This window comes from Nannospalax galili, unplaced genomic scaffold (assembly GCF_000622305.1).
Source record: "Nannospalax galili isolate Female #2095 unplaced genomic scaffold, S.galili_v1.0 scaffold113, whole genome shotgun sequence".
In the NCBI taxonomy this organism is placed as follows: domain Eukaryota; kingdom Metazoa; phylum Chordata; class Mammalia; order Rodentia; family Spalacidae; genus Nannospalax; species Nannospalax galili.
Window position 1 is genome coordinate 4323062 of NW_008335444.1, and position 56144 is coordinate 4379205.

Here is a 56144-nt window from a genome sequence, read left to right on the forward strand (position 1 = left end):
ATCTAGCTCAGAAAAATGTTATTGAATAGGTTAATGCTGTTGTAATGAAATGCTTCTTCTAAGTATGTGGTTATTAAATAAATAATTAAAAAAAAAAAAGAGTGGACCCAAACCCAGAGGACGCTAGATCCCCTAGATGTCTCTCAGAGCTGTGCCGATGAATCTCTCTTGTCTCCTCAACCTGTGCAGATGGAGCTGTCTGTGTCCTCACTGGGTGCTAACAGAACTGTCTCTGGATCCTATTTCTCCCACACTGTCCCCCAGTCAGGCCACATCTATAATTTATTCAAAATGGTTTCTCCAGCTTTATTAGGGAAGTACAAGGTCACATTCAGCTCCAACCTTAATCCTCACAGACCATCAGGTCTTTTCATCCCTAGCTCACATTTTTCCAAGGTCACTTGTCCTTTGCACCCTCCACTGTGCTCAGTGGAGGTGGGGCATTGACTTTCAGTGCTTTGATATGTTAATTATCAAGCATACTCACATTCATTCATTATCTTTTTGGGTGGAGTACTAAACTGAAGTTGCCAAGGAGACACCCATTATCAAGAGGGCGTGGGGTCTCTCCCTTCCCTCGTGGGTCATTGGCCACCGGTCAAAGGGAGCAGAAATGATGAACAGGGGTCAGGGACGGCCAGTGAGCACTGACGGAAGAAAGCCCTCCCGGGGAGGCAGGTTCAGTGATACAAACAGCTCCAGACTCAGTGAAAAAGCTCCAGATTCAGTGAAACAGCTCCGTTTATTCAGTGGGGGTTAGGGAAAATATAGTGTGGAGGCAGTAGCCAATGCTTCAGCTGATAGGTGCTCATAGTATGCTTTATTTACTTGTGGCAGTAGGCTCCTATCATCCGACTATTGGGCAACGCCTAATTATCATATAGAAAAAACCTGAGGGTAGTTTTTACTCCAGGTCACTATGCCAAAGGTCATGTTCCAAATAAGGTCAGGCATCGTGCTTGGCAGCACTTTCCAGGTAAGTCAGACAGAGAGCAGGAGGCCCCCTGCTGAGAAGGGGAGTCCTTCCATATAGCACCGAGCCCCTTAGAGCTATCCGGACATGGAGGACTACAACCCTAGCAGCAGGGTTCCCCAACAAGAGGGTATGGTTTTGCTGGAGTTAATTAAAAGTCATTAGTCTAAGATTATGTCCATTAATAAAATTCATTCCCACTTCCAGGGTCAGTCTAGAAGACACATAGAGGCCAGTGCCACCAGGACCCAAGGGGCCAGGCTACATATTGAGCTGGAAGCAAAATTTGGCATGGTCCATGGTACTAGTTCTATAGTGCATGATAGATGCAAGAGTGAGTGGGTCATGGAGACTGGTGCCAATGTTCCAAATGGCCACTGAGGCCAGGCAGTATGTGGCAGGGTTGGATTCTCTGCAAGAAGATGCTGAGGAGCCATTGTATAAAGCTGAGAAGGTGAGCCCTATGCTAGCTAATCTTGGTCGTCAGCTTGACTGGATCTGAAACTGACTAAAACATGAGGGACTTAAAAAAAAAATCAGATTATTTGAAGCTCGAAGACCTACCCTAAATGTAGGCAGCACTTTCTGGTGGAAGTCCATACAAAAGGTCATGGCAGAAAGGAGATTTTGCTTTTTGCCTGCTTGCCTTCACTCTTCCTGGTAAGTTTATCTACCCTGTTGCTATGGTATTCCACTGCTGATATTGGAATAAACTTTTACAGGTTCCAAGGTAGACTAAAGACCAGTAGCTCTGTAGGAGTCCTCCAGGCTTTCTGTACCAGACTGGGAGTGCTGAGACATCCAGCCTCATGACTGAGCAACTGGGCCTCTCTAGTGTAAAACAGCCATTGTTGGACTACTTGGACGATAGTGTGTAAGCCAGTCTAATAAATTCCATATATATTTATTCTGTCAATTCTGTTCTTTAGAAGCCACTGACTAATGCAAAGCCTAAGTTGGAATAGAGATCCCAGGATGTTGGAGATGACAGGACCATGGGAAGTCTGCCAAGGAAAACTGTAGGCAGGGAATGGAGCTGGCCCAAGAAAAGCTATGTGTGCTGCAGGGGGAGGGGAGGAACTGACGAAGCCTTTTGGAGCTCAGATGATTCTATCATGAGCCTCAGATGACAGAATGGATTTGATGTTTGCTCTGCTGGGTTTTGGTCTTTCTTTGGTCTGATATTTCCTTGCTATCCCTCCATTCCTCCCTTTGGAACGAGAATTTTTTCTCTGTCTCATCCTATATTGGGAGTATATAACTTGTTTTTTGATGTTATAGGGGCTCACAGTTAAGAGACTGCTGGAGTCACACATACAAAAGCATCTTCACTTACAGTTTTGAACAGTATTAAAACTGTTAAAGGCTATGGGGACTTATGGGGCTGGAGAGATGGCTCAGTACCTATAACTACCTACTGCTCTTCGAGAGGACCAAAGTTCTGTTCCCAGCACCCATGTCAGGTGCTCACGGTCACCTGTAACTCCAGCTTTATGGAAACTGACATCCTCTTCTAGCCTCCATGAAAATGTGCACACATATGGCATACACTTAGAGACACACACAGAGACACACATACACACACAAATATACATACACACACACACATATAAAAGAAGTAAATCTTTTTTAAAAAAAGACTATGGGGACTTCTTTAATTCCAGCACTCGGGAGGCAGAGGCAGGCGGATCTTTGTGAGTTCAAGACCAGCCTGGTGTACATAGTGAGTTCCAGGACAGCTGGGGCTACAGGGAGACCCTGTCTCAAAAAGTCCAAAAAAAAAAAGTTATACTGACTGCACTTTGCATTATGAGATGGCCATAAGACTATGGGAACAAAGGGTAAAAATTATGACTTAAAAGTGGTATTTGGATGTCAAGTTAACAAGGAGTGGACTTGTGGTTAATACTGATGATCGGCTTGACAGGATTTAGAACTACCCAGAAGACAAACCTCTGGATGTGTCTATGAGAGATTTTCTAGATCAAGTTAATTGAGGTTCAAAGACACTCCACTCCCCCTCTCCCTTAATGTGGGTTGCATGGATCCTGGACTGCATAGCAGAGGAAAAACAAGCTGAGCACCAGCAGTCATAGCTCTCTGCTTCCTGCCTGCAGATGTAATGTGACCAGCTGTGTCACACTCCTGTCACCATGACTCTCCTACTATGATTGACTATTCTCTTACTGTGAATCAAAATAAACCCTTCCTTAAGCTGTTTTTGTCAAGTATTTTGTCACAGCAACAAAAAAAGTAATTAATACATTAGCCTCATGCTAAGGAGCCTCAACTCTCAGGATAGTCCACCTCCTACAGTTAGTGTACTCTTGAACCACCAGAGCCGCCCTATTGTGAGACATCACAGGAAATGCCTGCTGTTTTGCTAACTAGTTACCTTTCTTTTTGTTTGTTTTTGCAGTGTCAGGGATTGAACTCAGGTCCTTTCACAGACTAGACAAGCAATTCAACCACTGATCATTTATTTAATCTTGAACATAAAGCAAGAACAAGTGAATTTAAGATAGGAGAGAAGACTTAGTAACTTGGATGGGTTTAGCAGCCATCATGCATCTGGAACTTACCATCTTGCCAGCCGCTCCTTTATGTATTATTCAAATATTCATTCATTTATAGCTCCACAAACTCTATGAAGTAAAATTATTTTATCTCATATTAGCTGTTTTTCCTATTGCTGTAATAAAGTAACAAAATCAACTTAAGCTATGAAGGGTTTACTTTGGCTCAAAGTTCAACAATATAGTCTATCACAGTGGGGAAGTCATAGCAGCAGGGCTGTGATGAAGCTGGTCACATTACATCTGCAGTTAGTGACAGCAACGAATTTGCATCAGCTCACTTTCTTCTTTTTATACAGTCCAGAACCCGAGCCCATGACACAGTGCCACTCACTCACTTTTAGGGTGGGTCGTCCCACCTCAGCCCAATCATAACAATCTCTCATAGGCATGCCCAGAGACTTGTCTCCCAAGTAATTCTAAATCTTATCAAGTCCATAATAAATATTGTCAGTTATCACAAGTATGGGAACAGAAATGGAAAGAAATTAAATTATTTGGCCAGAGTCATAGAGCAAGGACATGGCAGACCTGGACTTCCAACCTAGGCCCTCTGGCTCCAGAGTCCATTCTCTGAGCTGCCCAGAAAGGATGGGAAGAACTTTCCAGCAATACGGTCCTCAGCCTCAGGAGCCACCTGCCTGAAGATCCTCCTTCTTCCAGAGAGGTGTGTGAGGCCTCCTGTAGAGGGGGTGGTGAAGATGACCACTTGTAACTGGGCATCGTCCAACTCCCCTGGAGGATTTCACTCTCTGGGACTCTACTTGTTTCTCCTTCTGTCCCATCTAAGAGGCTGGCCTGTGCGTCCTGATTGAATTCAACAGTTGTTGTACTGGGGGAGGAATGCACCAACCCTGTAGGATTAGGAGTGCTTATGAGATAGCCATCAGAAAACTTTTCTTCACAGATCACAAAGCCAAGTGTGAGGTCTTCTTGCTAGCCTCCCAGTAGTCCAGTCCTTCTTGTTTCACATGACCCTTCTCTCCCAGCTGGACATGTTCTTAATCTTGTCAGGCTTTCATCCAGTATCAGCTCACACAGCAAGCTGGGGGTTTAAAAGTCCACTTCTTACTGCTCTTCAGGATACACTTTTGCATGCCCAGCTTACAGCTTTTCTTTAAAATTTCCACAAAAGATGGCTCAGTTAGTAAGAGTGTTTGCTGTACAAGTGTGAGCACCCGAATTTGATTCCTAGAAATCACGTTTAAAAAAACCAAACCCAAGTACCATGGCTCAGCACTGGAGAGGTGGAGACAAGAGGATCCCAGGGGCTTGATGGCTAACTTATTGAATGCCAGTTTCAGTGAGAAATTCTGTCTCAAAAAAAGATAATGTGGAAAGCAATTAAAGAAGACACTTGACATCAACCTCCGGCACACTCACGGGCACACACAAAATCTCCACAGAAAGTGCTTCATGTTCCTTGTCCTTGTGTCCCAGGGTTGACAGTTTACAAGGCCAGGGCATTTGGTGAGATGGAGTTTCTGAGGGAGGTTTTCAGGGATTTAGTGGAATATACAGGGATTTAAAGTACACAGTTCATTCAGCCCAGAGTTCTGCAGAGAGTGAATATTTTATACAGCCCATACTCATTTCTACAGTTGTGTAACAGAATGTTCTGTATAGTTGGAGAATGATCTATAATAGCTAGACTTTCAGCTTTGAATGAGTGAGTTTAACTATACAGTGAGTGAAAGTAAAAGATCAATAGCAAGAGCTAGATGGATGATTAGGTGGGGCCTTGTGGCACAACAGTAGCACATCTGATTCCAGATAGATGATAGATAGGTAGATAGATAGATAGATAGATAGATAGATGATAGATAGATGACAGATAGATGACAGATAGATAGATGATAGATAGATAGATAGATAGATAGATAGATAGATAGATAGATAGATAGATGATGGATGGATGGATGGATAGATAGATAGATAGATAGATAGATATCAAAAATCATCAAATCAGACACTGAAAACATGCAGCAGGAATCTACCTGGGAAGGCCACCTGCGATAGTTCTCAGGCTGAGCAGTGTCCCCTCGAGTGAGACTTCCAAGTAAAAGAACAAATAGTAACAGATGGCGATCACATCAGCATGGACAAGTGCCTTATGTTCTATGCTGGACAAATACCTTTTCTGGTGTGTTCAGGAAGAAAGTCCAAAGCAAGTTCTCACTAGGCTGTGTGTGGCTGATGTGGGACTCTTTGTCTGGGTCCTGACACCCAACAGCATTTAGGAACTCCTTTTGAGAGAGGGGCCTTGAGGAATCGTTTTAAATGTTCTAGACTTGCTTTGATTCTACCAGGACACTCCTCTCTTCTACCCTAATCCTCTACATTTAGATCTCTTTCTCCATCTTCATCACTTAGGTAAATTCTCCTTCTCCTGGCAGCTGTCCATGAAGCCTACTCAGATTGCTCTCCTTCCTGAGGTCTTGACCAGGGTCACTGTATCTGCTCCCATCGTAGCCTCCTAGTCTTCCACCACTGCCTTTGTCATGCTTCTTCATAATCCCTGTTTCATCTGTATCCACTCCAGAAATGTAAGTTAGACCAAAAGTTATGTGAAGACCAGGACACCAGCACTTACCACAATATTTGGCACATGGAAGTTGTTCAATAACTACTTATTAAATGAATGTCACTTCCCTAGTTCTAGAGCCAAACTTTTCCTTTCAGTGTTAGAAGGAAGCTTCTGGCTTTTTCTAGAAGTCCTAATGACATTCCTAGGACATAGCAATTACCTCCCACAGAGTAGGGAAGAACCTTCTAGATACCATCATACGGGTTTTCCTAATGCTTTCTGAAGGAGGGGAGGGGCAGAGATGGCTATTATAGAACAAGAAACGTGGGTTGAAGGTGACAATGAGGACTTGTGCCCCTATGCTTCAGCCCCTGAATGCTGGTACTGGAGGTGGTGCCTCTGTAGCCTCAGGCTGCTTGGTGCCCACCTATGAGTGGAGTGGGAAGAAGAGGAAGATGATTCAACATGAGTCATGTCTCCAGTCTGCTGTGATTACCTCTTTTCGCCATGCCCATCTCTTCTCATCTCTTTGGGAAGCTAGTCCTGATCGCTTTTTAATTAGATTCTCTTTGAGGCCCACCATAAATGACCATGTGTGCACCCCATGGACAGTGTTAGGCCTGTTGCTGGCAGTTATGGCCTTTGATGGGATAACCTTTGAGGTATTTTAGGAGGGGGATAACTAGAATGAGCCAGCCTGGTAGCCACGCCAGGCTGTAGTTATGAGCAAAGCAAGCCTTGGTTACAAGCAAAGCATGTTTATGGGATGTTAAAAATAGACTGCAAACAAACACATCATTGTCTTTCTATTCCTGGCCCTTGGGTCAGGGGCTTGATTTTTCCAGGTTCCCTTTTATTCCAAAGTCTCTACAATTCCCAACCAATGGAAGACTTGCCTCCCCCACCCCCAGTCCATTCCTGATATTTCTAGCCTCTCTTCTCTCCTCTCCTTACCATAGTGTCCCTAGCAGAAAATCTGAGCAATTAACTCAGTGCCTGAACAGCTCATCTGTGGCTAGAGTAAGGTGATAAATCTATAGTCAGTCAAGGACAACTGCTGTAGGCCAGTCAGCAGGGAAGGTCTGTCTCAAGTTTTGAGATTAGCTTTGCTGGACAATGAGCTTAGCCCCAGCACCTGTAGCCCTGAGCTAGCCATGCTTACAACCCTGTCTACCTCTCCCCATTCCTCAGTGCTGCCATTTGGTAAAATGTGATATGCTTAGTCTGTTCCTGTCTCTGCCCTTAAGGATCCCATCTCCTGGCACAGCTCTCAGGGATGAGTAATTTCTGGGCAGCATCCAAGCTGAGGCACTGTGGGAATAGTGGAGGGAGAAGGAGACCTTATCTTCTCCTTGGAAGCTCACAGAGATTATGGACAAGTGTGCATGGGTGGGAAGATATGCAGCCCAGTCCTTGGCCAGTTTCTGTGTACATGTGATGTTGGGGTGGCTAGAGATGGAATGAAGAAGGCAGCAAAGGGAGAGAACTTAGTCAAAAGGTTTCTAACAGAGATGGACCCCTGCCAAGAATGGTGCCTGACAGGAAGGGAAGTCCAGATTCAGGGAGATTAAGTGACCTTCACACATGGTGCAGCAGTAGCAAGGGGTCCTTTGGTCTGAAGGACTAGAATACAGTACTTGCAGGTGTATTGGGCAGGAGTGAAAAACCAGTATCTCCAGATTTTTTCTCTCTCTCTAGCTCAGATACAAGAAGAGTAATGAGGAAGGAGTAATGAGGGGAGGTCTTACAATCTTTCTTAAAATCCTTGCCAAACAATTACTCGGTTATAAGCTATGGCAGGGCAGCAAATCCTGTAGCTCGCATACACACACACATCTAGAACTGGGTCTGCTCACCACTTCCATCTCATGCTGTGCTCCCAGCTGCATCCTCTCTCTCTCCTAGATTGTTGTAGGGGCTGTGGATCTGTTCTTCCTTCTTCCACCCTTACTTAATTTCATCCCAGAAGCCCAAGAGCTCCATTAGTCAAGTCTTATCATCACTCTACTCAAACACTGCGGTGGCTTTCTGTATCATTCAGAGACAAAGCAAAAGTCATTTCTACATTGGGCCCAATGTGACTGCTGTCCCCTTGCCCAACCCCCATAAAGGCTGATCCACTCCCTCTCTACTTAGTCAATTGCTAGAGAGATGGCACAGCAGTTAAGAGCACTTGTAGCTCTTACAGAGGACTAGAGTTAGGTTCTAGTACTGTATTGGGTGGCTCACTCTAGATTCGATGCCCTCTTCTAAAGACACATGCACACACATGCTCATACACACGAACGCACACACACACAGACACACACACACACACACACACACACACACACACACACACACACACACACACACACACACACACACACACACATATCAAATCTTTTTTAAAGTAGAATTTAAACCTGACTCTTCCTGGTTCAAAAGTCCATGCCCCTCCACTGATGATATTGTCTTTTTCACAAGTGGGGAGATATTAATGTGTTTAAGTCGCATGACCATGAAATATCAAAGTCAAGTCTTGAACCCAGGTCCGCGTAATTGTAAATCCCAAAGTAGACTCCTCTCCACTTCTAGAGGATTGTAAATGTTCACAGTGCAGGTCAGGAAATGATATGCTGATGGTTCAAGGCACTTCCATCATACCAAGTTTTCAATTTTTGTCTTGGTCCTGTTCAGCCAAAGTTGGTTTAAACTGATCTCAGAAAGTCTGCCAAGAAATGAAAATTTCTTTAAATTCTTATGCTCCCCACGATGTAAAGGCAGTCCTTTATTATTTTGGACAGAGTCTGCTGTGTAGTTCAGGATAGCCTGGAAATCACTCTGGCTTCACATTCACAGTCTTCCTGAGTGCTGGGATAAATAACATGTTGGCAGACCTCATTAAAAATATGCATTTGAATTGCATGGGGTTTTGCTCTTTGTTTTGGCTTTCTGTGCTGAAGATCAAGCTATTCCTGCTTTCTGCAGTGAAGGCACACAGGACCAAGGTGGTCAGGCTTGGCAGCAAGTACCTTTACCTGCTGAGCCATCTCACCAACCCTCAGTCAAGGTATTATGTACTGACCTGTAATGGTCTTTAGCTTGACTTCCCTGACCTGTAATGGTCTTCAGGTTTACCTGCCCTTGCCTGGACTCTTGACAACCGGACAAACCTTCTAGAATATTGAATTTAACTTTTGAAAAAGCCTCGAAATTCATTTGGAGCCATGATTGAGAAATTAAATGAGTGGGGATCAGATGTTTGGGAGAGTAAAAGAAAAGGTGTGAGTTTAAACAGCACGACCTCCTGGGGCCAGCTCTTCCACCCGGCAGCGAAATGCCTATGTATCACCAAACATAACCCACATTCTCATCTCACCTTACAGTGACTGATAGACTATTTGTTCTGGGCATGTTTAAATATGTGAAGGAGTTTAAACATTTTGGGTCTCAAATTCTGGTTGAGTAATTGACCTCAATTGCTCTTTCTAAACTAACATCAATAAAAGATTGCCTTCCACTGTCTCCTTTTGAGCCTTCCAACCAGCACTCATCTCTCTCTACTCAGGAACTAGGAGGGAGATGGCTTTGGCAAGTCACTTTGTGACCCTATAACTATGTGATAGTGCTATCATTTGGGCTGAGTCAGGAAAGGGTTGCTCTATTAATCCTATATCCTCCCTCAAGTCTTCACTTTGAGGCTATATGACCCACCATGTTTCTAAGCTTGGCTTCAATCTGACTAATTCCAGTGAGTCCTATTCTCTCCTATTATCTTTTTAAAAATATTTTATTATTATTTTTGGTTTATGTGCTTGAGTGTATCACCTGCATGTATGTAAGTGCACTGGTGTCATGCAGTGCCTGAGGAGATCAGAAGAGGGTGTTAGATCTGGAACTGGAGTTAACAGTTGTTAGCCACCATGTGGATGCTGGGAATCAAACCCAGGTCCTCTGAAAGACCAGCCAGTGCTCTTAACCACTGAGCCACCTCTCCAGCTCTATCTCTCCTATTATCTATGGTTTCCTTTTGTGGAGAACCCTCTCTTCCTCATCTGAAATCTCATTATATAGAGTCATAATAGGTACCTTTTCCCATGTCTCTTGGACATCACAGTAACAGGCAGGTCTTTGTCTGCAGATGTATAATCAAATAATAGCCATGTAAAAATTGTTCTTTCGTCCTAAGGTAAAGTCAGCTATGCCACACATAAATTCTCTCAGGCCCTAGTCATTCAAGAGATGAATACCAAGAACTATTCTCTACTCAGTGAACAAGACCAAATCCCTCTCTCATGGGCTTTCACTTTAAAGTGAGAAGGAAACTAATCAACCAGAGCTCTCATGTAATTGTCTTACATGGACAAGATAATTTGAATGGCAAGAGCACTGTTACTTTGCATTGACTATCAAAGGTCACATTGAAGCATCTGAAAATGAGGAATAATGGTGCACAAGCATCTTTCCTCCAACCCACGGTGGACACAGTACAATTAAAGGAGGTAATAACAAGAGATGAAGCCTTACAGTTACATACTGTGCGTGTTTAATATATGCTAGTTTTCATCTCTGCTTCAGAGAATAGCTATCAAAGCCAACTACAGCAATAACAGACACCATTCACTGGATACTTGGCAGTGGGGTTGTGTCTCCTCAGCCAGCAGCTATCTGTTTCTCTTGTCACATACGAGAGTTAGGAGCTGAGTCCCTCAGCCCCATCAGGGGAGGGTTCACCTGATAATGGGCATAGTCTTCCATTTCTCAGAGGAGAGTCCTAGCCCTCCCTGAATTTCTTAGGCAGGGGATTTTTCACTCAATTGTTAAGTTTTCCAAGGACTTAAGAGGCCCACTCCTCCCTAATCAGCTCTCTGCCCAGACCTCAGTCTGGTTGTGTCTATGTTACTCAACACTGGCTAGTGCTCCAAGGCCAAGCCATGGATCAGGGATGGGGTTTCAACCTGATCTTTACTACCAGCTCCATGTGACTAGGCTGCTGGAAATCTTGGAAGTTGATGCCAGAGGGAGGACAGTTGATCCTAAGGAAAGAGCCATGCTAGAGGCCGGGGGATTGTGTCACGGGGTCTCACCCTCATGATTCTAGTCACAGTTGGTTAGCAGGAGTGAGGATTACAAGACAAGTCATGTCCCACCTAGGCTTCAATTTCTACCTCAGGTCAATTAGGCCATGGTCTTCAAGCCTTCCCTGCTGTGTGACCAGGCATAAGCACAGAGGTTGAGAGTCCCTGTCCCTCCCCTTGGAACCCCCATTCTGTGAAAAACACATGCTCCAAACTTTGGGAGTGTCAAACTAGTAGATGGAGGTAGGGCCACACCTGGGAGTTCTTTCTAAAACACTTATTTTTAAAATTTTATTTATTATTTTTATATTACGTGTATGAATGTATTGCCTGCATGTATGTAAGTTCACTTGTGTCACGCAATGCCCGCAGAGGTCAGAGGAAGGCATTGAATCCCCTGGAACTGGAGTTAAGGACGGTTGTTAGCCACCATGTAGGTGCTGGGCTTTGAACCTGGGTCCTTTGCAAGAGCAGTCAGTGCCTTAACCACTGAGCCATCTCTTCAGCCCCCTAAAACACTTATGTATCATTTCTCTACTTAAGCACCTCTCATGGCTCCTCTTCCACTCCAGAAGGAGTACTAAACTCTACAGCAAGTACAGGGAGCCCTTTATAGCCTTCCTGGTAAAGTCTACAGGATGAGTGCATTTGTTGGGTTCTTTCCTACCTTGTCAAGGAACTTGAGCTATTTAGACTTCGTGGGTGTCTGCTAAGCCTGTGATTAGCCAGGACTCTTCTGTTTACAGGGAGCTTCTCTGTGCAGGCTGGAAAGGAGAAAGAGTAGATAACTTCTTCCCATCTTCTCCTCTCTGAGGTTCTGAGCTCAGGAAAGTCTCCCTGAGTGAAGATGCCCTGGGGGCAGAATCTTGTCCTGAGGAATTGTAGGCCACCTTGTCAAGGGAGGAGAGGTACTCTGGGCCCCTGGGAAATTCTCAGGCCTGGAGGGAGATAGAAAGTGCCTCCAGGACAGTCCTGAGACATGAAACCAGGGGAATGAATGCAGTCTCCTGGAAATGCCACTCAACATGGAGATCACAGGAAAGGAAGGAGAATAAAGTGGAAGACTCAGCTCCCTGAGTTGGAGACAAATCAGGTGAAGAGGTGTCAAGGATAGAAAGGCTTTGGATCGCATAAAGAGCTTAGACTTGTATACACATACTCCTCATGTGGGGAGAGCCAGGAAGAGTCACTTCTGTAACCCCAGGCCTAATGGCGTCTGCTGATTCTAGGGCCAGTTCCAGGACTCCAGGTTTCAGGTTTCCCCACTCTCATCTGCCTCAGAGGCCCCTTTGGGTTCCCCAGTTCCTCCAAATGGCCTCACTTGCTTCTTACCCAGCATCCCAAGCTCATCTGAACTCAGTTTCTCTACCTGAGAAAGTAGTTTTCAGCTTTGGGTTCTTGAAGGGTATGATTTAGCTGAGACCTGGGTGAGGATTCCAGACGACTCTCTAGGTGTCTTCAGGCAGCCTCCTCCTCATCTTGCCAGCTTAAATCCTGTTGCTGGGAGGCCAGTGCTGTGAGGAGAAGTGACAGCAATGTGGTTGTCAGGGACACTCGGCATGGTTGCCATGGAGTCAGAGTGGGTTCCACCCTCATTATAGTCTAGAGAGAGAGATGGTAGGAGGGCATCTTCTTCCCATTCGCTTGCTCCTCTTCCTGCATGTTGGTCATTGTGAGCTGCGTCTGTGTTGAGACTGTGGGCCTGAAGAAATGAAAGGTACTTCCCTGGAAACCCTGGAAACCTGCCCCTCCTAGCTCCGGCCCCAGGTGGAACCTCTTCTGGGTTGGGGATGGTATGCTCTTCCACAGCACCCCACACCACTGTCAATGGGTTATCCACAGCCTCTGAGAAGTCACTGATGGGATGAAAGAAGGTCATCCTCTACTTTTCACCAGCATTCCTGTACCATACCATTGGCAGGAACCAAGAACTAACCACTTAACAGACCCTTTCATAATCTACAAGTGGTACAATTACATGGTAAGGCATTTAGGAGGCCAGTGCTGTGAGGAGAAGTGACAGCAATATGGTTGTCAGGGACACTCGGCATGGTTGCCATGGGGTCAGAGTGGGTTCCACCCTCATTATAGTCTAGAGAGAGAGATAGTAGGAGGGCATCTTCTTCCCATTCGCTTGCTCCTCTTCCTGCATGTTGGTCATTGTGAGCTGCGTCTGTGTTGAGACTGTGGGCCTGAAGAAATGAAAGGTACTTCCCTGGAAACCCTGGAAACCTGCCCCTCCTAGCTCCGGCCCCAGGTGGAACCTCTTCTGGGTTGGGGATGGTATGCTCTTCCACAGCACCCCACACCACTGTCAATGGGTTATCCACAGCCTCTGAGAAGTCACTGATGGGATGAAAGAAGGTCATCCTCTACTTTTCACCAGCATTCCTGTACCATACCATTGGCAGGAACCAAGAACTAACCACTTAACAGACCCTTTCATAATCTACAAGTGGTACAATTACATGGTAAGGCATTTTGTATCTGAGTTAAAAGTGTTAAGTGGTAATGTTGTAAATATTTATGATGTACTGCCCATTTTTAGAGCTCTGTTTCTCTTTAAAATTTTTAAGTAGCCAGATCCTTCTCAACAATTGATAGTTATTGCTATGTCCCAGCCACTACCAAAGAAACATACAGCCATGAAGACTGCAAAATGGAGAGCTTTATCCATTTTTTTAAGGTTCTGAACATCTGGACCAGGAGCAAAAATAGAGGAATCCCGCTGCCTGGTTCATATTCCTAGCTATGTGACAGTAGGGGCACAGTTTAATCACTCACCCTCTGTGCTCCCTTCTCTGTAGACTGAAGATAGTTTCTACTTTATAGGGTGACATGTAGGTTAAATTAATGTCAAGTAATGAGTGCCACACAGTCCCTGGGGACATAGAAAGCCCTGCAATGTGCTATGATTTTACAGGAATGGGCATATGTCTCATAAAATGACTGACTATACAAAAAAATAAATAAAAAGTAAAACAACTGCAGCCAGCATAGTTGGCTTGTGTCTTGTGCAGCAGGAGTGGACTAGTTTGCTCCTTGGCCTGGTGGAGATGGAGGGAGCAGCTTTCCAGAGTGACTTGAGTGCTTCTACCTGACCAATGAAACAAATCTGGCTGCTTACCACTTCTCTGTGTACCTTCTGGCATGTCCCTGCTCCCTACCAAGCCCTCCCTGTAGGGCTAATCTCAGAAAAGGAGGGAGCTTCACCAGATCCATAGAATACTATGAGAGTATAGACTTGGCTGTAGTCCAGCTCCATTCCCTACTGTGTGATCTTGGACAAGTTATATAATTTTTGTGTCTTAGTTTCTCCTTCTATAAGATGGATTAGTAATAAATTCTACCTTATGGATTTTTTTGTGAATGATTAGTTAATATATTTAGAATTTTTGTTTTTTATATTTTATCTTTATTTTTGTGCATGAGTGTATCTGTGTGCTTATGCATATGTATGTGGGTACCTAGGAGGCCCAGAAGAGGACAATTGGATCTCTTAGAGCTGGAGTGACTAGCAGTTGTCAGCCACACAACATGGGTGCTGAAATTCAAATTCTAGTTCTTTGCAAGAATGGTAAAAGCTTTTAACCATTGAGCTATCTCTCCAGCTTCTAGTTAATATATTTAAAGACTCAGAAGACTGTCTGGCACACAGCAAAAGCTCCATGAAGGTCAAATGCTCCCTTTTTATTGTTGTTAGATATCCTAAGAAGTCCTGTCCAACTCTAGTTTTCTGAGAGGATGGATATTGCTTCAACAAGCTATGTCTAAAGTGACTTCACCCCTCCTCGAAGACCACACACACACACACACACACACACACACACACACACCAGCTTCTTCTCCCTAAGGGTGCATAGGGCCTCTTTTTGCAGTCCTGAAATCAGCTGACCCATTGGACAAGACCTTTTCAGATAAACAGATTGGCTTCTGACTCAAGTTTCTCTGTGGCTGAAAGCAGCTTTTCATGTATGCAGTTGTCTTTGGGGTCTCCAAGGTCTTCATTCCTGTGAGGCCACATGGGGTTCATTACACCAAGGTGGGGTGAGAAAGATGTGATGATGCTGAGTCATGGGGCTGGACTGAGACAGATCCTGCAGTGAGTCCTATTTCCTGAAGTCATTTCTATATACAGTACATGGTTTTCTACCTCTCATGAGAATCCAGGTATGTTTGTGTGTGTGTGTGTGTGTGTGTGTGTGTGTGTGTGTGGTGTGTGTGTGTGTGTGTGTGTGTGTGTGGTGTTGTGTGGTACATGTTTGCATGCCTTTGATTAGAACCATGTTTTCCTAACCCATCTCCCCGGACCCAAGGAGATGAGAGAGGATGGTGACCCATGCAGAGCATTCTTGGTTGCCTCATCCAGCTGAGCACAGCCATTTTACACCATGGCACAGAGCAATGATAACTCATGAATCAGTTCAAACTTTTGAGTCACATGGAGTTACCTGCTTTTCAAGTCTATGGGACACTCAGCTAATCATAGAACTGTAGGGTGTTAACACTAGCATCTCAGAGACCCTTTCATCCATTTTATGCCATGAGAAGTAAAGGGTTCTAGACAGACCTGAGCCTTATCCTTCTTGCCGTATAATGCATTTCCTCTTGCAAGGCCAGGAGAGATTCAGCATGGAGGAAGAGTGGACAGCACACACAAATCTCTTGCCTTATTCCAAAACTAAGGCTAAGACTTGCATTTTATATCCCAAGGAAAAGTCTAACAGCAGAGGTAGTAGGGAAATGTTACCACTGACATCTGAGTTTAGGAAAGGCCACTGGGAAAGAATCATAACACTAGATCTGTTGGCTCGAGTGATAATTGGGAGATACCCAGGAGGAGTGTACTACATCCTTTCCTTCCTGGTGGGCAAGGACAGGGAACACCATCAATATCTGAGACAGAACCTCTTATACAGTTGAAGATCCTCACTTTCACATGGTCTGATAAAAGTTGTTGGATATCACATTTGATAGAGGATAGAGGGTAGGGGAAATGATTTAACTCATGTTGCTTCTTAGAGGCCTAAACTTAATTTCATTGCAATGAAAAAGATGTAAGTATGACACAGTGAAGAGAGGAACAGCACTCCTAACGTGACTACTCTTAAGACACTGGAAATAGAGGCCAGGCTGTTTAACTCATGTTGCTTCTTAGAGGCCTAAACTTAATTTCATTGCAATGAAAAAGATGTAAGTATGACACAGTGAAGAGAGGAAAGGCACTCCTAACGTGACTACTCTTAAGACACTGGAAATAGAGGCCAGGCTGTGGAACCTCCCTCTCTACCTTACCAGGACAATGTAGCATGGTGGCTCAGAAAGTCTTTTGGAGTACAGGGCACATCATAAGTAAACGTGCTTTGTGTTTGACTGCCCTCCTGGAGACTAGACTCCTGCATCTCTCTTTCTATCTTCCCTCAATCCCTTTTTTCCCTCCCTGCAGCCAGGGTGTGCTTTAAAAAAAATCCAAATTGGATTCTGTCATCCCTCAATAGCTTTTTCCAGAGAAGTCAGAATTCTACAATGGTTTCCAGAGCCTACCTGTCCAAACTCACTTGGGGCTGGCTGCCCTTCCCTAGCTCTCTATCTTTTGGCTCTCTTGGCTCTGTCTTGTTTCCTTCAGAGCATGTTTGCAGTTTGTAACTGGATGGTCAACATCTATCTGCCCCATTCGACTTCATGAAAGCGGGGCTTTATGTTTGCATACCTTGTATTCTCAGGCCTAACAATGCCCTAACATAAGGTATTGTTCAATACATACTAGCTGAATAAATGAAAGACCAGCCCCAGGCGTTCCAGAAACACACAAGAGGGACACACAACTGCACAGCACATTCTGGTAGAGGTCTAAAGCTCCCCCTCAGAGATCATGCTGAGGGAGATGCTGTAGAGTTGAATAGAATATGGGCACATTAGCTCCATTTCCCTTCTACTTTTCCTATTTTACCTGCCCCCCACCCCCCGTACTAGAGATCAAATCCCAGGGCTTCATGCATGCTAGGCAAGAGCTCTTTCAGTGAACCCTACGTCTAGACCCTCCCATACTTTATTTTGAGAATGGATCTTACTATGTTGTCCAGATTGACCTGGAACTCCTGGGCTTGAACAATCCTCCCCGCTCAGCCTCCTGAGTAGCTATTGTCTCTGGCTTTCAAGCTGAAGCTTTAATCAAGTCTTGCTTTTGGGGAAACAAAGAAGCTCTCTGTCCTTAAGGCAAAAGTAGGTGGCTCTTCCAAAGCAGAGCAGTGAGCCAGGCCTAGTAGCTCATGCCTGTAATTCCTGTACTTGGGAGGTTGAAGGAGGAGAGTCAGTTATTCAAGGCCAGCCTTAACTACACAGAGAGTTCAAGGCAAGCCTGGGCCACATGAAACCTGATCTCAGTGAACAAAACAAAGCAGACCAGTGGCCTTATCACTGGTCTCCTGGGCCTTGTCTGCCCTCTACTATGCTTAAGTTCAGTTGCCAGGCTTCCTATTTCTAGTTTCTACCTTTGTCCAAGCATTTACCAAGTCATCTTCCCTGTCAACTCCTGTCCCCAACCCAGCTGGCCAGGCAATCCCTTATATCCCTGAAAACCCTCCCAAGTAAGCTCACCTGCTCTGGTTCCCAGGGTCTCTCCCGTCCCAGACGCCATCCATCAGTCAGAGCCTTTGGGTTCCACACTTCTGTCTCTTGGGGTATGTGATGTGCTCTCAAAGTTTGTTGACTGTTTGATAACACTCTGGGAATGCAGTTCTCAAAAGGACAATGGCTTTATGTATCTGTGTGACTTATGGTGTCCTGGGTCCCAAAAGTTGAGCTTAGCTGAAAATTTAAGGCTGAAGATGACAACAATGTCCCTGCTCCAAAGAATCAGACAAATGAGGCTTTGTGGAACAAATGTATACTCAGTTAATCTGGTAAAGAGTTTAAGACTGCAGAACAAGAACTGGATAGGTAGATGCCACAAGACCCTTACATCACTGAGCTCCTCCCAGACTGGTCCCTTAGCTCTGGGGGGCCTTGCCCTGCCAGAAGAGGAGGAGGTGGGGTGAGTGGGAGGGGCAGAGTGAGGCGCCTGCAGTGACCTATATCTGCTCCAGCCCTGTCTGTCCACTGCCAGACGGCTCAGAGTCCCTGGCAGCCAGCAGCAGCTGGAAACAGGGAGGAAGGAGTGAGCAAGAGGCTGAAGGCTGGTAGGACATGCAGGTAGGTGGGCACTGCAGGCCTGGCTGCCCACTCAGACTGGGGATGACAGGGAGGGAGATACCGGTCTGTGCTCTAACTTTTCTGCTCAGGAAGGGGCAGACAGTGAGCATGAGATCAGCCCCAGGAACATCTTTGGTTGGCTGACCACATGTTGGGGTTCATTTGTTTCCCCCGTAGAGGACCCCGCTTTCCTTGGAGAAGAGAATTTCAGTAAGTCCTGTCTCAGTGGTTCTTCTCTGGCTCCGATTTTCTAGGAACTGCTTGGCTGAGAATGTAATATGACAACTAGATTAAAAATCTTACTAGCAGTTCAGAATAGGAACCTTATGGCCAAAGCAGTTTAGAGAAACACATAATTTGGTTCTTCCGTCCCATGGAGAAAGTGCAGGTAGCGGGGGGCCTAGGTCATCAGGATGGAGTGGCAGCTGGGGGTAGGGGGTAGGAGCTATATGCCATGGAAAGAAGTCAGGGGACACAGTCTGGGGCCCTTACTCAGAGTTTGGTTGGGTTAGGTGGATATGAGTGCTCAAGTTGCTGCTTTTGTTGAGAAGAGTTAAGATTCTTCCCAAATGTGGGAATAAATCACAAAGGAAAGAATCAACCCCCTTCCCACCGCTTCTAATTAAGCCTCATCCCTCTGTTCTCTATCCACACATACCCCTCACTCATTAGTCACTGACCTTGTACCTACTCCGGATTATTCCTGAAGTGGCGTAACACCGGACTCTTAAGCACAGACTCCTGCTTCTCTCACTTCTCAACTGAACCTGTAGGCAGGAGGCAAAGGTAAGGGGCTGATATATGGATTATATATCATGTATGACAGATAGCCTTGTAATATAATGGACTTCGTGGTAATAATAAGGATGGTGATTAAGACAGCTGTGTTGAACTCAAATTCCAGTGCCAGGGAGCTTCCCCTCTACCAGACACTGACTTGGGGGAGGGTGGGGCAGAGCCTTAGTGTCCCTTCCCTCCAGTGTGGCTAGCTGAGTTCTGTTCATTGGTGCTGACCTTCCTCTGCCCACCCTTGTGACTCCCTCCAGTGCATTGGCTCCTGTGGTGCCTATGACCGCCCCAGAACGCAGTTGGCACACCATGACATCCCAGCACACGGGAGCAGCAGCTCAGCTATAGACGGGGTCAGAAGTGCCAGTGGGTGGGCAGTTGTGAAATGGAAGAGGAACAGTTGGAGGGTGGAATTTGCTCTGTCATGTGTGATTCTATATTGATGGCTGGGCTCTTTGGACAGGAAGAACAGTCCCCAAAGTGGAATTGCTTGCCCATGTGCCAGCCTCTTAGAGGGTGAGATTGCTGAAGAATTCTTTCAAGTCTCCTACCAACTCATTCACAGTGCTCATCCTATCCCAGAGCCAAACTTTTCCCCTCTCCTATCAGTTATAACAGATAGATGCAGTTAAGAGGAACTTGAGGGAGATAGATGATGGTGGTAGTGCTTGTAGGAGGCTGGAAACATACTACAGTTCACTGGCTCAGAGGGGAGCAGATGAAATTAGGATGATCTCATTGGCTTGGGGAGAGAAGAGCTTCAGAGTTGCCAAAACAAGGATTCACCTCCACAGACCTTGAGATCTAAAGGATTCCAAATTGGTTGGGGACAGGAAGTAGAGGGCTCCTGGGCTTCAGTAGAAAACCTCAGAATTCAGGAAGGAGCTAGGAGGCTGGGGAATTCACATCTCAAAGTTGAGGAGCTGAGGCTGTTAAACAGCTGGATGACTCCTGAATGAGTTTGGTCTTACTCTCTGAATGGTCATGGGCTTGGATCCCACCAGGAGGCCAGGCCACCAACAGCATGCAGACCTAGCACCGTGACTTCCTTTACTCCGGAACTGGGCAGCAGCCTACTTGTTCCCTGAAGGTTTCTCAGGGAAATTGATCCACTGGAACCAGGGAATGGCAGGAACCTAATCATTGTCATTCTTGGGGTTAAACAAGTGCTTAGGGGCAGTAGCTGCTCCCCAGCATCCACCCAGATACTGGCAGGTGCCCTGGTGGTATGGGAGGTGTGGACTGAGACCAGCCTGGGCCTCTTAGAAGCAATTCATCTGTCATCCTTAGATCAATTTCTGCCCTCAGAGGAGCCAAGAAGAAGCCAGAACTATGGCAGGTAAGAGAACTGATTCTCCATCTCTCATTGGTGCTCCTCACCTGAGGGTAGGGCAGGGAGGTAGAGCCCAGAACCCTTTGAGAACTCACCCATAACCACTTTTCCCGTTTTGGCTTTGGATTTTGGCCTGTTTTAGTGTGCCCCCACATGGACTTTTGCTTTCTGAGGACTAGCCCTTTCCTATCCTCCTTTACCTGGCTTTTCCCTAGTGACACACCCAAGATCTTCCCATGGCACTCTTCCACACTTCCTAGGGACTCCATTCACACAACTAGAGGGTAACCACCAGATTCTCTTTAGAAAGATAAAAAGCACTGTTCAGAGGCAGGAGGTGAGTGGGACAAGCCTGGGGGGAACAGTGGGAGAAAGAAGGGGCTGGGCTCCCTAGCTGAGCGGGTGGAGGCTCCAGGCTGCTGAAGGAAATCCAAGAGGAGACAGAGGAAGACCCAGATGCCCCCTTTCCAATTTCTCAGGAAATCCCCCAAAGAAGTCTTCCAGCCCTGGAGTAAGCATTCGGCAGCTGGTAGAGGAGATTCCTGAAGGCTGCAGCACACCAGACTTCAAGCAGAAGCCTGTCACCTTGGCTCTGCAAGAGGGTAAGATCCTGGTGGATACTGTTGAGGGAGGCACAGCTCCTGCTCTTCTATGCCCTAGCAAGCACAGGGGAGAGGGCTCAGACACCTACCCTTCCTAGGTACTCAGTCCCTCCTATGTCCATCACCTATGTATGTATCGTTCCTACACTTAAGGGGTGTCTGCCTGCCTGGATCCCCAGAAGGGACAGGAGCTGGGGAGAACATGTGGAAGAGGGATGAAGAGAGTCCATGCTATGCTGATCCAGGGGAACAAGGACTGGATAATGCTAAACTGGGAAGCAGGGAGCCCAGGATCTTTCCTCCCCTCTCCCTGCCTCAAAGCCTTCTATAGGAAACGATTATCAAAATCTCTTCTCCCAGAGTTGAGAAGATGGCTGTCAGTAAAGTGCTTACTGTGCAAGCATGATAACCTGAGTTGGAATCCCCAGTACCTACATAAAAAGCTGGATACAGATATTGTGTGGCATGTGCCTGGAAACACAAGTGCAGGGGAGGCAGAGACAAGAGGATCTCAAGGACTTGCTGGCCAGCCAGTCTAGCCAATTGATGAGCTCCAGGTTTAGTGAGAGACCTTGTCCCAAACATCAACCTCTGGCCTCCATATATTCACACCCATACATGTGCACACATGAGTGAGAATACATACATGCAAACACACACACACACACACACACACACACACACACAAAATGGGAGGTAGAGCCCAGGGAGGTGGCTCAGTGATTAAGCTCTGATGCCCAAGCACGGGGACCAGAGTTTGAATCCTCAAAACCTACATGTACACACGCCTACACATACACACATGAGAGTGAGAACATACATACACACACACACACACACACACACACACACACACACACACACACACATCTCTTCTCTGATCTTTGCTCTAAACAGCTATATGCCTAGTGGCTCACAGGCTGGGCTCAGGAAGACCGTTTTAAAAAACCACAGGAGTGCCCAGGAAACTGTGTTCCTTTCCCAACATAGATCCCTGCTGTAATTATAGTTAACAACGTCCTGGTAAAAGAAAAGTTATGATACTGTACTTTATTTTTCTAAATCTGAAACAAGATTATGGAACGCAAGAGAGGGCTCTGGGGCCTTCAGTCCTTATTGTTTTCTGCTGAGGTGCTCCTGCAGGAGGTAACAGGCTCTGTGAGAGTGAGGCAGCTTCCAAGTCTTTTTGTCTTGCCTGGAGCTTGGGGTCTTTTCTGAGGCTGGAGTCCTGGGTCTCAGGACTAGCTCCTTTGGGTACCAGCCATTCCTTTTCAAGGCTGCCTTTCTCCTTCCAACTGGTGGGAAGGAGGGTAATTCACAAAATCTCATATGCTTCCCAGACGTGGGGGAGTCCTTCAGCTTCTTTACACACCACCCACTCTCAGAGAAGTCCCCCTCCCACTTCAGCCCCGCTTGCCTTTCTGACACCTTAGATAGTCCAGCCACATTTTTCCGTTGTGGAGACCAGTCCTTATGAGCAAAGTCAGGCCAGTACTGCTTTAGATACCTAGAAACTAACTTTCCACCTGTCATTAGGAGTAAAGGATATCAAGGTTGAGTACTCTTGGAATAGTGAGTTGAAATGCCTAGAACAGGGAGGGTGATGTAAATGAAAATTTCAGTAAAGTCTATTGCCACTCTACTCCCAACTCGCTTCTTTCTGCTGCAGGAAAAAATGCCATCTTTCGAGCTGTGGTCTGTGGAGAGCCCATACCTGAGGTGCACTGGCAGAGCACCAAAGAAACCCTCAGCAACTGCAGCAAGTACCAGATCTCCTCTGCCCCCGGCAGCAGGGAGCATGCGCTGCAGGTGAGATCGCAGCTCTTCTTGCCCAGGGCTTTCAGGTTCCCCCTAGACCCTTGAAGGTCTTCTTAGTGACCTCCAGTCCCCAGGCCACTAAGTCTGTTCACCTCTGTCCCATGGTTCCAGGTTGCCTGAGCTAGAGAGTTGATCTGGTAGGGTTACTGACACCTGAGAGGCAACCTTGACTACAGAGGTGTACACACTGTGCCTCAGTCCCAGGCCCACTACCTTAGCTTTGGAAAGCAATTTACCTTCTTCTTTCTGCCTCTTTCCTCATCTATGAAATGGCATAATAATATTATAGGAGTAATTATAAAGATTGAAAGTTTATATGAAGTGTCTACCTGACCTTAAAGTGAATCTACACAGTCCCTGACTTACCATAGTTCAACCCACAGTTTTGACTTGTGTGGTGAAAAGCAACGTGCATTGAATTATGCAGTTTGGTCTTTTCATGAACCAGCAATGTGTAACTGTGATCCTCTTAGCCTGAGCATTGGCAGCAGCCTGCAGCCTCCATCAGTCATGCTGTAACTGTCCTCTATAGCATATTGCACGCAATGAATTACATGTGGTATCTAACTCTCCCCCCCTTTTTAAAACAAAATGGGCTTTGTAGATAACTTTGCCCAATTGCAGGCTCATGGAAGTGCTATTGAACATTTAGGTAGGCAAGGCTAAGGCAAAGTTTGGGTAGGTTAGATGTATTAAATGCCTCTCTGATCTATGCTATTTTCAGCTTATGGGAGGTTAACTGGATGTATCCTATTGTCAGTCAAGAAGCACCGGTACTCTCAGTCTGTCATGGTTAAAATTAGTAATACTATAGACACTAACAACGGTACACTCACTATTTGCCAGGCCCTGAACCAAACATTTAATCTGGAGTATATGATTTAATCCTGACCATTTACTACTCTTTGAGATACTATTATCCCCATCTTCCAAGTGAAGAAACTGAAGTTAAAGAGGTTAGGGAACTTGCCCAAGGTCCCATACTTGGCAATACATGGCAGAAAGTGCCAGGTTCCACATGATCCCCAAAGCAAGCTCTTTTGCTACCCATGTTGCCTGGAATAGCAAGGACATCTGCACTCTGTTCTGATCCAGGATTTTATTTTGTTGTCTGTATTTCCTGGTAAAGACTGTGAGCTCCAGGAGGACAGGACCATGTCTGTTTATCTTCCTATTCCCAACACACAGCCCTAGTGCATGAAGGAAAGTGCTAACCCTGTGCCCCTGCCCTTGGCCTCTCCACAGATCAACAAGCTGACTGGTGAGGACTCAGATCTGTACCGCTGCACTGCGGTGAATGTATATGGAGAAGCCACATGCTCAGTGAGGCTCACTGTCATCGAAGGTGAGCTTGTCCCCCTGAGCCTGTCTCATCAGTGCACAAGGCATCTGCTTTCTCCTGAGTGCACTCTCAGAGGAATCACATGGTGGCAGGAGGGGAGGGAGACCACCAAGGCTGCTGCTGCTATTGTCCCACTTTGTGCAGGAGCCCTGACTTCATCCACTGACACTCAACCTGCATGTGATTTAAAAGGCACAGCTTTAGCCACACCATATTACAGATGCTCTGAACGGGGACCAGGACCCAGAAGAAGTTGGTTTCTAGTCCTGTGCCTTCTGCTAAGGGAAGTCAGTTTCTAGAACCAGATCTTCTGCTAAGTTACTTCCTTTCCCTTGCTGTGCCTCAGTTTCCCCACTTTACAACAGATATTTTGTACAGGCCTACATCAGAGGGCAGAAACAGGCAACACAGTCCAAATCCTATCTCAGACATGTTTTGTTTGGTTTGCATGGTGTTTGACATTTCTTAAATTGTCTCAAATTATGTTGACAGTTGACTTGCCTATAAACATCAAAAAAAAAAAATTCCAAAAGCAGCCCGATAAATAAAGATGCTGAAATACTTTGCATAGTGAAAACTTCTGAGATTGGAGTCCAGGGCTCTTTCCACAGTTCCAGGCTGTCAGAGGAGAGCAGATCCTTCCTGTCTTGATGCTCTGCCATAGCAGGCTGGCTGATTACCGCAGATCCAAGCTTAACCCATACTCAAGCAGGAAAAGAGGGAAGGAGGTAGTCCAAGTACCCCTGCCTCTCTCAACAAGAAAGCAAAATCTTTCTCAGAAACCTAGAACTCAAAAACTGGGAGCTTTTGTTTACATGCTGTTGGCTAGAACTATGTCACATGACTGTTGCTAGTTGCAAGGAAAGCTGGGAAGGTATGTATTTAGTATTGCTGGACTCTCCACTGGAAGCAGATGACAAAGAAGAGGATTATGAATTACTGTGGGAATAGTCAAACAGCAATATCTGAGAGATTGGGACTTTAGCTCAGTGGTAGAGTGCTTGCCTAGCAAGTGCAAGGCCCTGGGTTCAGTCCTCAGTTCGGGGTGGGGGTGACAGAAAAGGAAATATCTGACATATTTGTCAGCTAGAGGCCCATACTCTGAATTGGCAACTCTGAGTTGTGTTGAAAGCTCAGCTGTCTCTTTAGATGCTCTCAGTTTGCTGTGGTAACCAATGGCCACTTCACTTATTCATGACACTTCCCTGTGGACATTCAAGTGAGCCTGCCCCTCATGAGATGATGCTCAGACTGGCTTTCCCTTGGTCATGTGAAGACTCTGGGGTATCAAAGCTCATGAAAGGCCCTCACCCACCCTGCTACTTCCCCTTTGCTGGGATGTTGCCATGCCTTAAAGAATAAGACAGGTGAGAGGTCAGTTCCCCAGGACTTGGTCCGTTTCTCAGGAAAATCATCAACATGTCTTAATTCTCTCCCTGCCTGTCCAAACCAACTCCCCCCACTCCTCACATGCTCCAGTGGACTTTCGGAGGAACACGAAGAAGCCAAAGGAACCCCAGGAAGGTAGATTGGTCAGAATCCCCTGGGGGCTTTTGGCAGGATGGCTTCCTCCTTGCCTGTTACTCCCCATCTGGTAGGAACTCCCCCAACACACACCTTGTGAGCATCACCAATCTGCAGAAAAATCCCTTTCAAAACCTTGGTCCTGAGCTCTGGACCATATAACCCTGCTTAGCCCCTAGGCATCACACCTGGGGTCTCAGTCCTATTTTTTTTTTTTTTTTTTTTAGATCTCAGGAAGGAGCTGATGGACTTTCGGAAGATGCTGAAGAAGAGGTGGGTCTGGGCCTGTCTATGGAGGATTTTGGAAACTCATAAGATACCTACTCCTCCTAATTCCTTCCATAAGCAAGCTGCACTCAGCCTCCACCTCTACTTCTAATACAGGCTGGCCTGTAATCTCTGGATCCTTCTGGTTGTGATAGTAGCCCACCCCAGAGATTTTGGGCCCTGTGCCTATCTCCTCTAGTGCACATAGGGCAGCTTCCCTGAACCACTCAGAATGCCAGGGTCAATTGGTCAATACCTGGGGCTCCTCTGACCTCTGACCTGCCAGCCCTGCTCCCCAGGGCTCCGCCTCCAGCCCCTGAGAAAAAGATGGAATCTGAGCAGGTGTGGCAGCTGCTGATGACTGCAGACCGTAAAGACTATGAGAAGATCTGCATGAAGTACGGCATAGTCAACTTCCGGGGCATATTGCGCAAGCTGCAGGAGGTGAAGAAAGAGCAGGAGGACAAAATGGCACAGGTACTCTGGCCCTGCTCCCACCCCACACCTGGAGCACAGGGCCTGGAGGGGGACTCACACTTGGAGCTGGCTTTGGAAAACCCAATAGTGTAGAGATGGGTCTAATGAATGTCAGCTGTCATCACTGTCATTGTTATCATCATCACCAGACTTGGAGCCTTATTTTTAAAGGCTTGTAGTGCTCTGATTCCAGTATCTTATAAACTATATAGGAAGTTCCTTCCTTTGTCTAACCTAACAAAACATTTCATTTTTTTCTGGGATTAGAAAAATGACTAGTTTTCATCATTCTGAAAATAGCATTTTATTACTTTGAATGTGGCTCTTCCAACCTCCCAGTTAGAGTCTTAGCTTTTCTTCCTTCAAGCATTCTCTTTGTAAAATGACATTTATTTTATTTTAAATTATGTGTATGCATGTGTGTCTGTGTGTGAGTATGTACACATGAGTGTAGGTGCTAGTGGAGTCCAGAAGATGGCTTTGGATCCCTTGGAGCTGGAGTTGCAGGTGGTTATAAGTCACCTGACATGAGTGCTGGAAACTGAACTTGAGTCCTCTTCAAGAGCATCAGGCTCTCTTAACTGCTGAACCATCTTTCAGCCCTGCTTCAAGTATTCTTACTTGTATTAACAAGGAACCTAGCATGGAGCTTTGCATATGGTAGTGTTTAACCAATGTTTATCAGCTGGAGAGATGAATGGACAAGTCATAGCCCCTGAACACCCAGAGTCCTTTCTGATTTCTTATCTTTGAATTTCCTTCCTTGAGGGGTTTAAGTCTCCCCACTTAAGAACCCCACAAATGCTTTTTCAGTGGGGACATTGTGGGCCAGGGCTGGAACAAGAGCTGGTAAGGATTTGGAGTGCCCCAAAGAAATAGTTCTGGGGCTCCCCTAATGAGTTTGTCTGCCCTCTAGTATGTCAATACCATCTCCAACTTGAGACACATCAGGGTCACCAAGGAAGGGGTTGCCACATTTGACCTGGAGCTGGATCTCAAGGACCTGGAGAGCAAGATTTACCTGTACAAGGTGAGGCTAGAGGCCATAGGTGGGGACTTCGGGTCTGGGGAGGAGAATGATGGATTCCATGGGAAAACGAGTGCCCAGGTGGTGAACACTCATCTTGTGGCATTCTCAAGGTAGGTCAGACGTTGGTGTAGACCATCCCCAGGACTCTCTTACCTTTCATTGAGCCAGGCTTGTGTGACTCCATAAACTGAGTCTAACACCAGAGCAGGGGTAAAACGGAGTTCTGACCATATGGGGCCAGGGCAGGCATGTGGGGTCAGGTGCTGTAGCCTAACTCATCCTGCCTCCATCACCTCAGACATTTTCCCTGTGCACAGTTCCCTCATTTAGGAAATGAGGGGTTAAAAAGAGCTATCTCAAAGAGCACTGAAATGTCAAATGGAACGGTGCATGCTAGCCCCTCAACGATGACCCCACCCCCTCTTGTCCTCCTTACTGCTCTGTTCCTGCTCCTTGGCGTTGTCCCTGTTCCTTCTCTCCAGCTGCTCCCTATGCCTGGCATGCTTGTCCTGACATCCATGTATCTGATTCTCTCACCCACAGTGGCACTTGCGCTGACCACCCTGTGTGTGTGCTTCTACTACGTTCCCAGCTCCGCCCTGTGCTCCGCAGTCCCCTACCTTCTTTCCCCTTTGTTTCTCTTGGTTCTATTTTCCCTTCACAAATTACTTATTTATGATGCTTATTATTTGTCTGTCTCCTCCATAGAGGTTTAGCTCCTGCAGGGCAGGAATCTGTTCTGTTTGTTGAAATGTCCCAAATACCTGAAATAGTGCTTGGCACACAGAGGGCATCTGTTAAATGTTAGCTTTCATTAATATGCATCAAGTAAAAAAACTATATAGGGCTTAGTAAAGATGAGTGTTATGTATGAATTACTAGTTTTAAAAATAATGTATTTATTATTTATATTTTTATGTGTAGGAGTATATTGCCTGCATGTGTATAAGTACACTCGTGTTGTGCAATGCCCAAGGAGGTCAGAAGAAGGTGTCAAATGCCCTGGAACTGGAGTTACAGATGGTTGTTAGCTGCCATGTGCTAGGAATCAAATCCAGGTTCTCTGCAAGAGCAGCCAGTGCTCTTAACCACTGAGTCATCTCGCCAGCCCCCCAAATTACTGTGTTTTATATAGCCTTGAAGATGTTCTGTAAGCATTCCTGTTTGGTGAATGAAAGAGGTGGGCAGTCATCTCCCCCAATAACCTGAAGGTTATTTGATAGTAACTCTCCTCCTAGCACAAGCTGGGTCGGCAGTTTCAGATGCCCTTGTATAACATTCAGAGGTTTTCTACCTGTAGAAATAGGCCTGGACGTTCCTAGAACATGTGTTCCCACCTACCTCATGATCCCTGCCTCCATACCCATGCTCTGCTCTCCACCCTCATCCCTCACCTTTTATGGTTCCAGTGCCATATCGTCTGTGGCCTGGGCATGTAGAAGAAAACTGCTAGCAATGGAGTGGGAATGGAGCAAGAGGCTCCGGGGACCCACTGAGGGCCTGAACCATCCTTCTTCCTTTCCTTGCTTCAGGATGGTGAGATGATCCCCTACAGTTTTGATAACCAGACTAAGCACTGTCTGCGGCGGCTGGGGAAGCGCTATCACTTCCAGATCCAGGACCTGTGGCCAGAGGACGCTGGCCTTTATCAGGTCATGGTGGAGGATGCTGTGGTCTTCTCCACAGACCTGGAGGCCAATGGTGAGTACTGTTCACCACAGATGCTTGTGTGGTTGTGGGTGGTGGGGAGATTAGGAGAGAATCTGTACTGGTGCTGTAGAGGGGAATAAATGTGGCATGGTCCCATTGCAAAGACGGGGAGAGGGAGGTGCACCCAAGTCTGTCTTCTGTTGGTACCCAGCTAGGTTCTACAGCCAAGGACACAGACATACATGCCCCTGCCCACAGACCTTCTGCCACAGCTGATTATCTTCAATTATGCTAAGACCTCACCACTTATTCTGATACATGCCTTCCTCTCCCACAATCCGGAGCAACAATTCCCACATGGGTTAGGTACATATGTGTCCTGCACAAGCCTCTTCCATCCTTGCTTCTTGTGTCTCTTCCCCACCTGGGAATCCCCTTCCTTCGATTCTGTTCTGTACCCACAAGGACCTGTGTCTACATCATTCACAGAGCACCTAGCAGCTCCAGCAGCCTCATGGAAGAAGAGTCCTGGTGATGGAAGCTTTGGGTGGGCAGAACATAAAGAACAGTGCTGAATCAGGGTTGGGGAAGAAGGAAAGAGAAAGCCATCCAGCTTGAAAGACTTGAAATAATGTGGTGTGGGCAGAGGAATATGGGCTTTGGTGAAGGCCACCTCTTAGCTATGGCAGACTGGGGCAAGTCATTTAACTTTTTCATTTTTGGACCCAGGGCCTGGATCATTCTAGGCAAACTCTAGCACTGAGCTAGACCTCCAGCCCTTTATTTTATTTTGAAACAGGGTCTCTCTAAAGTTTCCTAGGCTGGTCTTGAACCCACTATGTATTGCTGGGCTGGCCTTGAACTTCCAATCCTGCCTCAGTCTCCCTAGTAGCTGGGATTATACTCACTATACTCAAATCATTTAACTTTTAAAGCTCCAGTTCCCTCATTTGCAAAATGGAATTTTAGAAACCTGCCTTGGAGATAGTCATAGGCTTGATAGATGGCGTGGATGCGCCACTGGCGCTCACCATACTGGTTTCCTTTATGAACTCAACCTCACCCCCAGAGAGAACTTTTGGGTTTAGAATTATAGAATCCTAGAGCTGGTATCAGTCTCATGATCATAATCTAATCACAACCCTACATTTTATGGGGGGGGGGGCTGATGCCCTTGATGAGGATCTAGTGATGGAGACAGAAGCTAGGATTAGAAGACAACTTAGCCAATGAGACATGAAGGTTGGTGCAAACTGGTCTGAACTTGGGTTTCTGGATTCTTAGCCCTGCTGCTCAGCTCCTAGTCATTCTGCCAAGTTGACATCCCCTTTTCTGCTTCCCTGGCAGCCATCCCCCCAAGAGTGGTGGTCCCGTTGGCTGAGGCCCACTGTGAGGAGCAGGGAGATGCACTCTTTGAATGCATTCTCTCCAACACTTGCCCCAATGCTACCTGGCATTTCCAGCACCGGCCACTCAAATTCAGTGACAAATATGAAGCATTTGTGTCCCCTGATGGGCTGACCCACCGGCTGATTGTGAGAGGTGCTGGTTCCTCAGACATGGGCCTCTATGCACTGAACACTGGGCTTCATGCCTCCAGTGCCTGGCTAGTGGTTGAAGGTGAGTGACCACACTAATGAATTCCCATGCCTCCATCAAAGAAAGGCCTCAGGGTCGGGGATAAGAGGGCTTCCTTTGCTTGGTCGTTTGATTTTTCATAGCTCCTTCACTCAGAGAGGATAAGAAAGGATCCTTAATCTACTTGATCCAGTGCAGCACAGCCTCTTGTGGCCAGCCCAGCCCAGCTGTGTGCACTCCATTGAACCTCTTTGAGCTACTCTGGGGACTCAGATCCAAGATGACCCTAGGGTTGGGGATATAGCTTATAATAGTGGTCCAGGTTTGGTGTGGATGAGAAGACCCTGTACTAGACCAGAAAGCACCTAATCCTCCCAGGCACTGGGATCCAGGTTCAATATGATCCCAAGAAACTGTAAATTGGGCATATGTGAGGAAGGCTATTGGATAAATGGGTCTTCTAAAAACCACAGCATCTTAATAAGTATGTGACTTTGACATGTGGATTTATTTGTCAAAACCTCATGACCCATGTGGCAGGATGGGTAGTTGCTGGGTACAGGTCCTGGGGTCCACAAAACCTCATGACCCATGGCAGGATGGGTAGCCTCTGGGTACAGGACGGGGTATATCTACCAATCTGCTGGAATATCCTGATTTCTTCTCCAGTGGGCAGCTTACTCCTCCTGGAGAGGGTGAGGGCTAGGCAAAGCAGTCATACCAGGCAGGTGCTTTTCCCTTGTTTAATGGAGTTTTTTATCTTTTCTCTTGTCTCTCTTTGGGCCAATGACTTCCATGTAAATAACACCTCACTGAAGGTGGGAAGGATAAAGGCCCTCAGACTACAGATGTTGACCACCAGTTGCAGAAACCAGAAGCTCTGGCCTCAGATGTAGAAAACTCTGGGGGCATCAGTGGCAAGGGAGGAAAATCCAGAGAGGAGGACTCCCTGGAGGGGACTAGGTTGGCTAGTGGGACCCAGCTCACAGTATGCCTAGACAGAGGTGGCTTTGGCAGGCATGGCTACTCCTTGATGGGGGATGGAGGGGAAGATAATTCAGCCTGCGGCCCTGGACTAGACAAAAAGGTCTTTCTAGAAGCAGATCAAGGCAGGGTCACTCTTTCCAGGGACAGTCAACTCCACAAAGACAGAGACTGGGATGGAAGCCTTTCAGGGAGGTCCCACTTCCAGGGAGAGGGCTCAGAATCAGAGGTGGGCTTCATGGAAAGGCGACAGCAAGGTCATGGCAGAGATGGTGATAGGAACAGAAGCTGGGGGGCAGCAGGAAGTTGGGAGGCTGGGTCCAGCCACCCTCAAGCTGGAAGACTGGGGAGCAGCAGAGAAGGAAGGGAGTCCAGAGAGAGCAGTGACAGTGATCTGGACAGACATGGCCAAGGACAGCTCTGGGACCCTCATCTGGGAGCTGGGACAGAACAGAGGGTGCTGTGGGGATCCCAGTCTTATGTTGAGGGGTTTCAGCTGAAAGGGGAGGGAACAGAAACTTTGCAAGGCAAATATACAGATGAGATGGGAGGAAGGGATGGCCTGAGCAGGGAAATGGGGAGAGGAACAGCAAAGGCAGTGAGGGCCGGTGGACTCCACCTGCGGGGAGCTAGAAGCATCAATGGGGCAGGAAGTCTTAGAGTCCCTACATTTCCTAAAGGAAGAAGTTCTAGCTCCAAGGCTGGCATGGGCCCTGAGTCCTGGGGCTCTCAGGGAGGCACAGATGCTGACCATGGGAAAGCTGTAGAGCACTGGGAGTCAAGGGACTATCTAGGACAGACATCTGCTGGCAGTGATTCCCAGAAACCATTACTATCTGGAAACAAAAAACATCTCTTAGGGTACAAGAGCCCTGAGGCCAAAACTGAGGGCTCCTCACAGGGGGCAGGTGGTCAGGTGGTTGGGGGAAGGGACTACAAAACTGGCCCTGAAAGCCCAGGAGATGTGAAGGACTGGAAAGATGGCCTACAGGAACTCCAAGGAAGGGATGGCCAAGGAACAGCTGGAGCCTTGGGTAGGACAGAGGAAGGCTCCAGAAGCCCTCAGAGCTGGATAGTAGGGCAGAGAGGAGCAGGGAGATCAGGCAAAACAGAGTCTGAGAACACAGGTCCTCAGGATGACACATGGTCCAGTCTCAGAAAGACTAAGACCCACTTTGGGTCTGGAATGCTGGGGTCTGGCAGGAAGGAAAGAGGGGTGGGTCGTTCCCAGGTACCTGGGCTAATGGAGTCTAGTCAGAGGGCAGATAACAAGAACCTTGGGATAATTATGTCTCCATGCCTGGGTGTCCAGGGTTCTGGGGGAACACTGAGAGAAATAGAAGGATCAAAAGATCCAGGGGCAGTAGACTCTGAACCAGATTTCTGGAATAGGTCAGGGAGCTCCAGAGAAAAAGGGTCCAGAGGTGGGATGGGCTATAAGAATGGCTTAGGAGGTCTAGGGTGGGTAGAGTCTGGGTATGGGGAGGGCTGGGGGCATTCTGAAAGAACAGACCCTTGGAATGGAGCAGCCCATCGTGGTGGCTCAGGGATGCCAGGAGGAGCAGGCTCTGGTCATGATACTGGTTGCAGAGCCACCTCTGGGGCACCTTTGGAAACAGAGTCTGAGGAGAGGGATACTTATAGGCATGGCTCAGGGATGCCTGGGGGAATGTGGTCTAGAAACAAGGGTCAGTATGGTCCTTCAGAAAGAAGGTCTGGGAGAGTGGCCAGCCTTAGCAATGTCTCAGGTGACCCTCATGGAATACCCATAGATGAAGCTCAGTTTGGGGATATATGCAGAGGCCAGGGCCAAACAGGCCCTAGGGGAGAGTACTGCTCTGATGATGGCTTAGGAAGTCTTGGGACAATGGGGTCTATAGGTAGAGGTGATCTGAAAACCCCTGGAGCAGTGGAGACTACTGGGGAAGGACATGTGGGAGCAGAGCCAGGGGACTCTGGAAGAATGAACTCTTGGAATCAGACTGGAGATTATGGGGGTTTCAGAGCTTCAGGGGTCCTGGGGGCCTTTGGAGAAGGAGGCTTTGAAGATGGTACTGGGGTTCCAGGATCCATGGAGCCAGGTTCTTGGGGGACAGGGAGCAAGGAAGGTAATGGAGATGGGATCAGGTTCCTCAGTGCCAGGGTTACTGGAGCTGAAACTAGGAACTGGGACAATGCCAGGCACCCAAAAGCTCCTAATGCTGGGACTGGTTCTGAGAGCCACTGGAATCATGGGTCTGGTGATGCTGTAGGTTATAGAGATGAATCTAAAATTCCAGAGCCTTGGGGAAGTGGGGACAGAAAAGCTTATGGGGAAGGGTCAAGGGGTCTTGGCCCTGGGAGAACAGAGCCAGCCGGTGAGGCGGGCTTCAGATGTGGTTCAGGAGATCTCAGAGGAATGGGACCAGTGGGTGAAGCAGATTATAAGAATGGCATTGGGGGTTCTGGGGTCATGGAGTCAAAGTGTGAGATAGATTATGGGAGTGATATTGGGCGTTCTGGAATCATGGGGTCAAGGGGTGAGGCAGGTTATAGGAATGGTTTAGGGGCTTCCAGAACAATTCCATTAAAGAGTGAAAAAAGTTGTAGGAGTGGTTTGGAGCATTCTGGAGGCATTTTGTCAAGGAATGAAAGAGGTTTTATGGATGGCTTTAGAGGAGCTAGGGGAATGGGATCCAAGAGTGAGGTAGGTTATAAGGGAGACTCAGGGGGCTCTGGGGAAATGGGATCAGAAGGCAAGATGTGCTATGCAGATGGTTCAGGGAGGCTTGGAGGACCAGGATCACTGACTGGACCCAGAGATCACAGAACCATGGGGCCCAGGTCAGGATACCACGCAGCAGCAGAAGAGGGTACAAGCTCCAAGGATGGTACAGGAAAGGGTAGAGGAATGGGACTTGGAGATGGAGCAGAGACTGGGGTGGACTCTGGGATGGCTGTAATTCTGGTCACTATAGGTAGCATAGCACATAGGGATGGTGCCATGGCCCCAGCAAAGCTGGGAACACAGGGAGTGACACAGATCTTTTCAGGTGGTCAGAGTAGCAGGAACAGTCTTGGGGGCTATGGACTTTCAAGAATCCCTGAAGCCTTGGGAACTGTTGGTTCTATGGGAAAACCAGGTGTTAAGGAGTGGCAAGATGGTTCTAGGATCCCAGGGTCTATTCAGAACAGAGGGATTCACAGGGGGGAGGACAAATCTGTAGACCAAGCAGGGGCTGTGGGGACTTCTAGGCATCTTGATGGTAGGGGGACAGAGGAGGGTGAGAATTGGGCAGGGATAGCTTCTTTGGAGTCAGGACATGATTGGGACTTTAATAAAACATGTTCAGGGACAGCAGGCAGGGATGGAGTTGTTGGCCAGGAGGGCATGGCACCTCAGGGAGGTAGGGATTCACTGCTGGAAGGCAGAAGGAAGGGAGCAGGTTCTGGGAGCTTGACAGGGGCAGGCCAGATGGTAGACAGCAGCTCTACACCTGAGAGACATGCCAAGTCAATGTCAGGGCCTGACAGTGGGCAAGAAACAAACCACACTTGGGCTTCAGGCTGGGAAGACCAGGGCCAAGGCAGTTCCAGGGTTTTGAGATCATTGCATGAGAAAGACACCACTTTCAGGCAAACCCATGAGAGGAAAGGGGGCTCTAGGATCAGGAGACATGCAACAGGTCAAGAGGCTGCTGGTGAATGTCAAAGTACAAGCTCCTTGGAGAGCAGTGGTTCAAATTTTGGAAGGGGCAGGGCTGGTCATACAGAAGATTCAAGTGTCCTAAGCAAGGGGAATTTCACTGTGTTAGGGGATGATGTCATTCCAAAACCTGGTGAGTCAGGACTTTGGGGAGCTCAGAATGGATTAGACCGTCTATTAAGCAGAAAAGGTGGATCAGGAAGAATCCAGGACTCAGGTTCTCAGCTAGGGACAGGGCAGGGAGGAGAAACGGGATCCCTGGAGGCTGAGATTGACAAGGCCCAAGGATCTAGGGCTTCTAAGAAGTATGAGGGGCAAGGAAGGGAAGACCTTGGTAGGTCAGACAGGAAGCCTGGCCCCTGTGGGAGTCAGTCTGGGACTGAGGTTGGATCAGCAAACAGAGGGGCCACAGAGAGGATCAGAAGTCTGGAGTATTGGACTGGCAGTGAGGACAGAGCATCTCTGGGAGAATATTGGAGAGAAAATGGAAGCCAGAGCCCCCACCGGCATCTTAGTAGTAGGAGGGGTACCAAAGATGGCAGCATGCACATCTGTGGCCAGAGGCAAGATGCCACCCGGAACCCCAGATTCAGATACAGGACTGGCACTGGCAATTCGTTCACAAAGGACCAAGGTAGGTATTTTCAGCTGGTGACTCCCATGGGGGGATATTGGGATGCCTGGGGGCCAATTCTGCCACCAGCACAGGAGCTCATCCCTACCAGTGTCCCTATTTTCCCTAACCTCTTGCAAATTCAGGAAGCAACCTCTTCCCTCCTCCACCTGCATAGGAGGAATCCAAGCCATTTGAGATTCAGAGGTCTGGGTACCTGATCTTGAAGCCCTATGTCCAAAGTCTCAGAGTATTGGCCTAACTGTGTGGCTCAAAATTCCCATCTGTGGGACTCCGGTGTGTGCTAAAGGAGAACTCTTTATCTGATCTCTGCGCCAACATAGCTCCTGAGAAAAACAGGAGACTGTGCTTTGGTTCTGGCTGAGCTCAGTTGGCAGAACCACAGAGGACTCTTAGAATTCAGTGCAGACCAGGGCCTGGGAGGCTGGACCTTGAGGGTTTCCTTTGTATCTCTCCAGGCCCTATAGGCTACTTTTCTCAGGACCTGGCTGATAAGGAGGTACAACTTAGGGAGACTGCCACACTCAGCTGTATCCTTACCAGTGACCTGGGACCTGGCACCTGGTTTAAGGATGGAGTCAAGGTACTAGCTCCTCATACCTCACTTTCTCTTTCCTAACTATTGGTGGGAGGTGAGCAAGAAGAACAAAGTAGAAGGTAGAGGCTTTGTAAGAGTTCTTTTTTTAATCTTCATTAAACAGCTGGCAGCATGGTGCATTTAAGATAAGAACATTATGAATGTGACTCACTCCAACCTTGACCTACCTTCTGCTGTCCTTCTGCCTTCCAAAATGTCTCTCCCATGCCCACTCTTACTGCATTCCACTCACCCTTCAAGAGTGGAAGTGCCTTACCAGCCCATCCTTACCATATGGTCTCTCTGAGCAGCTCCTTCGTGCTCCATCAGAGCTGTCATGTCAGGCAATACAGCAGAGTGATGTCAGTGAGATCTGACACCAGATCCCTACTTTGCTGCTAAAGGTTATGTGACCTTGGGCAAGTTCCTCAACTGTAAATGAGACTGGTGGGTCTGGAGAGCTGACTCAACAGTTAAGAACATTTGTAACTCTTGCAGAGGACCTAGGTTCAGTTCCCAACACCCACATAGCTGCTGTCAACTGCCTGTAACTCTAATTCCAGGAGATCCAGTGCCCTCTTCTGGCCTCTATGTGCACTGCACACATAGTGCACATACATACATGCAGGCAAAACACCCATACATATAAAATTAAATAAATCTTAAAAAAAAAAACAAAGTTGGACTTATAATAGTTTAATCTTATAAGGTTATTGAGACAGTTAATGCAGGTGTGAGAATGGTGGCAAGTGCTAATGATAAGTATTCAATTTGTGCAGCTTGGGTTAGCTGGCCAGGAGGGGGCACGGGGTGCAAGTGACTACCTCTATGGTGGCTCTTGTTTCCAGCTCACTGCCCAGGATGGGGTCATCTTTGAGCAGGATGGGCTAATGCACAGACTGATCCTCACTCATGTGGATGGCACCCAGGCTGGAAGATACACCTTTGTAGCAGGCAGCCAGCACACTGAAGCCAGCCTAACCATGGAGGGTGAGAGGCCCAACCCTGCCCCTCAATCTCTGCAGCAGGTGAAACGCCCCCCTATGAAACCTCTGAATTTGTAACTGGTATGCAGCCTTCTCAGTCTACAAGATGATTTAAAAAGCCAACCCATGCCCTCAGTAACCCAGCTTCTTAGTTTTTGGTGAGGTCTGACCCTGTCTCTCCTGCTGTAGACTGGACCAATTCCCTTGTTAGTCCTCATGAAGTGGGGTTGGGAGTTCTTTACCCTTCACTGACACATCCTTCTCTAGACGCTTTCCATGTTCCCCAGGGGTCTAGTGCTTGGTCCTCTCTGACTCTCTGGCTCTTTTTTTCCAAATCCCCCCACCATTGCTCCAGATGTGACAGAGAAACTGGGCGAACCACTGGTGGTTAAGGCTGGAAAGCCAGTGTCTGTGAAGATCCCCTTCCAGAGCCTCCTCCCTGTTCAGGCTGCCTGGAGGAAGGATGGGGATGAGGTGGTGGGCAGCAGCCACAAGGGTGCCCAGGTAGCCCTGAGAGATGGCTACACACGGCTGTGCCTCCCCAGTGTGGGCAGGAAGGACAGTGGCCACTACAGCATGACATTGAGGAGTGAGGGAGGCTGCGTGCAGACTGAGTTCACCCTGAAAGTCATAGGTGCTAACCCTGCCTGCTCCCCAACTGAGGCCTCAGGATTCTGGGGTCCCAGGCTCTTCCTGCCAGCTCTGACAGGCCTCGAGATGGTCTCTGCTACCCCTTTGCATGATAGTTACAATCTAAAGCCACCCCTACTGGCCTTCTTCCCTGTCCCCAGACTGCAAGGAAGAAGCAATTCAGATATAGTGGGGCCAGATGGGTACTGGGGGAGGACATTGTTATGTCTCTATGAGCCTTAAAATACCAGGCTCTGGGGAAGTTGCTGGGTAGAATGGTAGCCCCCAGCCTGTGCCAGCAAGATAAGACTGCCTACTCCAGAGTGCTAAGCAGGTACCCATGCTGGCTACTGATTGGGGGTTGTGTACAGGCCGAATGCCCCATGGTACAAATACATCCTTGGGCAGGAGTAGGGAAGTGGAGACTGGGGACACCAACAGGAGACACTGCCTTAAGCTGGCATCTTGCCTCTGATTATGTCAGGAACCATGTGTGCTCTGGGCAATCCACCCCCTCGAAGGCTTATCCACTGATTAGGGGTCAAGTAACACGCTCCTCTTCAGCTTCTTTGACTCCCTTTTCCTGCTCCTTTCCATGGGTCCCCAGACAAGCCTCAGCCCCCTCAGGGACCCCTGGAGGTACAGGATTGCCACAAGGCTGGTTTCTGCCTCCAATGGTGGCCCCCAAGGGACGATGGGGGCCAGGTTGTAGAACACTATGTGGTGGAGAGGCGGCAGGCTAACAGGAGCACGTGGCTGAAGATGGGAGAGCCCCCAGCAGACAGAACCAGCTTCACTGATGCCGGTGTGGAGCAGGGCAGGAAGTATGCCTTCCGAGTGAGGGCTGTGACTTCAGAGGGGGCTGGGGACACCCTGGAGTCTGAGGAGGTGCTGGTGGCTCCTGAGGATGAGAGAACAGCTGGGTCTGGGATAGAGGACTCCCCTGCATGCTCCACTATGTCCAGTGTACAGGCTGAGAGATGCCAACTATGCCTGGAGGGTTTGAGGCCCTCCTAGACCTCAACATTTGAGATCTGGCAGCCATTCAGGCAATGAGACCTCTGGGATCTCTTGGAAATACAAAAACCCCTTCTCTCAGGTCCTAGGTAGAGGTCGGCATCTTTTTCTATCACATGCCCCTGTTCTGGAACAATCTACCAGAAGGGGAGGTCAAGCGACCTCATGGCTGGCTCTAGACTTCAAGGTCAGAGTGCCTTTTCTGTTCCATCATTTCTACTCCAGAGCAGCCAGAACAGTGTCCCAGGGGAGGCTGACTCAGCCCCAACACTCCCCAGGAGAAGGCAGAGTGTGACTCTGCCCCAGATGTCCCATGCTTCTCACTTGACGCCATCCCCCATGAGCTGGCACTTGCCTCAACTTCTGCTGACTGGCACCCCCTGCTTCTAGCTCTCCCAGGGCCCCCTTCTGCCCCAGCCATCCTGTCATCCTCCAGCCAGAGCATCACTCTCACGTGGGTGGCACCACGGGGCCCTGGCAGTGCTCACATCCTGGGCTACCTGGTTGAGAAGCGCAAGAAGGGGAGTGACACCTGGATGGCAGTGAATGAACAGCCCATGCCTGGTGAGTGTCCTGAGTGGGGTTTGTCCTGGGTGGGGTTTCTCACTGGCTCTGCTCCATGTTGCCTTAGACCCCCTCCTTAACCCAGGGTCTTGGTGTTGGTTTAATACAGTGGCTCTCAAGTAGGATGGTTTGGGGGACATTTAGCAATGTCTAGAGTGTTTGTGATCATCATAGATGGGTGGGTAGTACATGCTTCTGATACTTATTATGAAGCCACAGATGTTGCTAAACATCCTAAAGATTCAAAATCTCAAAGAATTGTCTGACAAAATCCATTAGTGATTAGTGAGCTGGGGGTGAGGAACTCAGGGTTCGTAGAAGTCTCAGGCTGGAAGTCAGTGTTAAAGCTGTCCTCCCTGACCCCTCCACTTCTTTTCTTGCCCTTGGGCAGCCCCACTTTCTTTGTAGATCTCTACTTCTTCATTGATAGAACAGATGGAACCTCTAGCCTAGTATCCTAGGAGCTAGCTGCTTTTTGAAATCAGAAAAAACTGGAAAAGACAGAGTGGGACAGGTGCTTAGTAGGGTCCCAGAATCCCCTGCATTTCTGTGCACTGTATATATAGGAAGCCCAAGACCAGGCTCAGAATAAGTTGTTAGGAGTACTGGTTTCTGGCATGGCTATGCATGCCACTTAGGACTTGAGGCCTCTCAGAACCTTATACTCTCACATCTCTAACATCACCATTTAGTGATTCTGCTTGATTTAACTACCACAACTCTATAAGGCAGAGTGAACCAGAGACGTCAAAGCACTTGCCCAAGACTATCCAGAAAGGTTGTGGCAGAACCAGGCAGAACACCTTGAGCAGTGCTCTTTTCACTGTGGGCAGAACTGAGTCACAACCTGGCTGGCTGGGAACAGGAGGGTTATGTTAGATCCCAGGTTTGGTCTTCTGAATTTGAAAGTGCCGAGCTTTCTTCTTATTGCCTGCTTCCACTAGGGGGGGATTAACATGAAGTGTGGCCTTCACAGAAAGGAGGTGCGCTGTGGTGGATGTACGGCAAGGCTGTCAGTATGAGTTCCGGATCACAGCTGTGGCTCCTTCAGGTCCTGGAGAACCTGGGTCCCCATCGGATGCTATCTTTGCTCAAGACCCCATGAGTAAGTAGGACACCAACCCAGCATGTTGGGGAGGGGATGTGCATGGAGTGATGCTGCAGTGAGGTGGGACAGGTCATCACAGGGCAGAGTCAATCCTGGAAGAGTTGGTCAGGAGGGCTGGAAGTCAAGGTTGAAGGTCACTGGGATGAGACATATCTTAAAGACCTAAATTGGGGATAGAAATTCCTTCTCAAGATCATGTCATCTACTCTTTGGCCTCTGGGAAGGAAGGTCAGCCTCGATGCTGGCCCACTGGCCTCACCCAGTAACCATCCAGTCACCCAGTAGATGGTCTCCTCCCTGAAGGGCAGGTAGCAGGGAAGCTTAGCTTTGGTTCTCTCCCCAGTACATGTTGCTCATTACCTGCAAGTGGCCATCGTTGTTCGAGGAGTTAGATGCCCCATCTGGGTATCTGCCTTTGGCAGCCAGCCAGCCTAGCACCGTATTCACGTCTGTGGTCTTGCCAGTATCAGGGATGTAAAGAGATATTTTCTTGACAACAGAAACAACAAAAGGTCTGTCATCAAAGATAGGTATGGTATGAGCCGGCCACATTTTCATGTCCCACAAGAAAGAAACTTGTCTAACTTTGATTCAAATCTCTCAACTTTGAATAGAAAATACCTTTCCCAGGAAACCCCTATTAACAACTTCACTCCAAGGTATAGAGTTTAGAAAATGCTGCTCTATATACCTTGTGTCCCCTCATGAGCTTGCTGATGATAAGCTACCAAGGCAAGCAACACATTGGTGGCACTTGTGAATCAGCCACATGGCAGGCCGAATGACTCCAACAATAGAATATTCTACAAGCTTACAGGGATGAGGAGGAGAGCCCATGTGTCTTTCCCTTGGTGGGCCAAATCTATTCGACTTCCTATGAGTCTCTCTCATTGGTGATGGGGGATGGAGGAAACAGGATGGGCAGTGCCCTACGGTGGCCACAGCAGTGACTGCATCTTCTAGATTCTTGCTGCTGAGCAAAGTCTATGAACTGGACACATCATCTGGGATTATTTAGAAATGCGGTTATCAGGCCATGTGTAGTGGCATAGATCATAGCACTAACAAGCTGAAATAGGAAGAAACCTGCTACACACACACACACACACAGAGAGAGAGAGAGAGAGAGAGAGACGGAGACAGAGGGAGAGAGAGACAATGACTCTCTTGGGCTTTGCCTCCAACTTCCTGAATTAGAATCTGTTTTCAACAAAGTCCTCAGATGATTTGAATACAAATCAAGGTTGAGAAGCACTCCCCTAGACCAGTGGTTTTAAACTTCGCCACATTTTAGGAATGCCTGAGAGCTCTTACAAACCCTGATGCCTTGCTGCACCCCAGATTAATTAGATCATATTCTGGAGCTGATATCTCTTTTTGACAGTGTTTTTAATGTGCAGCCAGGCTTGGCAGCCAGAGCCCCACACCACTGTGAAGTTTTCCAAGCACACATATCATGCCTTTTGCTTGTTCCAGAACCCCTATGGGTAGGTTGAGCTGCTGTTGTTCCCATTTACAATGAAGAACAAGAAATCTGTGCTGGTGGTATACTTTTAAGAGTTATAGTTCAGTATACATAGAATTGCCCCCAGAGACAATGGAGCACAGGAGATCATCAGTTAAAAACACTAACTTTCAAGAATCACAGGATAATTAGGGGAAGGGGGTTGGCAAGTGAGTGGAAGTGGTGGCCAGGAATCTGTGTGCATAGCTGAGGCACAGTACCAGTTCCAGGTACATACCTCAGAAACCCCTAAGTGAAAGAAATCCTCAATCCCTGGCAGAAGGGCTGAGTGTCCGCTTGAATGGACTCCTCAGGGAAGGCTGATACCAGTCCTGAAATTCTTATGGTGCTTTCCCAGGACCTCCAGGGTCTGTGCGGGATCTCCAGGTAACAGACACATCAAACACCAGCATCACCCTGAACTGGATTGGGCCAGATACCCAGGATGGCGACAAAGCCCAGGGATATATTGCAGAGCTGTGTGGCTCAGACAGCCTTTAGTGGAGTCTATGCCATGTGGGCACTGTGCCAGGCACCGCCTTCACAGCCAGGGGGCTTTAGCCCCAAGAAGGCTACTTTGTGCGGGTGACAGCAGTTAATGATGGAGGCTGTGGCCGGCCCACTACCCTGGACTCATTGGTTCATGCCATGCCTGTTACTAATGAGTGTTTCCTCCTGCCCTACCCTGAGAGGAACTGCTGTGTAGTTGCCAGCTGCCTTCTTAACAGACAGATGGCACTGAGCACGTCCTGTGTGTGAGACATGGGGCTAAGTAAACCCCTGTTGGGAATGCTTTCTCATTACCCTTTTCACCCTACAAGGTTAATATTTTTGATCCCTATTGACAGAAAAGGAAGCTGAAGTCCAAGGTGCTTTGCCCAAGGTCTCACCATTGCTATGAGACAGAACCAGGATTCAAAGCAAGCAACTCCAAGGCATGGATGTTGCTTACTTTGAGATGACACATGCCCAAGCTCCCAATTATCACAAGATAGTGTTTCCCTTTGGGCCTTAATTGCTAGAAGGAGCTTTGCCAGTAAGCTATATCAGCTGACTCTAGTTGTCACTATAGTAATGAGGAGACAATTGCAGTGAAAAGCACAGAGTGCCCAAGTCCAGAACCTTTGGTTCTTGTCCTGGCTCTGTCCCTCACTGGATGTGCCCCAGGCCTTCAGTTGATGGTCGGTCCTCTCATCTTCAAAACATAAAGCCCAAGTGTCCACATCTTCCTTGTTCTAACCGAACTGTAGCCTTTTCTGGGGGCATCCTTGTCCTTACTCCTGACCCTCCCACCAGTGGTCTCCACCAGTTCCTGGGTTTTCCCCCCAGTATGTCCTTCCCAGCTCTCTCCATCAGGCCATTACATTGGCACAGCCTGCTGTCTGCCTCCTGGGTGACCTGGGCTGGAGGCCGACAGCGAGGGAGGTAACAAGCCATCTTATGTGTTCTAGTCTGTCCAAAGTTCCTCATGGACTCCAGCACAAAGGATACACTGATGGTCAGAGTTGGGGACAGTATTCGAGTGCCTGTCTCCTTTGAAGTGAGTATACCTGGGCGGGTATGGAGAGGGGGACCCAGAGCCACCAGGGAGCCAGACAGCCCTGGGGTTCTCTCCCCTTCTGTGTTCTTTTTGATCTTAGAGATCTGGGCTTGTGTTGGACATCAGGCCTCGAGTGAGGAAGGAGGGAGACTGGGTCTTGAAGGCACAGCCTGCCTTCTAGTCTGGAGGCAGGCACCATTCTGCTTGTTTGTACTGGTACCCTCCCTCTAGTGGTAGATACTGGTACTGCATCTCCAAATTAGTTTTTGTTTTGTTTTCCCTCTACCTCTCACCTTAGTCTGGGAATTCCAGGATCCTGCACGGTGGATAATCATCTGTGCTTTTAGAATGTATTACTGTGAAAATGCATGACCTGAACTTGACTCAAGATGATCCTCATCCAACATCTTCATCACCTTACTCTTTATGTACAGCATAGTTTGTGTGGTGGTAAAAAAACCAAACTGCCTAAGTTCAGATTCTAACGTTATCATCACTCACTAGTTTGTCTCTGGACAATATCTTATCTTCTCTGTTTTTAAACTTCCTTATCTCTCAAGTGGGGATAATCATTGTATGTATCTCACTTGATCTTAGCCAAAAGGCCAAGGAAAAGATCATAGTGACCTATTTCAAAGGGCTGCTATAAGGAATCAAAGAATCAACACATTGAAAGCTTATAAACTAAAGGAGTTTTATTCAACGATAAAGAAGGATGAAATTACGTTACTTGCAGGAAAAGGGGTGGATCATCATGCTAAGCAAAATAAGCTAGGCTCAGAAAGACAAATATCACATATTTTCTCTCATATTTGGAATCATGAGAAAAGATGGGGGACTATTTAGGGACAGGAAAAGGACCAGTGAGTGGGGAGAAGAGTTTCAAGGGAGGGAAACTGAGGATGAATATGAACAAAGACAACAATACATATATGAAAATCTCATAATGAAATACATTACTTTGATGCTAACTAAAAAAGCAACAAAAGGAGGGAAGGAAAAAAGAGAAAGACAGATAGCAGAAAGAAAGAAGGAATGAAAGAAAGACAGGCAGAGCCTGGCACATGGTAAGCATTCTATGTATTACTACTATTATTGTTATTAAAATCATTATCATCTGTGCAAGAAGTTCATAGGTGGAGGTACCCAAACCCAGATCTGCATTACTTTAAATTTGCTATGTCCAAGGCCCTGTTCTCTGTGTTTTCTATGTGTTAAATCCTAAACTTTCAGAGCACTCCCACGGATAAGTTACTATTCACATTCCCAAAGTGCCTAGTACTGGGGACCAACAGGCAGATGGTAGCATCATCATCCCACATCATCACTGTTAGATCATGAGCCTGATACTTCTAAGAGATCAGATCATAAGAATTCAGGCCATGCCCCCTGCATCTTGTCCCTTGAGACAAAGAACTGACAACTCCTACTGTGAACACACAGATCTCAAAGGGGAGGGGGAAGCAAGCCCACCCCCGCCAAATATAGAAAAGACAGAATGTCCTCTTTGTTGGGGGATTCTTCTGAAGCCTTGCCAGTCCCATGTTGTCCATGGCAGCTCACTTCTCCTACTGTTTCACTTCAAACAATCGCTTCTAATGTTCTCAAAATGGCTTTGGTGATCTCCCACCTTCAAGGCCCCATCAGGCAGCCTCTGGTTTGATGCCACCTAATGCTCTCCCACCATAAGGCACCATCATGGTTGAGAGGCTCTCTCACCTAATAAAGTTCATTCTGAAGGGTAATTTTGTATCAGTTCCTTTTCAGAACCTGCCATTCTCCTCTCCTTAACAATCACCACAGGTCTAGGCCAGGTCCCAGAATCTACCTCTGCAATCTTTTTCTATCGCAGGAATTCCCCAGTCACCTCCTAGCTAACTAAAAATTAATTTGTACAAGCACTAAGACAAAGAAACTTCCTCTTCTTAACTTGTTCTTACTCTTGTTTCTCAGGCTGTCCCCATGCCTGAGGTGACCTGGCTGAAGGATGGCTTGTCTTTGCCCAGAAGAAGTGTGACCACCACAAAGGACAGCCTCACACAGCTTCTGATTCCTGTAGCTAGCCTCTCGGACAGTGGCCGCTACACAGTACTGCTGAGAAACAAACAGGGGAAAGGGGCTACCTACAGCTTCCTCCTCAGTGTGGCAGGTAAGGCAGGTTGGCTGTGGGCTTTCACCAAGGTGTAAAGGCTGCATCTATCCTGTGTATAGGTCCTTTCACCAGAGCAGAATATGCAGTGACCACACTGTCCATTCTTCCTGTGAGCTTGAAGACTCCGGAGGCAGGGCACATGGAGAGTCCCAGAAAGCCTTTCATTATTCTGACCCATGAACTTGGGGACAGTTTATGCTTCATCCTCACTTCTGATTTGTTCTTCATTTGGAATAAATGAGCAAATATATTTCCATCACTGTGCCACTGAAAGGTCTTACGGGAAGAACTGTCCACAACCCCATACAAGTTAAGGATGACTCTTACTCCCTGACCCTGGATATTCAGAAATGAAGAAACAGACTGACAGTGGGGCATCTGTGACTCAATCTTGTGAAACCCCTTACTCTGTTTGTGCCCTGTGTCATTTTACCTAAAAAAAATTAGTAAGTTAATAAATATTCCTTTGAAGCCAAGTATAGTGGTACAAGATGATAATCCCAGCACTTGAGAGACTAAAGCAGGATTCAGAGTTAAGGTTAGCCTGGGTTACAGTGGGATCTCTTTGGGAGAGATTTTTCCATCTTGTAGAGAGAACTGTACACCTGGACCTAGCTCGCTCTGGCTCATCACTTGCCTGGCAACATTGCATTCTACAGGACCCCCAGAAGACTTGGGGGCCTGAAGAGGACTATGGCAGAATTTCTGTTGGCTCCCCTGCAGCATGGCTCCTCTGCCTTCTCTCCTACAGCATGCCCACAGGCACCAGGATCCATCTGCCTCCAGGAGAACGTGCCTGGGACAGTGACAGTCCTGTGGGAGCCCTCTCCAGATGAGGCTCAGTGCATCCCCCTGCATTACACAGTGCTGATGCGTTCCTCGTCCCATGGCACCTGGCGCGAGGTGGCTGACCACATCCACACCAACCGCTTCACCCTCCTGGGAGTCCTCCCTGGCCATGAGTACCACTTCCGAGTATTGGCCAAAAATGAGCTAGGGGCCAGCAAACCCTCAGACACCAACCAGCCCTGGTATATCCCCCAGCAGCGAGGTAAGGGTGCCCTAAAGAGGGAGAAGTTTAGCTGTCTGCACTCTGTGCTGAGGGTAGTGCAGTATGTGGGATGGGGGCACTGACTCCAGCCAGAACTAAAGTGGTCCTCCCACCTCAATGGGCAGAAAGAGTCAGGCTGTGGGTGTTGGAGTGTCTAGGAGCCTTTGAATCATTCTCAAAAAGAATGGTGGGCAATAAGGTAAAGATAGATATTAACATTTCTCTGCAAACAAAGCACATTTTATCATCAAATTAATGTAGACCTTTAAAGAGGTCACTAGGAAAAGAGCTTACAAAACCAGCTGGGTAATTTCATTTCTATAAAATACAAAAAATGGGCAAGATAGATGGCTCAGTGGTTAAGAGCACTGGCTGCTCTTCCAGAGGACCTAAGTTCAGTTCCCAGCACCTACATGACAACTAACAACCATACTTAACTCCAGTTCCAGGGGATTTGACACCCTCTTCTGGCCTCCACAGGCATCATAGGCCCATGGTGCACTTACATACATGCAGGCAAAACACTTATACACATAAAATAAAAATAATAAATAGTCTTAAAAACAGAAATATCTAGGAAATTCTACAGCAAAATATTAGCTGCATCATGTATAGGTAGTGAGACTGTTGGTTTTTATTCTTGCTTCTTTCTCTGTGTATTCTGAGTTGTCCAAAATAAATATGTTAGCTTGTAATTTAAAAATCCAAAAATAATTTTAGAAAAACCATAAAAGTAGTATCAGATTGTGTAGGTAAGAGGTGGTAGAAGGCCCAGGTAATACCTCACAGCACCATGGGCTTCCCAGACCTGGGCCCCAGCCAGGCCTTCCTCACTTTCTTTTTTCCCATATTTTACTTATTATTTTTATTTTGTGTGTATGAGGTATTGCCTGAATGTATGTAAGTGCACCTGTGTTGTGCAATACTTGCAGAGATCAGAAGAGGGCATCAGATCCCCGGGAACTGGAGTTAAAAATGGTTGTTAGCTGCCATGTGGGTGCTGGGAATTGAACCCAGGTCCTCTGCAAGAGCAGCCAGTGCTCTTAACCACTGAGCCATCTCTCTAGCCCCCTTCCTCACTTTCTAACCCTCTTCCTCCTACCTGGAATTCACCACAGGCAGATTCACAGTGAAGGCGCCAAGATATCAGGAACCCAACCTGAGTCAGAAGCCTCGCTTTCTGGTGGGTTTGCGGGGTCACCTTCTGCCACAGGGTTGCGAGTGCCGCATGACCTGTGCAGTGCAAGGCTCACCTCCTCCCCGTGTCACATGGTTCAAGAATGATCAGAGCCTGGACAGAAATCCTGCGCTGTACAGCACTGACATGCTGGGCGTATGCTCCCTGGTCATCCCCAGTGTGTCGCCTGAGGACAGTGGAGAGTACAAGGCTGTGGCTGAGAACTCACTGGGCCAGGCTGTCAGCACAGCCACCCTCATTGTCATAGGTAATGGTGGCTGCCCTGGAAGGGGATGTGGGGGGCAACAAGAGAACAGGAAAGAGAGCCAGAGGAGCAGTCTCTTACTTCTGGGGGCCATCAACTCAAGGGCCTGTCTCCTTGGAGTGCCTGGGTTGCACCAAGAAAGCAGGATTCTCTGCCTGTTTCTGTGAAACTCTACATAAATTTAACCTGTACTGTTTTGTAAAATGGGGCATTAAGGCCAGATGAGGAGCTGTTGAGTTAAGGGGCTCCATGCTGCCCACCTAGTGCTCCAATGTGGCCTGGCACATGCCTCAGGATGAGACAGACATGAGAGACAGACTTCTTCTGCATGTCTTTTCATAAATATGCCAGATAGGGACATTTAGTGCCTGAAAAGGTCATGCTGAGTCTCTCATTAGTGGGCTCCTTTCAGTGAGAGAAATAATGTATGTTGATAAGAAAATATTTTCCTTAATAGTATATTTTGAACAGTAAAACATAAATACAGTAGTAGCCCATAAACATTTTGAGTTATTCAGAATTGATCTTTGTGCAAAAATGGCTCTTAATGGACTAAAACATTTCTCTATATCATGTATGCCAAACTATAGTTCTGGAAAGAAATGAATGTTGAGTGTGAGTAAGATTACCCATGGGGAGCTGGGTATGGTGACGCAAACCTTTGATCCCAGAACTTGGACGGTAAGAGGCAGGCGGATCTCTGTGAGATCAAGGCCAGCCTGGTTAAGTTCCGGGCCAGCTGGGACTACAGGGAAATCCTGTCTCAGAAAACCAAACCAAACCAAAACAAGATTTCCCATGGGGCCAGGGAAGGATTTTGCCCAAGCTCAGAGGGCATGTGGTAGTGCTGGGTTTAGCCTGTGCCCAGTGCTGCAAAACCTTCATCATGAGACAGGTATGCTTTCTGGATCATCTGGAATATTTGGTGTCTTGCAGAATCTAGCTCCTAGCTTACCTGGAATCCTGACCTTGCTCCACCCCACAGCCATGGAATGGATGGCAGATCTCCAAAGCTTCCCTTCTGACATCCACACTGACCAATCCAGGATGACAGAGGCTGTGTGCAGAACCTCAGGCAGGGGGGCTCCTGATGAGATGTGACCAGGAGGGCCTGAAGTCCTTGGAGAAAAAAACAGAAGGATGGAAGATGTGATCCTGAGCGGAGTCATAGCTCAGCATGACCCTGACTGTGTGGGTGTCTTTGTTCTCCACCTCTGGATGGTGATCCAGAAAGAACAGGATGGAAGCTGAGCCTATTGTGACCACAGGAAGTGGACAGTAGGGAGGTCAGAGGGCCTGGGTGAGGATAAGGGAATCGAGGATATGTGTGACTACTCTCTGTACTTCATTAAAACAGCAGACTAAGAAAGGAAAATCCTTTGCAGATTAACCTGGGGCTGGTGGGTTGGAGGAAAGATACCAGAGCAAAGGCCTTTGAGTGGAGGGTGGGTAGGCTCTGGCTTGAGGGAAGAATGGGTCAGAATTGTGCTTGCCTACATCAGGACAGCAAAGCCAAGAAAGAAGAGAGGTCTACATGGCAGAGACACCCTTCTTCCTGGCCCGTGCTTCCCACATGCCTCTGTCCTGTAAAAGCCCTGGGAGCAACAGCTGGAGGCCTTTCTAGGTGTTGCATGTGTGTGGACCCTGGCTGGTTGTCCCTCCCTGAAGCCTGGAACATTCTGGGCTGGGGAGATAGCTACTGCAGTCTGTTCTGGGGACTCCTATCAGAAGAGGCAGAGACTACTAAGGACACCAAGATCTGACTCTTTCTCCAGGCTCCATGAAGTCTTTTCACTTTCTCTACAGCTCGATTGTCCCATGTCACAGGTGAGATAGGTACATTGCTGTGTGACCCACCACCACCACTCTCCTTCAAGCATGATCCTAAACCTCAGGACAGCTAGGAAATGTTCCAGAGTTTAGAGGGGTAAGAAGGAAGGACAGAGCCCTGAAGAAGGGCAAGCCCAGCTTCCCCAGGATGTAAGCAACCAGGTCCAGCAGAGCATCTGATAAACAGGAACACAATCTGCTCTGCTTTCTATAGCCTCTCCTTCCCCTGGTTCATGGCAGATGCAGGCAGGAAGAAGCAAAGTCATAGGGCAAGGGGTTAGGGATGGATGTCAAGTGTACCTTCCTGTAAATTCACAATATGTGACTGAGGTCAACTTTCTGAACTAGTGAGATGATTGTCCACACAAAATGGACCAGGAGTGCCCCTCAGAGGCAGGGCGATGACCCAGAATACCTTTGTATAGATACACTGTGGTTCATTCCTGCCCTCATGAGGGAAGCTGGCAGAGCTTTGTTCCCTGGGATTGCTCCTGCTGTCTCTACCTTGTGACTATAGCAGGCTGGGGCCATAGGACAAGAAGAATGTTCTGGGGGATTGAACTTAGATCCTCACACTTGTGCAGCAAGCACTTTACCCATCAAGTCATCTCCACAGTCCCTGAAAAAAATATTTCCATTGGGCATAGAATTCTAGATGGATAGTTTTTTGTTTGGTTGGTTTTGGATTTTTTGTTGTTGTTGTTTGGGTGGTTTGGTTTGTTGATTCTTTGGTTTATTTAAAACAGAATCTCTCTCTATAGCCCAGGTTAGCCTCAAACATGCAATTCTCTTACATCAGTCCCCCCGCCCCCTGCCAGGTTTACAAGCCTGTACCACCATGTCCAGTTCAGTTTCTAAAGTGTCACTGCTGCCTTTTGGCATGTAGCATTTTAGAGAAGTTTGCTTCATTCCCATCTTTATTTTCATCACATTTGGAAACATTTAGCAATTCTTTATTCAAACATTTCCTGCATCCCACTTCTGAGACTCCAGAGTCCCATTATGTTAGACTGTGTAGTATTTTCCCACAGGTCAGGAAGTCTGTTCATTTTTTTCCAGTCTTTTCTCTGTATCATCTTGGAATATTCCTACGGTTATGTGTTCAGTTTTTAATCTTTGTTCTGCAATGTCTGCAAATCCTTCATCTCAGTCACTGTGTGATGGCATTAACATGCAGAATCCATTGCTGAGCAGGGCCATTGGGAACAATTCTCCCCTAGTAGCCTGCATAGATCCTTCTGATGCTACAAAAGGCATCCAGCAAGGAGGCAGCTTCCAGCTCAGTGATTCCTCTGTCCTACAACCAGTGTCTTCAACAATAGGCTTTTACTATCTAGTGCTGAGGTGCAACCAACAGCAGTAACAATAACCTGTACTTTGGGGCTCTCCTTGGTTTACAATTCATAGGAAGATAACCAGTCACCTGGCACTGAGGTCTTATTCAATAGCCTTTATGGCATCTGGGCAGGCCTTCTGCATTTAAACTTAACTGACATTTTCACATTTATAGACACAGGCTGTTGTAGGACTTCCTCAGTCGTCTTTCAGGGTATCATTTATGTGTTACCAAACCATAAAACTCCCAAGAATTTCATAACTTTGCCAAGCTCCTGTACCCTGTGCAGACTGATTCTCCATTCTTGCTCTGTTAAGTATGCTTGGGTGTCTTTAGGATGCTTTTCTAAATCTGCAAAACAGGTCAGTATTATATAATAAAACCCTTTTACAGAGGGTGGGCAGGCCTGCTGCTGTCACTTTGAAGCAAATGAGAATTGGTCTGAGGATGCAGGAACAAAGGGGATATTAACAAATGTGAGCAAGGTCCAAGCTGGCCTTGAACTCACAGAAAGCCACCTGTCTCTGCCTCCCAAGTGCTGGGATTCAAGGTGTGCATTACCACACCTGGCCTCAGGCTGACTTGGAACTCATCCTATATCCCTAGCTGGCCTTGCACTCATAGCAATCCTCCTGCCTCAGCTTTTTAGATAGCTGTAATAGTGTGTGCCACCATACCCAGCTCCTTCCTCTGTCTTAAAGGTTGGACCTGAAGGTGTCTCCTGTCATTCTACTTTGTTCTTGTCCTCTTCAGTGTCTGTTTCTTCCCATGGTTCCTCACCTCATTTGGGGGATCCTAGGAGCTGCTATTTAGCACAAATCTAATGTATACTCTTTCCTTTTACCCCCAAGCTGTAAGAAATGGCGAGCCAACACTTCCATCTCATCCTCCTTTCCCCCCACTCTTCCTGCAGAGGCTGATGTGGAGGACAACATCCACGTGCCCTTTTCTTGCACTTCCTCTTTGTGGGAAAGTTCTTTCTAGGCAGACACCTGAGCCTCAGTTGCGTGTCTTATTACCTACAGCAAAGACCATGCAACTGCTGCCATGTCCTGCTTATGAACCCATCCCACATATACTATTTTGTGGGATTAGATATATTCTGTAGTCCATCAGTCATTTGGGAGCATCCCCCCTGCACTCATGTAGTGGACCCCATTCATCAAGAAGGCATGCCACTCCATACTACATAGACAGCTACCCTGGAAATAACTCCAGGAATGCTACTTCAGATGGAGCAGCCTCAGTGTGTATCTTATCACCCAGCGAAAGGTCAGTACAACTGTTCCTACAAAACTTATCTTCAGTTCTGTCTTGTCCCTGTTCAGACACCAAGTATTGCATAAATTACTCTGAGGAATCTCAGAGAGGGCAACAGACTAAAGAAACAAGTCTACCCAACTCCAGCTTGGTGAACTGAGAGCAATTGGGTTTGCTTACAGGAACATGAGCATCTAGTGGGTTACTACACCAATGAAGAAGAGTCCATCTCTAGCAATTACTAACTACTTATGTATTGTTGGGGGATAGGAAGAGCCTTGTGTACCTTTATGTCTGTGTGCCACATATGCCTTGTGTACCTCATGAGCCTTGTGAACCCTTCCCTCCTTCCACAAGGGAATGTTAGCAGGTTCAGCTTTGTGAGGATCTCATGCAGGTAATCTCAGCTGCTCTGATTTGAAGATGGCAATGGCTATGCCATGCCTGGAGGGCAGAGTTCCACAACATGCACCATTAACAAAATTTAGCAAACCTTCTGGCTGCTCTTGCAGAGGACCTAGGTTCCATTCCCAGCACCTACATGGTGGCTAACAACTGTCTGTAACTCCAGTTCCAGGGGAGCCAATGCCTTCTACTGACTTCTTTGAACATTGCATGACACAGGTGCATTTACATGCAGGCAGGCAATACACTCATACACATAAAATAAAAATAATAAAGAATCAATAACTGAAAAAATCGCATTTCCATAATCAACAGAAATCAAATAGAAAATATAACTTTAAAAAGCTATCACTTTGGGGGCTGGGGAGATGGTACAATGGTTAAGAGAACTGGCTGCTCTTGCAGAAGACCTGGGTTCAGTTCCCAGCACCCACATGGTAGCTAACAACCATCTATAACTCCAGTTCCAGGGACTCCAACACCCTCTTTTGGCTTCTGTGGGCATCAGGCACATACACGGTACACTTTCATACACACAGGCAAAACACTCATATACATAAAATAAAAATAAATAAATATTTTTCTAAAGTTATCACTTTAGATAGCAACAAATACATGAAACTCCTAGGAATAAATTTAATAAAAGATGAATAAAAACTTTATTGGAAAATTTAAAGCATAAGTAAATGGACAGGAAGATAATATTTAAAGATGCCAGTTCTCCCCAAATCCATCTATATTTTCCAATCAAAATCCCAACATGATTTGTTTTGGGAGATTAGCAAAATGATACTAAAATTTATGTGGCTAAACATAATAAAAAATAATAATAAATCCCCAAAGAAGCAAAAAGAAAGAAAAAAGCCAGGCATCGTGGCACACACCTTTAATCCCAGCACTCAGAAGGCAGAGAGGCAAGTGGATCTCTGTGAGTTCAAGGCCAGCCTGGTCTACATAGTGAGTTCTAGGCCAGCTGGCACTACAGGCAGACCATGTCTCAAAAAGACAGAAAAAAAAAAGAAAGAAAAAATCTTACCCTATGAAATGTTAAGACATTATCATCAGAGAAAACCGTGTGGTATTGGTTTAAAATTAAATATATAGAGCACTCAGGAAGAGCTCCATGCCTGTGTGGATACAATGAACATTACAAATCAGTGAGTTAAGTACAAACTATTTAATAAATTGTTCTGGGACAATTGTTTACCCAAATAATTGTGAAACCAAATATCTCCTTTCTGCCATACACAAAAATGAATTCCAGGTATATAAAAATGTTATATCTATGTTAGTGAAACTACAATTTTTAAAGATGACACAGGGAGATAGCTGTATTGCTATAAAGCAGGGAATAATTTCTTAAACAATATACTAAAAGGAAATTAATAAAGGAAACTATTACGGATTTAACTATATTAAAATTATGCATGAGTTTTTGTCAAAAATAACTCAATGTGAAAGGATAATCTGCAGAGGGAGAAAAATGTTCATCGTACAAACATCTGTCAGATAACTGTTGTTTATAATTAGAGTCCATAGAGGACCTTTCAAATTAGCTTTTTTTTTTTAAAGATAAACATGTCAAGGGAAACATTGGCAAAAGGCACAAATAGGCATTTCAAGGGAGAGATAATATTGGCCCACAAATATATTAAAGATGCTCAAGTTTATTTGTAATCCTAGAAGGGCACATTTAAACCACAATTGTATAATTTGTATTCTTTACCAAATTTTCAAAAATCAACAGTGTGTTAAAGTGCTGATGAGACTGTGAGGCAATGGGAGCTCTCACCACTGTTGATAGGAGGTAAATTGGGTAAAAAGTCTACTAGAACCTGACCAAACTGAGAAGAGAATTTGTATCTCTGACCCAGCAATTCCATTTTTAGGAAGATAGGCTAAGCAAGAAACTTACACAATAAGCACAAACTGTAAACAAGCCATTGTCTATCAACAGCTGAATGGATTTTTAAATTTCCTACATGTATGTATGTACATCACATGTGGACCGGAAGAGACCATTAGATTCCCTGGAACCAGAGTTACAAACAGTTACAAACTTCCATGTGGGTGCTGGGAACTGAACCTGGGTCCTCTGCAAAAGCAGTTAGTGCTCTTAACTGCTGAGCCATCTCTCCAGTCCCCAGCAGAACAGATTTTTTTTAATGTAAAATTAAACATAATAAAGCCTTGGAAAAGAATGAATGACTGCTTCAATTGTCAACATGGACACTTTACAAAAGTGATTTGATTGAAACAAACAAACTACATAGGGTATACACAGTACAGGTTCATTATTAAAAGGTCAAAAAACTGAAAATTTTGTTGCTAAGGATGCATGTACACATACACACACAGTGTAACTGTAAAGAAAAGCAAGGGGGTGGCATCGCTGGAGAGATGGCTCAAGGGTTAAGAGCACCTACTGCTCTTGCAGAGGGCCTGGGTTTGATTTCCAGCACCTATATCAAGTGGCTCACAGTCATCTATAACTCCAGTACCAGGGCATCTGAGGCCCTCTTCTGGCCTCCATAGGCACACGGCATGCACATGGTGCACATACACATTCTCAAACACTCATACATATGCAAAAAAAAAACAAAAAAGAAAGAAAGAAGAAGAAAGAGAAAGAAAGAAAAAGAAAAAGAAAGAAAGAAAGAAAGAAAGAAAGAAAGAAAGAAAGAAAGAAAGAAAAGTCTTGG

At 46.9% G+C, this 56144-nt stretch overlaps 1 protein-coding gene across 1 annotated transcript; it reads left to right on the forward strand.

Moving 5' to 3' along the window:
• Positions 1-20448: 20448 nt before the first annotated feature.
• On the forward strand, positions 20449-49975 carry Igfn1 (immunoglobulin like and fibronectin type III domain containing 1). Its single transcript, XM_008830398.2, is given in 25 exon segments — positions 20449-20455; positions 20929-21051; positions 22721-22860; positions 24115-24214; positions 25691-25735; positions 25963-26008; positions 26302-26479; positions 27396-27509; positions 29042-29210; positions 30507-30779; positions 31556-31598; positions 33137-33145; positions 35925-36040; positions 36499-36623; positions 37466-37607; positions 37938-38237; positions 38841-39138; positions 39639-39814; positions 40791-40919; positions 42785-43093; positions 43878-43966; positions 45920-46115; positions 46870-47169; positions 48288-48614; positions 49548-49975. Coding segments are annotated over 25 exon segments (3768 nt in total). The 3' UTR covers positions 49562-49975.
• The last annotated feature ends 6169 nt before the right edge of the window (positions 49976-56144 follow it).